The sequence below is a fragment of the Netta rufina genome (assembly GCF_964035555.1).
Source record: "Netta rufina genome assembly, chromosome: 18".
NCBI classification, from domain to species: Eukaryota; Metazoa; Chordata; class Aves; order Anseriformes; family Anatidae; genus Netta; species Netta rufina.
The window spans coordinates 2,040,835-2,101,782 of NC_140142.1; the positions used below are offsets into that span (position 1 = coordinate 2,040,835).

At 49.6% G+C, this 60,948-nt stretch overlaps 4 protein-coding genes and 1 pseudogene across 5 annotated transcripts; 4 read left to right on the plus strand and 1 right to left on the minus strand.

Moving 5' to 3' along the window:
• The first annotated feature begins 2,092 nt into the window (after window positions 1-2,092).
• Window positions 2,093-14,904, plus strand: LOC311216129 (olfactory receptor 14A16-like; annotated as a pseudogene). Its single transcript has 3 exons — window positions 2,093-2,230; window positions 13,278-14,033; window positions 14,680-14,904. The product of its transcript is annotated as an olfactory receptor 14A16-like (transcript).
• A 7,991-nt stretch (window positions 14,905-22,895) lies between these two features.
• LOC311216130 (olfactory receptor 14C36-like) lies at window positions 22,896-23,831 on the plus strand (the record flags this gene model as incomplete). Its single annotated transcript, XM_084297676.1, has 1 exon — window positions 22,896-23,831. The coding sequence occupies one exon, from the start codon at window positions 22,896-22,898 to the stop codon at window positions 23,829-23,831; it is 936 nt and encodes a 311-aa protein (XP_084153802.1).
• A 10,816-nt stretch (window positions 23,832-34,647) lies between these two features.
• Window positions 34,648-35,580, plus strand: LOC311216131 (olfactory receptor 14C36-like; the record flags this gene model as incomplete). Its single annotated transcript, XM_084297677.1, has 1 exon — window positions 34,648-35,580. The coding sequence occupies one exon, from the start codon at window positions 34,648-34,650 to the stop codon at window positions 35,578-35,580; it is 933 nt and encodes a 310-aa protein (XP_084153803.1).
• A 10,198-nt stretch (window positions 35,581-45,778) lies between these two features.
• LOC311216132 (olfactory receptor 14J1-like) lies at window positions 45,779-46,714 on the plus strand (the record flags this gene model as incomplete). The annotated part of the gene is made up of 1 exon (XM_084297678.1): window positions 45,779-46,714. One exon carries the CDS (start codon window positions 45,779-45,781, stop codon window positions 46,712-46,714), a length of 936 nt encoding a protein of 311 aa, XP_084153804.1.
• Window positions 46,715-50,660: 3,946 nt separating this feature from the next.
• On the minus strand, window positions 50,661-60,501 carry LOC311216133 (olfactory receptor 14C36-like; the record flags this gene model as incomplete). The annotated part of the gene is made up of 3 exons (XM_084297679.1): window positions 50,661-50,789; window positions 59,150-60,062; window positions 60,494-60,501. The coding sequence occupies 3 exons, from the start codon at window positions 60,499-60,501 to the stop codon at window positions 50,661-50,663; spliced, it is 1,050 nt and encodes a 349-aa protein (XP_084153805.1).
• Window positions 60,502-60,948: the final 447 nt, after the last annotated feature.

The following is a 60,948-nucleotide window of genomic DNA, read 5'->3' on the forward strand; positions in this document are numbered from 1 at the left end:
CACCAGGAACCAGGGCAGCTTCCTACAGAGCTGCCTTATGAGGAGCAGGACCTCCAAGAAAATCTGAGTTATCATACTCAAGCTCAGATCCATTGTGGCACCACACAGAAGAGGGTCTGCAGCCCTCAGGAGGTACAGGTCTGGGAGTCCCTAGGACAGCCTGGTGTGGAAAGGATCAAGGGCTCTACGAGGGATCAAAGTCACAACCCAGGTCTTTGTGTCCATGGCTATGGCTGTTGTCTCTGCCACTGAGGCCTATGAGGAGACAGCTGATCGTTAAAGCACCAGGGCCTCATTGCCTCCTCACCCCCAACCATGAAGCAGGCAGGGGTCGTACCATTCTCCTGCACTTGGCAATGCACATCCCCAACTTCTACTGCCCCACAAAGAGCCCTGAGCAACCAGTCAAGGCAAAGGATCTCCCTTCATGTGTGCCATGCAATAAGACCTGGCCCTTGTGATTGGTGACACACATCCAGTTTGCCTACACCTCAGTGTCACCTTCACATTGCCTTTGTCTCCTTGTCCTCACTGCCTCCAGGGTTTGGCTCTAATGAGCTCCAAGGGAGGCTGTGTCAGTGCTGGCCCTCAGGGGGACACTGCAGGAAACTTGCCTCTGACTTGGCCTTCTGGAGAGATGTCTTCAATTGTCTCTGAGTGCCTGAGGTTCGTGGGCTCATCAGCAAAGCCCCCAGAGGGGTGATTGCAGTGCCTTGATCTAGGCCTCTGGTGCTGAGCTGGGCTGGGCTCCTGCAACAGATTAAACTCATTTGAAAAGGGATCCTGGTGCAGAGAGACAGCTGTGGCCAGGAGCAGCTCCTCTGCACAGCGCAGCAGGACTGGGGGGCTCTGACCGCAACTGGCACACAGAGAGGAGAGAAGGAGAGAGGGCTTGGAGGCACTTGGCAGTGGGAGGATGCTGAGAGCTGCCTGCAGGAGAAACCGGCACAGCCCTTGACAAGGTAAATGCCTGGCTGCAGGGCCATGCAGCTGCAGGTCCTGGAAGGGTCTCGTGCTGGGTCTTGTTTCTGGGAGGGCAGTGGGCAATGCAGTAGGCTTTGAGAGTCCTGCTGGGTTGCAGTGCGAGGTGAGGAAGTCTGGCAGAAGCCCCTTGCAGTGCCCTAAGGCAGGTGCCCCTGGTCAGCCCAGAACACCGTGCCCTGGCTGGCCATGCCGGGCTCTCTGTCAGCTGCCCCGTAGCTCCTGCAGCCATGGAGGTGCCCCTTGGCAGGGCCCTGTTGGTGGCAGGGTGCTGCAGGGCAGCGCTGAGCACAGCCGCGTGGGATGGGGTCTGTGAGCACGGGCAGGGGGAAAGAAGAGGTGGGCGCAGAGCAGCAGCTCCCGGCAGGGACAGCTGCAGGCAGCAGAGAGAGGGGCAGGCAGCCAGAAGGAGTTGTTGCCAGAAACGCCGTGGCAGGGGGGATTCGGGCACCTTGCGGCCGTGCCCTGCAGTGCAGACGCCTTCCCCTGGAGCAGCCCCTCCCTGGCCTCCTCTCCCCCTGCAGCCCATGGGCTGTGGGGCAGGCAGAGGTAGAAAAGAACGTAGAGCTCAGACAGGGATGCTCCGAAGCTCTGTCTGTGTGAGAACTTCACCTCAGGTGAGGTTTCTGTCCAGCTGCACTTGGACTGGGGCTTCTCTGCTCTCAGTTGTCTCCAGTTGCTTCTCAGGGAAACTCATGAGCTGGATGGTCCTGCGGCTCAAAGACAGCAAACACAGGGTAGATTAGAACACGACTTGTGGGCAGTGGCCTGTGTAACTCTGCATTCAGATGAGTTGTTTGAAATAACACTGAAAAGATCATTAATCTGACCAGAGAACTGAACTTGAGCTTCCCCCATGTTCCTGATTCCTTCCTGCTGTATAGCAGAGAGGACTCCTCTGCAGCCTACAGCAGCCCCTGCTCCCAGTGCCACTCTCAGCCAGCACCAGCTGCAGCTCAAGCAGGAGAGATGCCAAATGATTTTCGTGCAAAGAGAGATGCTCAGGTTACGGGGTGCTTTAAGAGACACAATAGGTTTTCCTCAGAGAACTCTGTTTTAACATTCTTCTGCATTTTACTCTTTACCTGGTAAGCATGTGTATGGACAGCAAATGCCCAACGTCAGCTCTGTGAGTGAGTTCCTCCTGCTGGCATTCGCAGACACGCGCGAGGTGCAGCTCCTGCACTTCGCGCTCTTCCTGGGCATCTACCTGGCTGCCCTCCTGGGCAACGGCCTCATCCTCAGCGCCGTAGCCTGCGACCACCGCCTCCACACCCCCATGTACTTCTTCCTCCTCAACCTCGCCCTCCTTGACCTGGGCTGCATCTCCACCACTCTGCCCAAAGCCATGGCCAATGCCCTCTGGGACAACAGGGCCATCTCCTATCAAGGCTGTGCTGCACAGGTCTTTTTCTTTCTCTTCTGCATATCAGCAGAGTATTATAACCTTACTATCATGGCCTACGACCGCTACGTTGCCATCTGCAAGCCCCTGCACTACGGGAGCCTCGTGGGCAGCAGAGCTTGTGCCCAGATGGCAGCAGCTGCCTGGGGCAGTGGCTTTCTCAATGCTGTCCTGCACACGGCCACTACATTTTCCCTGCCCCTCTGTCAAGGCAATGAGCTTAATCAGTTCTTCTGTGAACTTCCTCAAATCCTCCAGCTGTCCTGTTCAAAGTTGTTCCTCAGGGAGTTTGGGCTTATTTTACTTAGTGTCTGTCTAGCATTCGGTTGTTTTGTTTTCATTGTGCTATCCTATGTGCAGATTTTTAGGGTGGTGCTGAGGATGCCCTCTTCTCAGGGCCAGCACAAAGCCTTTTCCACGTGTCTCCCTCACCTGGCTGTGGTCTCTCTGTTTATCAGCACTGCCATGTTTGCCTACCTGAAGCCCCCCTCCATCTCCTCCCAGTCCCTGGACCTCGTGGTTGCAGTTCTATACTCTGTGGTTCCTGCAGCCCTGAACCCCCTCATCTATAGCATGAGGAACCAGGAGCTCAAGAATGCCTTGCAGAAAGTCTTTGGATACATAGTTCTTCATCTTAATAATGGACTAAAGTCCTAACCGGACTCAAAGTTTTTCTGACGATATGTTAGAACAGTCTTTTCTTATTATTTTCTTTTATACCATTTTCTGAAACTTGTTTTTATCATATATTAATGATATTCTAAGTTTCCTATCTGTTAATTATTTCTTTTTATTTTTGTCCAAAAGCTTTGCCATGTAACTATAGAACTTGTCTTTCTGTGTAGATAAAGAAAATAAAGAATCCAGGATAAATTAACTACTTTCAGCTGCTGTCTCTTCACAACTCTGGAGCTGGGGGAGCAGTGCCAGCACGCAGGAGGGGCTCAGGGCCAAGAGCCCAGCTGCCACATGCAGGAGCAGCCCCGGTGGCCTCGGGGCTGCCCCTCACTGCCCGCTGGGCTCTGCTTCTCTGCTGCCCTCGGGTCGGGGCTGCTGCTTCCCTGGCCATGGCCAGCAGCAGGATCAGAGTCCCAAAGTGACCAGTGAAAGACCGAGGTTTGGTCTGAGAGCTCCCTTCCTCGTTCCACATTGCCCAGCAAACAGTAACTGGCCTTTGACTGTCCTGGGACTGTCCCACTGGTGCTGGGTCTGATGGCAAATGGCATCCTGGAGAGGAATCTGGAGCTGCTCTGTGGCTGGGCCAGGCCTCTTGTGCTGGCCTGGGGAGCGGGGCTGGCCCTGTGGGGCACAGGCACTGTGTGCTGGGGATCTCCCAGGCATGAGACAAGAGGTCGTAAAGCTTCATGGACCTCCATCTCCTGTGCAGTGACTGGTGGAAACCAAAGCAATCCAAGCCTTACGGAGTCCTGATGCTGTGCCAGTATTGCTCAGCAATGGACAAAACACTGGTGTGATGCCAATGCTGTACATGTATGACCAATGCTCAAAATGACCATTTCAGATGGATGACCATTTCTCAAGAGCCCCCGACTTGTCTTTGATGGGGTTTGTTGTGCTGGGCTGGGCTGCTGTTACAGGGACAGAGACTACTACTGGCAGTAGAGGTGCCCTGGCAAGTCCACCTGGCTCAATCTGTAGCCCCAAGGGTCTCCTGCAGGTCCTCTCTGACAGCGGCCAGTCCAGGGAAGTTCCTCAGACGCAGCCGAGTATCTAGAGGTGGAACTGGTTGCTTATGATCAGACAGCAAAGCTTTGCCCAAAATCCTGTGCATTCCTTCAGTATTTAAGAAATAGAGCACCTAATTGTCATCACTTGAAGGGATTTGGGTGAATCCTTTCCACAAAGTGTCCCACATTAAGTTGAATTTCTGTTGTCACAAAATGAGAATTTCCAGGATGTATATTCACTGCAGAAAAAGAAATACCGTTCTTCCCCTGCACTTGCACTACTCTGTTGATTCTGATGTGCATTTAAGGCCATAATCTTCCACTGGTCCTGATTAAACTGACAGTGTTGGAATTTCCCTTTCCAGCTCTCTGTCTGGACCTATGCACTTCCCATTGGTCTCCAGATTTGCCCACTGCAAACCTTTGATCATTCTGATCCCTCTAACCTACCCAGTTAGTCTCTGACCATCAGGGAGTTCAAATTTGACCATGTTTAACAAGTTTATCTAATCATGTCCTTAGGCAGCTCCTCAACTCTTTTTCTATTTAGCATTTCCAATCTAGCTGTATAAAATATTTTATCTTGAAATAAAATAAAATAAAATAAAATAAAATAAACAAAAAAAAAATCTAATTTCTTGTCCATCTAATTTCTACTTCTTCCTTTTGGAATGTGAAGTTGCCTAGAGGCAGCCTGGACTGGGCACACAGCTGAGGAATTTGTTCTATTTTTCAGCAAATTGTAACATGGTTTACAGTTGTTTGTTTCAAAAAAATAAAATAAAATAAAATAAAATAAAATAAAATAAAATAAAATAAAATAAAATAAAATAAAATAAAACAACAACAACAACAACAATAATAATAATAATAATAATAATAATAATAACAATAATAATAAAAATTTATGTGCCTCCATGCAGCCTAAGGTGGGAACTGGTGCAATGGACATTTATGTCCAACTGTTGATTTCAGTGGAGAATCTGTGTGTTGGGTCTGTCTGAGCTGGAGTCACCTTTTCCCTGCAGCAGCCCACACAGTGCTGTGCTCTGCACTCGTAGCTGGAACAGCACTGATATCACTCCAGTGTTGTGTCTATTGCTGCATAGTGCGGGCACAGCATCAGGACTCCTTCCAAGCCCCCAGGAGCCAGCAGGCTGGGGGTGGGCAAGTGATGGGGAGGGGACATTGCTGGGGCAGCTGACCTAAACCAACCAAAGGGATATTCCATAACACCTGATGTCACATTCAGCAATAAAAGCGGGGCTCTCGTGGGGGAGGGGGCTGTTCCTCCTGAACAACCACTACGCGTTTTGAGGCCCTGCTACCCAGGACGTGGCCAAACACCGCTCGCTGATGGGAAGTAGAGAATAATTTTTTCTCTCTCTGTGCTTCCGTGCAGACTGATTGTTTCTTTTGTCTCTGTTTTTTCCCCCCATTCCTTTTCCCTTTAATTAAACCTTTCTCATCTCTAACCTCTAGTTCTCTGTGTTGTATTTTCTCCCCCTTCCTCTTTGAGGAGAGGGGGAGTGAGAGAGCGGTTGTGGTGGAGCTCGGCTGCCCACCTGAGTAAAACCACCACACATGGCCAGCAGAAATTAATGATTTCATAGAGGTAAGAGCATTCATGCAATGCCAATGCTGCAGTAACACTGACTTAAAACAGTAATGTATGTCAGTTACCTTACTGGAAACAGTGATTTTAATCCCTAAACCTAAATGCTAATACAACACTCTGAAAGGAATCAATTTTCTCTCTTGATAACCATAATCCCTTCACTTACCACTAACATTAAAATGCTCTATTTAACCCTAAACTCCTTGGCAGATGTAAAACACCCGTAAACCACAGAGCTTGTCCATACCTCAACCACAGACGTGACAGAAAAAGCAGAACACCAAACAATCCCACTAAAACTTTACATAATCTCTAACCCAGAAAGTAAAAAGAGATACCAAGGGGGCTAGAGAAAGCTCAGCTCTGCCTCAGGATCTTCTGCCCCAGCATGAGGAATGTGACCATGGCAGTGACTGTGAGGTCACTTCTGTCTCTGCACTTGATAGGGCAGCAGCAGGAACGTGTCACAGGAAGGGACGGGGAGGTCACTTCTGTCTCGAGGTGGCAGGTGACAGTCCTGTGTCTTGACATAGACCTGGGATGTGGACTTTTGGGCTGACATCTGGCAGTGGCCCTGCTAGGCCAGCAGAAGGCACCTGCTTGGCATGCTGACTGGGGGATCCCCTCTGCCTCCAGAGCCAGGAGGACCCAGGCAGAAAGAAGGCCCCAACATGGGTTGTCCTGTCCCTTCTGCTTGAGACCATGAGTGGGCAGCAGGAGGCACAAGGCTTGGCTGTGTGTAGCCAAGAAGCTGCAAGGCCAGCAGCAGGCCCATGGCTTGGAAGATGCTGGTGAGTATCTATGATGTGACCTTAGCTTCGTTTTTCAAGGAACAGCTGGTGAGGGTTGATGAGACAGTGAAATGATGGAAATGCTGGGATGAGAGCAAGGTGGTGAACAGAGATGGGTGTCTGCAGACTTCCAGGAAATAGGATAAAGTGTGTGACAGCATATTAAAACGTGCAGAGGAGAAGGCAGAGAGTGCTGGCAAGAAAGGAAGAACCCAACAGCCCTATCACTTTGGCTAGAGCTTATGAGTAAACTAGATATAGTCATTGCAGTGCAGCCTCTTTGCTTCCTTGCAACCCTGTGCAGAGGCAGGGTGGTGTCATACCAGTGTTCTTCTCATGGCATCACACTGCCCACCACATTCCTCAGACCTCCAAGAAAAGTCCTGAGCCAGACAGGGGGGTGCAGGATCTCACCTCGCAGTGGCTGGGGTCAGGCTTTGGACCTTTTGCTTCACCAAAACCAAACAAGACTTTACTCAGCACAGTGCTTTGCCTGTCTGTAATCATGGCCTCCAATAATCTGCCCTAAGCAGTCCCTGGGGAGGCTTTGTTAGTAACAGCCCTCAGTGGGGCCCATTAATACTCCAAGTCACTTCAGCTTTTCCTTTTGAGTTTGCTTTTTCGCTCAGTTGCATCATTCTCCTCTCAGTACCCAACTTTCATTGACTCAGCACCAAAATACTCCATGCAACTCATTAAAACACAGAAACTCCTAAGGAGCCATATCTCTCCCACCGTTTTCTTCAAGTATTCAAGACTTGTTCAGCTAATTGGAGAGCTTTCATGTTGTAGTTAAGGGGGAAGATTTCAAGGAGCATCTAATAAAAATCTTTCTTCATTTTAAAGGCTGAATTTTGTTGTTTCAGTTTAGAGCATCATTCTCATGTTTGTATCGGTCTAGGGTTTCTCCTTTGAAGCCCTGCTTAGGTGGGAAGAACAGGGGTTTTCCTATTTCAAAACAAACAACAGGAAATCATGCTGCAATTTTCAAAAAAAACAAAGGTCATGTTCCTTATTTTGTTGCCTCCAGTGATGTTTACCTTCTTAAAAGGATGACTGTACATGATGTATTTTCCACTGATTAATAGGAAATTTCAAATAATTGTGTTAATATTAATCCATATCATACATATTCAATGATAAATTATGAGGTTCTTGCTCAGGAAACCATTAGACAGACTGCTGAGAGATGGGCGAGCTCGAACTCACTGAATCTCACAGCAGCAACTGGGTTGGTGAGAGAGGTCTGAATGGTCAAAGAGTAAGGGGAGAGCAAACCAGGAGAACCATGGGAAGTGCATGGGTCCAGACAGGCAGGTGGAAATGGGACGTTCAGCAGGGTCTGTGTAATCAAGATGTGTGTTGTCCCTGGAAGATGAGGGAGCACACCATGATAGACAAAGCGATGAGAATGCAAGTAAAGGAGATTATCTGTATTTCTTCTTCTGAGATGAGTATAGATCATGGAAATTATAATTTCTTCCTGATTGGAATTACATTTCACTTGAGACATTTTACAGAAGGAATTGAATCATTTGAGCTGATGAGCGGTTGCTTTATTAGTTAAGAACTAAAGAAATAACTGAGTACTCAGGCAGAACGTTGCTCTCTGACCAGGGAAAACCTCCTGTGGTCCTGTTGTGTTTGAGGCACTTCCCTGGACTGGCAGATGTCAGAAAAGACCTGCAGGAGGCCTGAGCCCTTTGGGAAAATCAGGTGGAGCCAGGTGGAGTTCCCAGGGCACCTCCACTGCCAGCAGTGGTCTTTGTCCCTGTAACTGCAGCCCAGTCCAGCACAGGAAACCCCTTCAAAAACAAACCTCTTCTTCAGTGGGTTCCTTGGATTGACCTAGATTTGAAATGGCCACTGGAAACCTGAGATACTCTCCCTTATTCCTACTAGACACTGGAACATCCGTTTACCTTCCTGGGTCATCTTTAGCAAACTCAGGCTGAAAAACTCAAGTATAGCATGCTTCAGATGGCTGAGGCAGAACCCATCAGCTTGCTCCACTTTGGAAATGGTCTTGGTCCAGCTAAGATTTTGAAAGCAAAACATGTGAAATGATCCATCAGGTCAATGTGCAGAGTAAGGGAAAGTCACACATAATGTGCTGGAGTAGTAGAAGGCAAAAAGCATTGCATTGTGCCTCAGAATCATAGAATCATAGAATCATAGAATATCCTGAGTTGGAAGGGACCCTTAAGGATCATCAAGTCCAACTCTTGACACCGCACAGGTCTACCCAAAAGTTCAGACCATGTGACTAAGTGCACAGTCCAATCTCTTCTTAAATTCAGACAGGCTTGGTGCAGTGACCACTTCCCTGGGGAGCCTGTTCCAGTGTGCAACCACCCTCTCTGTGAAGAACCCCCTCCTGATGTCCTGATGTCAAGCCTAAATAATCAAGGAGTCCATGTTCTGTTCATCAGTGTGATAAAGCAGAGTGAAGGACATTGAGTTATATCCTAACATGAAGAAGGATGTGCATCACTGGTGAAGGAACCGTCATTTGTGCCATCACCAACGTGAATTACAGAAGCACCACCACATCTAATGGTAACCTGTCCGCTCCAGCTTGCTACACAGGGCAGGGGAGAGGGAGCCGACAGCCAAGGGACATATTTGCGTGTAGAAGGTGGGGCCCAGCAGAGACAAGGAGTCAAGGCTGTGCGGTGGGGGAGACAAGGCACCATACTCCACACGGGGAAGACACCACATGGGGGAGACAGTGCTCCAACCTCTGTCAGCAAAGGGGGACAGCACTCTCAGCTGCACCTTCTGCATGACCGCAGTGCTTCCTGCTGGGGGCCATGTCCTACAGTCAGCCCTGGGCTGTATGCCACCCCTGTGCTCTGAAAGGCTCGAGAAGTGGAAGGTCTGACTCCAGAAGGCAGCTGTACCTGAACCAGGGGAATTTCTCTCATGTGCAGTAATTCTTTCTCCTCCCAGCTACAGTTCTGTGGCCCCAGTGTCATAGACACCTTCTGTGGTTTTGCTCCATTGCTGGAGCTCTCCTGCAGTGCCACAGTGATACTCGTGGTCTTTCCTTTCATAATCTACATTTGGGATCTTCCTTCCTTCTTTCCTTCCTTCCTTCCTTTGGATCATCTTCCTCTTCTCTTTCCTGCAGTTTTCATGTGCGTGCATCCTCTGTTGACAAGCCCAAGGCCTTATCCACCTGCTCTTCTGTCCTCAAGAGTGTTACTGTTTTCTATGACACCGTTGTCACTGTCTGTGTAAATCCCATAAAGGCTGTAGTCAGAGGTTTTAACCAAGCCCTTTCTCATACCTTCATCATCCCCCTGTCAGTCCTAGGGTTGCTTATAGGTAGTATGGGAAGGGTGAGAGATGTGCTGGTGGAGCTGCAGACGTCATCATAAGACTTATCTCAAAGACCTTGGAAAGGACAGATTGATCAAAGAGGTTCCTCGGGACGTGGAAAAGGCAGATGTCGAAAGCATCTTGTACTTCAAGGCTGAGCAGAAGGATGATTAAGCCTAATCATGAATTAGAATGCCAGCGTTAACCCTAGCCCTCACCCAAGAACTAAACAAAACTCTAACCCACAAGGCTTGCCCTTATCCTACACCTTGAGCAGGCATCTTGAGCAGAACACCAATCCCTCCCTCAAAGCCCTTCCATTGCATTAGCCCTAAAAGTTGACCTCTAATCCCTAAATGTTAAATTGACCACCTAACCCTCCACCACACACACAACACATCTCATCTTCAAACCCACTCCTATCCCTAACTTCAGCTGTTTGTCCCCTTGGGGCAGGGCAGGGATTGTGATGTCCTTGAGCAAAGAATCACTCTCCATCTTTTTTATAAGCCCCCTTTAAGTACTGAAAGGCTGTGATGAGGTCACCCTGGAGCCTTCTTTCCTCCAGGCTGAACAGCCACAGTGCTCTCAGCCTTTCTTCATAGGAGAGGTTCTCCAGCCACTTGATCATCTTCTTTGCCCCCCAGCCTCCATCTATGGGTTCAGGGAAATGAAAAACTTGGGAAGCCTCACTGGCAGGGAAGACTGAGGCAAAGATGTTGTTGAGGCCCTCAGGCTTCTCCATGTCTGTCATTACCGGTTTACCCTTCTCATCCCTCAGAGCGGGTACACTCTCCTTGGCCTTTCTTTTCTGAGCTATGCATCTATAGAATCTCTTCCTGTTATTCTTTGCATCCCTTGCTAAACTCAGGTCTATCCGCGCATTGCTTTCCTTATCCCATCTCTACACATCCAAAACTGAAGCATTCATAAGGGCCTGGAAAAAGAACTCGAGATCCATGGAAGCTATTCTGGAAACAAAACTAGTAGGTAGGATGCGCAATTTTGTAGAGAGGCAGAGCTGATGGGCATACTGGGCAGGATGCTCCTTTAGGCCCTTTTCCCTCCTGGCTACAATGCCACTTCTCTCTGAAGAACAGAGTAGCCCACAGAGGTGAGACATATACTGCCTATGTCATGGATGTCATCGGAAAGCTGATCCCAATAAGATATGGGGAGGTCAGGAGCAACCTGGACACGAGAGATGTGAGATTTTCAGGTGGCAAGAGGAGCATGGCCAGCAGAAATTAATGATTTCGTAGAGGTAAGAGGCATCATGAAATGCAGATTGTGCAGCAATACTGACTTGTAGAGTCATCTATGGCCCTTACACTATTTTAACCAGTAGTCTTAATCCTTAAATCTAAATGCTCCTCCAACACTCTGACAGGAATCCATTTCTCTAAAGCTTGAACACAAGGTATTTCTTGAAGCAAAACTCATCCCATACCCCCTTTCTATTACTTTTACTCTCTTACTCACCCTAAACCCTACCCTTAATAATAGTATTAAAATACTCTATTTAACCCTAGGCTTCTAGGCAGACCTAAAAATGACCTAAACTACAGAGCCTGCCCATACCCTAAACACAGAAGAACACCAAACCTTCCCAATAAACATTTGTTTACTCTCTAACCCAGAAAGATGCGCCTTATTCCCTTGGGAACTAGAAAGCAGTCAGCTATGCCTGAGGATCTCATGGCCCAGCAGAAGGAATGTGACTGTGGCAGGGACTGTGAGGTCACTTCTGTCTCTGCACTTGATAGGGCAGCAGCAGGAACGTGTCATGGAAAGGGACGGGGAGGTCACTTCTGTCTCGAGGTGGCAGGTCAGCCTTTACATAGACCTGGGAGCTGCACTTTTGGGCTGACATCTGGCAGTGGCCCTGCTAGGCCAGCAGAAGGCACCTGCTTGGCATGCTGACTGGGGGATCCCCTCTGCCTCCAGAGCCAGGACGACCCAGACTGAAAGGAGACCCCAAGATGTGTTGTCCTGTCCCTTCTGCTTGAGTCCATGAGTGGGCAGCAGGAGGCACAAGGCTTGGCTGTGTCTCCACAAGAAGCTGCAAGGCCAGCAGCAGGCCCCTGGCTTGGAAGCTGCTGCTGAGGTGACTTGCGTCTGCTTGGCTGAGAGGCCGCAAGGAGCCTGCTGGGTTGGGATGCCTACTTCAGGAGTGGTTTCCTCCCTGATGGAGCCTGCTTTGGTAGTAGGAAAGAGCAGAAGGAAAAAAAAAAAAAAAAAAGAAAAAGACACAAACCACCCTAAAAGGTGGGTTCTGGCCATGAGGAGGAAGAAATGACCAGGGGAACAACTGGTCTTGCTGCTACAGACTGAGGCAAAGAAGGCATTAAGTACTTCAGCCTTTACCTCATCTCTTGGCACCAGGTTTCCCCCCACATCCAATAATTTATTATGATTCTTAATCTTCTTTTATTTAAAGTATTTATATAAGCAGTGTTTATTGTCTTTGACAGGAATGGATTGATTAAGCTCCAGCTGGACTTTGGCCTTTCTAACTTTGTTCTGCACAACCCCATAATATTTAGGACACAACTCCCGAGAAACTGACAGCATGCATGAGAATGAAGAACAGAAAAAGTAGAATCTGGCAGCCTTCCACTCATTACCTTTCTGTGACTGTGTTGCAGTTCCATTCAACTGGTTACTCCTGTATTATCCAAATGTTGATTTAGTGGAGGACTTGTTAGTGTTAGGTCAGAGGTTGGACTCGATCATCTTGAGGTCTCTTCCAAACTAGACAATTCTGTGTGATTCTGTGTGTGATTCTGTGTCCCCTGTACCTCCCAATGCTGCTGTCTTGTCAGAGACAGCACAATCACATGAAGGCTGAACTGTCTTGTCTGCCTGCAGACATGAACAGCTGACAGAACGGAGCATCAGTGTGGTGGGAGCTTGAGAAACTACAGGATTTTGTCTAAAGAAACCTCTAGACATTTACAAGGAGAGGAGCCCAGTCCTGAACGAGAGGGAGAGTAACGCCACACATCAGAGCAGACTGGGACACTGCTGAGTACACAGGACAAGGAGGGCCTGGGCACCATGAGGGATTCCATACAAGCAGTGGTGCCTGCTCAGCAGGAACCAGGCCAACTTCACACAGAGCTGCCTTACGAGGAGCATGGCCACCAAAAAGATCTGAGTTATCAGACTCAGCTCAGATCCGGTATGACACCACAAGGACAAGTGTCTACAACTAACCAGTAAAGAGGTACAGGTCTGGGATTCTCTAGGCCATCCTGGTTAGGAGAGGAGCAAGGGCTATGACAAGGTTCCAAGTCCCAGCAGGACCCAGGTCTTTGTGCCCATGGCTATGGCTGTTGTCTCTGCCACTGACACAGATTAGGAGACAGCTGATCGTTAAAGCACCAGGGCCTCATTGCCTCCTCATCCCCTCCCATGAACCATGCAGGGGTCGTACCATTCTCCTGCACTTGGCCATGCACATCCCCATCTCCTGCGACCACCGCCTCCACACCCCCATGTACTTCTTCCTCCTCAACCTCGCCCTCCTTGACCTGGGTTGCATCTCCACCACTCTGCCCAAAGCCATGGCCAATGCCCTCTGGGACACCAGGGCCATCTCCTATCAAGGATGTGCTGCACAGGTCTTCTTTTTTGTCTTCTTGGCTGGAGCAGAGTTTTCCCTTCTCACCATCATGGCCTATGACCGCTACATTGCCATCTGCAAGCCCCTGCACTACGGGAGCCTCGTGGGCAGCAGAGCTTGTGCCCAGATGGCAGCAGCTGCCTGGGGCAGTGGTTTTCTCAATGCTGTCCTGCACACGGCCACTACATTTTCCCTGCCCCTCTGCCAAGGCAATGCTGTGGACCAGTTCTTCTGTGAAATCCCCCACATCCTCAAGCTCTCCTGCTCAGATGCCTATCTCAGGGAAATTGGCATCCTTGTGTTTAGTGTTTCTTTAGCATTTGTTTGTTTTGTTTTCATTGTGCTGTCCTATTTTCAGACCTTCAGGGCAGTGCTGAGGATGCCCTCTGAACAGGGCCGGCACAAAGCCTTTTCCACATGCCTCCCTCACCTGGCCATGGTCTTCCTCTTTCTCAGCACTTCCATGTTTGCCTACCTGAAGCCCGCTTCCATCTCTTCCCCATCTCTGGACTTGGTGGTGTCACTTTTGTAGTCAGTGGTACCTCCAGCAGTGAACCCCCTCACTTACAGCATGAGGAACCAGGAACTCAAGGTTGCAGTGAGGAAATTGTTTCTATATGTGCTTCTTAAGCATCAGTGTTGTTAACATTATTGTGATTTGTATCATACCATTTTTATACTTAGTATAATTATCATATAATAATAATAATAATAATCCTCTAAACACTACCATTCTATTTGAGAAACTGAGATGAGAGATTTTCATATCATTTTTTGTTTTTGTTATTTTCATAATTTTTGATATTGCTTTAATTTATTTAGTAATTTTTTTACTTTGACTACATCTTCCATTTAACCTACTGAACTAGGCTTCCTTTGTAGGTATAGACAATAAAGAAGACAGAATAAATTCAATGGTCTCAGTATCCCTCTCTTCCCATCCCCTCTGGAGCTGGGGGAGCAGCCCCAGCATGCAGGAGGGGCTCAGGGCCAAGAGCCCAGCTGCCACATGCAGGAGCAGCCCTGGTGGCCCTCGGGGCTGCCCCTCACTGCCCGCTGGGCTCTGCCTGTGTGCTGCCTTCGGGTCGGGTCTGCTGCTTCCCTGGAGCCATGGCCATGGCCAGCAGCAGGACATGGCCTTTTCACTGCTGCTCCCTTTGGCTTCCACATTGTTCTCTTGTGCTCTTGTATCTGTTAGTCTTGAGCTCTCATATGCCTCGATGACAGTCCTGTTTTCTCTGCAGGGCATCCTGATCCCTGCAGACAGCAGGAGGTACTGCACAGCCCTGGGTCACAGCCACCTTCCTGCTAGCACCACAGTAACAAAAGGGGCTGCTGAAGGCAAACCCAGGAGCCTGGACACCAAGGGGCTGTTCTCTGCTCTTCTCTATTCTGGGGGTTCTTCATGGAGTGAAAGACACAGGCTGAAAGTCCCAGGGTGGCCCCTGAGGAAACAAGGGCAGCACTAAGAGCTTCCATTATGACAGAACTTGCCTAAGGAGATGACAACTGATCTTAGGCTTATCTGCATGGGACTGCACCCCCTGCAGCGGGGCAGATGGCAGATTGCAGCCTGTAAAGGAATCTGGAGCTTCCAGGAGATGTCAGGTAATCTGCAGGGACAAGGTCCTCAGATGAAGTGATTAGAACCTCATAAAATGAGTGACCATCCAAAAAAAGGTCTGTTAAAGGAAAAGGGGAATCTGAGGAGTCCATGGGCTAAAGGAGGGCTCTGCAATGCCACAAGAGGTGGTGAAGAGCCAGCAGACAAAGGCCCATAAGACTGAAGAGTAATTGAGGATAACCATTTTGAAGTGTTATGGGCGAGGTCTGGTGCAGGTCTCACCTGCCTTTTGTGCCCTTAGAGACACCCCATGGCCCTGCCCAGCACTGCCCTGTGCTGCTGAGCCATCAGGGCATGTGGAAAGGGGCTCAGCAGCAGAGATCCCCAGGGACGTAGGTCTGCTGCCCAGCCTGAGCAGCACAGGCAAAGGGGAGACCCCCGGGTGTCCCAGGGGACCACAGCCCCTGGCTCTCACAGCAGCACCGCCAGCTTGGGGCCCTGAGGGAGCACAGGGAAAAAAGCAGCAATGGCCAGCCAGGCTAGCACAGACACACTGCCCTGGACAAGGCTGTCTGGGAGCAGGAATGGCCCTGGGGAAGAGCAGGGCAGCATTGCTGGGCCTGCACTGATGGGTAAAGGGCAAAAGGAAAACTCTTTGTGCAGGCCCCTGCTCGGGGCAGGCTGCTCTGTGGCTGGGCCAGGCCTCTTGTGCTGGCCTGGGGAGCGGGGCTGGCCCTGCGGGGAACAGGCACTGTGTGCTGGGGATCTGCCAGGCAGGAGAGCAGGGCTCCTGCAGCTTCACGGACTTCTATCTCCTTGCACCATAAAGAGCCTCCTCCTTGCTCACCTCCACCAGAAACTACACATGCATGAGCTGCCTGCTTCTTCCTCCTCTGAAGGGAGAGGAGGAAATTCATCTAGAGAGAGAGGGGAATGAACATATAAACTCACAGAGAGATAGACACATAACGAAGGGAAAGGAAATGGAAAATAAAAGAAAAAGAAATTCCTACCCCAAACATGAGGAATATGTAGTAACTTCGCTATTCCCATAAGCAGACCACTGTGCTGCCAGTCTCTGAGAAACCGATACCTTGTCTTGGAAAGATGACCCCAATATATACTGCTGAGCACCATGTTATGTCCCATGTGGCCTGACCAGAGCTCAAGTGCTCAGTCTGGTGTGAGTACACAGAGGAGAGCTCTGCAGCCCCAGGGCACGCAGCAGCCCCGACAAAAGGGCACTTCTGTCTCTGCAGTTGATAGGGCAGCAGCAGGAACGTGTCACACAAAGGGACTGTGAGGTCACTTGTGTCTGGAGGTGGCAGGTCAGCCTTGACTTCTTCCTGGGAGCTGCACTTTTGGGCTGACAGCTGGCAGTGGCCCTGCTAGGCCAGCAGAAGGCACCTGCTTGGCATGCTGACTGGGGGATCCCCTCTGCCTCCAGAGCCAGGAGGACCCAGGCAGAAAGAAGGCCCCAACATGGGTTGTCCTGTCCCTTCTGCTTGAGTCCATGAGTGGGCAGCAGGAGGCACAAGGCTTGGCTGTATCTAGCCAAGAAGCTGCAAGGCCAGCACCAGACCCATGGCTTGGAAGGTGCTGGTGAGTATCTATGATGTGACTTTAGCTTCATTTTTCAAGGAACAGCTGGTGAGGGTTGATGAGACATTGGTGAAATGATGGAAATGCTGGGATGAGAGCAAGGTGGTGAATAGAGATGGGTGTCTGCAGACTTCCAGGAAACAGGACAAAGTGTGGGACAGCATAGGAAAGCGTGCAGAGGAAAAGACAGAGGTTGCTGGTAAAAAGGGAAGGCTCCAACAGTCCTGAGCTTTGGCTACAGCTTTTGAGAAAACAAGATATAGTCATTGCAGTGCAGCCGCTTTGCTTCCTGCAACCCTGTGCAGAGGCAGGGTGGTGTCATACCAGTTTTCCTCTTGTGGCGTCACACTGCCCACCACATTCATCAGACCTCCAGGAAAAGTCCTGAGCCAGACAGGGGGGTGCAGGATCTCTCCTCGCAGTGGCTGGGGTCAGGCCTTGGGCCTTGTCTTCACCAAAATCAACCAAGACTTCTCTCAGCACAGTGCTTTGCCTGTCTAATCATGGCCTCCAATTATCTGCCCTAAGCAGTCCCTGGGGAGGCTTTGTTAGTAACAGCTCTCAGTGGGGCCCATTAATACTCCAAGTCACTTCAGCTTTTCCTTTTGAGTTTGCTTTTTTGCCCAGTTGCATCATTCTCCTCTCAGTACCCAAGTTTCATTGACTCAGCACCAGAATACACCATGGAACTCATTAAAACACAGAAACTCCTAAGGAGCCATATCTCTCCCAACATTTTCTTCAAGTCTTCAAGACTTGATCAGCTAATTGGAGAGCTTTCATGTTGTAGTTAAGGGGGAAGATTTCAAGGAGCATCTAATAAAAATCTTTCTTCATTTTAAAGGCTGAATTTTGTTCTGTTTCAGTTTAGAGCATCATTCTCCTGGTTATATTGGTCTAGGGTTTCTCCTTTAAAGCCCTGTTTAGGTGGGAAGAGCAGGGTTTTTCCTATTTCAAAACAAACAACAGGAAATCATGCTCCAATTTTCCAAAAAAAAAAAAAAAAAGTTCAAGTTCCTAATTTTGTTGCCTCGCGTGATGTTTACCTTCCCAAAAGGAGGACTGTACATGATGTATTTTACAGTGATTAATAGGAAATTTTAAGTAATTGTGTTAATATTAATCCATATCATACTAATTCAATGATAAACGAGGAGGGTCTTACTAAGGAAACCATTAGACAGACTGCTGAGAGATGGGCGACCTTGAACTCACTGAAACTCCAAGCAGCAACTGGGTCACTGAGAGTTGTCTGAATGATTAAACGGTAAGAGGAGGGCAAACCAGGAGAATGATGGGAAGTGCATAGGTCCAGACAGGGAGCTGGAAAGGGGACATTCAGCAGGGTCTATGTAATCAAGATGAGTTTTGTGCCTGGAAGATGAGGGAGGGAGCACACCATGATAGAAAAGCGATGACAATGCAAGTACAGGTGAACACCAGTATTTCTTCTCCTGGGATGAATATGCATCCGGAAAAATCACATTTCTTCATGATAGAAATTACACTTCACATGAGACATTTTACGGAAGGGATTGAATCTTTTGAGCTGATGAGTTGTTGCTTTATCATTCAAGTACTGAAAAAAATACTGGGTATTCTGGCAGAGCTTTGCTGTCTGATCATAAGCAACCAGGGAAAACCTCCAGTGGCCCCGTTGTGTTTGAGGCACTTCCCCGGACCAGCAGATGTCAGAAAAGACCTGCAGGACGTAGTTAAGGGAAAAGATTTCACAAAGCACAGAATAAAAATATTTTCTTGATTCAAAGGCTGAATGTTGTTGCATTTCCATTTGGAGCATCATTCTCCTACTGCTATTCATCCAGGGTGACTTCTCTGGAGAACTCCATCAGGAGGAAAAGCAGAGTCTGGAGGTCTGACACCTCCACTTCCAGAAGTGGTCTTTGTCCGTGTAACTGCAGCCCAGCCCAGCACATGAAACCCTTTCTAAGACAAGTCAGGGGTTCCTTGGGAAACAATTAAAGTAATAAATAAAATAAAATAAAATAAAATAAAACCAAAAATAAAATAAAATAAAATAAAATAAAATAAAATAAAATAAAATAAAATAAAATAAAATAAAATAAATAATATTTGAAATGACCATTGGGATCTGAGAAATTGTAAACGAATCTTAGTAGACAACTAGACATCCATAGTCTCTATTGGGTCTTCCATGGAATACTCAGGAAGAAAAGTAAAGGAAATATATGTTCATTGGCTGTAGCTGTACCCATGAGATTGGCCGCTTTTGGGAAATTGCTCCTTCCAGACATGGAAACCTAAATTGAGTAAAGTGAAAAGAGCTGCCCAGTCAATAGAGTAGGGCAAAGTCCTACTTCCTGTGCTATAGATGCAGAAGGCAAAAAGAATTGCATTGTGCCTGACACTACTCTGGGACGTGTCACCCAGGTCAGGCAACTTTGTCTTAGTGCTGACAAGGCCATCCCTAAAGCACGCTCCCAAGCTCTACATCTACACCTTGGCTCTCCAGTCGATGACCCAGCTCATGGATGGCAATCAGGGACTCTCGGTTAGCGCGACGCTGCCTCAGGTGCACCAGCATGGTAGCCATTGGCACCTGCTGTTCTTCAACCCTCAGCAAACCCCCAACAGAAGGGTTCTGTGGAAGGCCAAGCAATGTAGACAACTGTTTCATGTCCTTTGTCTCCAAGGCAGCTCTGCCAAAGCCCCACTGGTGGTACCCACTTAGAACTTTACAGTTCCCTCTCCTGAAGCAGTCTAAGCTGAGGATGCACATAGCCTCTGGGCTAGTCCCATTGGGGTGTGTGATATATGGAGTAATATTTGTGTCAAGAAGATGGTTGATATGAAGAAGGGGTCATGTGGGGTTGTAGCCATGGGGGTTGGCAAGCCCTATGGTTGATGATACCATCAGACTCTTAAGGATGAGGCCATCAGGAATGTAAAAGAGTTTAGAGGGAACATAGAAGGGTGAGGACCTGTAACCCCGGTCATGGAACTTTACCTCAGTACTGACAAGTCCATCACTAAACCACACTACCAAGCTCTACATCGACATCATGTCAGATGTTCACGTGTGCAGGCAGACAGTTCAGCCTTTGTGTGATTGTGCGCTCTCTGACAAGACAGCAGCATCAGGAGCTGCAGGAAAGTTTGGATAATACAGGAGTAACTAGCTGCATTGAATTGCAGCACAGAGTCACAGAATGATAGGCGATGGAAGGCTGCCAGGTTCCACCTTTTCTGTGCTTCCTTCTCATGCATGCTCTCAGTTTCTCTGGAGCTGTGTCCTGAATGTTATGGGGTTGTGCAGGTCTAAATTAGAAGGGCCAAAGGAAGGTGATTAAAGGATTGGAGCATCTCAATCCCATCCAATTGGTTCCTAGCCTGAATCAAGAGGAGTGTGGACAGCAGGTTGAGAGAGGTGATCCTCCCCCTTTACGCAGATCTGGTGAGGCCACACCTGGAATAGTGTGGGCAGTTTGGGGCTCCCCAGTACAAGAGGGGCATAGAATGTCTAGAGAGGGTCCAGCATAGAGCCAGGAAGGTGATTGAGGGATTTGAGCATCTGTCCTCTGAGGAAAGACTAAGCACGTTGGGCCTGTTTAGCCCAGAGAAGAGGAGATTGAGAAGGGATCTTATCAACCTCTACAAATACCTGAGGGGACAATGTAAAGAGAATGGTGCCAAAATCTTCTTAGTGGTGGCCAGTGATAGGACCTGGCAGCCTTCCATCCCCTACCCTTCTGTGACTCTGTGCTGCAATTCCATTCAGCTGGTTACTCCTGTATTATCCAAACTTTCTTACAGCTCCCGATGCTGCGATCTTGTCAGAGACAGGACAATCACATGAAGGTGGAACTGTTTGCCTGCAGACAATAGCTGTTAACAGAATGGAGCATTAATGTGGGTGAACAAGGAGAAAATACAGGATTTTGCCTACATACACCTCTTGGCATTTACAAGGAGAAGAGCCCAGTCCTGCACCGGAGAAAGAGTAACCCCACACATCAGGGCAGGCTGGGACCCTGCTGAGTGAGTAGTGGCCAGGAGGAGAGGAGTATGGCCATCAAGAAGATCTGAGTTATCAGACTCAGCTGAGATCTATAAGAGACCACCAACAGAAGGGACTGCAGCCAGCAGGGAAAGAGGTGCAGCTATGAGAGTCCTTAGGAAAGGCTGCTGTGGAAAGGACTAAGGGCTGTGACAAGACAGAGTCCCAGCAGGACCCAGGTCTTTGTGCCCATGGCTATGGCTGTTGTCTCTGCCACTGAGGCCTATGGAGAGACAGCTGATCGTTAAAGCACCAGGGCCTCATTGCCTCCTCGCCCCCACCCATGAACCAGGCAGGCGTCATACCATTCTCCTGCACTTGGCCATGCACATCCCCATCTCCTACTGCTTCACAAAGAGCCCTGAGCAATTTGGGAAGAGAACAGATCTCCTTCCTAGGCAACATGGGTCAAAACCTGACCCTTGTGCTGGTGAAACACATCCAGTTTTCCTACACCTCAGTGTCATCTTCACATTGCCTTTGTCTCCGTGTCCTCACTGCCTCCAGGGTTCTGCTCTAACGAGCTCCAATGGAGGCTGTGTCAGTGTTGGCCCTCAGGGGGACACTGCAGGAAACTTGCCTCTGACTTGGACTTCTGGAGAGATGTCTTCAATTGTCTCGGAGTGCCTGAGGTTTGTGGGCTCATCAGCAAAGCCCCCAGAGGGGTGATTGCAGTGCCTTGGGCTGGTGCTGTGCTGCTGAGCTGGGCTTGGCTCGTGGGACAGAGTGAGTTCGTGGCAAGAGGGCCGTGGTGCAGAGAGACAGCTGTGCCCAGGAGCAGCTCCTCTGCACAGCGCAGCAGGGCTGGGGGCTCTGACCGCAGCTGGCACACAGACAGGAGAGAAGGAGAGAGGGCTTGGAGGCACTGAGGAGCACAACAACAGAGGGCAGCGTGTGGCAGGACACATCTGCAGGCTCCTGAAACCGTGAGGCTCTGGCAGCAGGGACATGCAGGTGGGGTTACAAGAGGGGTCTTGTAAGGCTGGCACATCTGATTACTGATAGCATCTGTCAAGATGGGTCTCTTTGTTTCTCCAGAAACGAGTAGAAAACGCTTTAGAGAATGGCATTTATGATTGGAGCTTTCAACAAGAAGACCACGGTAGGGGCTACCTGAAAGGCAAGATATTTTCTGTAGCCTGTGCTTGCGTTAGAGTGGACGCCAGTTTCATGGTAATGGGTAGTCAGGTTTGTACTGCAGGCTGAGACTGCTAGAGCATTGCAGTGAGGGATCAATATTTAATCAATGAACTTCATGAAGTCCCTTCCCACACCTCAGCCCACAGACTGCACCAACATCATCCTTGTGATCCTCACATGTTTTATTCTAGCTGATATAAAGGAGCTGCAAACCCTATGATGCCCAGTGCCCTGTCTTTGAGAGTATCTCCTTGCTTGAGATGTGCACAGATCACCTGCAATGAGCAGGAGCTACCTCTTCTGCAGGCAGAGCTGCAGCACAGGAGGGTCTGCTGAGTGTTCGTCTGTCCCTCCCTGGCCTTGCCTCCCATGGCAGCAGCACGCTGGCATTCCTCCTGGCTTCTCCAGCTGGCCGTGCTGCTGCTGGTCTTGTTCCCAGGCTGGCTGGGGATGGGGGTTTAGATGCCCATGGAGTTAGTCCTCAGTGTGCTTGGAGGAAAGGTAGTACGGGGACTGGTTTAGGGGTCTGGAGTTGGGCACTTTGAGCCTCGATGTCTCTGCTCCCAGCAGTGTCCTGGTTTGTTTCAGGCAAACATGGGAGTGCAATTGTCCAGTAGGTCAAAGAGACACCAGCACAGGGCAGTTGACACTAGGACTAACACACAGACTTGATGTGCTCTCTCAAGGACACTGCACTGAAGCCATCACCACGTTGATGACACACAAGGATTTATTTGAATACAGTGGGGCTGCTAGAACAAAAGAGACAAAAGAAAACTCATCATATGATCTTTACCACTTGCTTAGGGCAGGACTGACTCCCACATTGCCCACAGCAAGTCGCGTGCTCTCAGTGACACCCTCTAGCAGCACCAGCCAGAACTCATGAAAAGGACCTGTCAAAAGTCAAAATGGAAGTGGAGAATCATTTGGGAGGGATTAAATGAAAAATTGAATGAGTTTTCCTCTGAAATGAGAAATGAAGGCAAAAAAGAAAAAAAGATATTAATGTATATATATTTTTTTTTCTGTAAGATAACTCTGTTAAGATAACTCTGATAAACACTCATTGTTTTTCTGTTCCTTGTGCAGGACCCCAAGCCCAGAAATAGGAAATGCCCAACATCAGCTCTGTGAGCGAGTTCCTCCTGCTGGCATTCGCAGACACACGCGAGCTGCAGCTCCTGCACTTCGTGCTCTTCCTGGGCATCTACCTGGCTGCCCTCCTGGGCAACGGCCTCATCCTCAGCGCCGTAGCCTGCCACCACCGCCTCCACACCCCCATGTACTTCTTCCTCCTCAACCTCGCCCTCGTCGACCTGGGCTGCATCTCCACCACTCTGCCCAAAGCCATGGCCAATGCCCTCTGGGACACCAGGGCCATCTCCTATCAAGGATGTGCAGCCCAAGTTCTCTTTTCTGTCTTCTTCTTTGGTTCAGAGTTTTCCCTTCTCACTGTCATGTCGTATGACCGCTACGTTGCCATCTCCAAACCCCTGCACTACGGGAGCGTCCTGGGCAGCAGAGCTTGTGCCCAGATGGCAGCAGCTGCCTGGGGCAGTGGCTTTCTCAATGCTGCCCTTCACACGGCCAATACATTTTCCCTGCCCCTCTGCCAAGGCAATGCTGTGGACCAGTTCTTCTGTGAAATCCCCCACATCCTCAAGCTCTCCTGTTCAGATGCCTACCTCAGGGAAGTTGGGCCACTTGTGTTTAGTGTTTATTTAGCCTTTGGTTGCTTTGTTTTCATCATGTTATCCTACGTGCAAATCTTCAGGGCAGTGCTGAGGATGCCCTCTTCTCAGGGCCGGCACAAAGCCTTTTCCACTTGCCTCCCTCACCTGGCCGTGGTCTCGCTCTTTATCAGCACTGGCATGTTTGCCTACCTGAAACCCCCCTCCATCTCTTCCCCATCCATGGATCTTATTGTGTCAGTTCTCTACTCAGTTGTTCCTTCATCAGTGAACCCCCTCATCTACAGCATGAGGAACCAGGAGTTCAAGGATGCAGTAAGGAAACTTTTTGGATACATGCTTCTTTGCAATCAATAATGTTTGTGAGTTCCCTGATTATTTCAGGAACTGTGAGGAAAATTTTTTGTTACTACATTTCTCTATAAATATTTTCTACAAATTATTTGTTTTGATTTAAATTATGTTATCCTTAACCTGCTACCTGTTTTTCTTATTTCTATTTTTTCATTTACAATGACCCAGTCATCTAATTATTGAAAGAAGCAGTTTATGTAGAGAAACAAACAAACAAAAACAACAACAACAACAACAACAACAAAACACATCAGGTCTACATTGTTATCTGCAGCAATCTCTTCCCATCCCCTCTGAAGCTGAGGAACCAGCCCCAGTACACAGGAGGGGCTTAGGACCAAGAGCCCAGCTGCTACATGGAGTTTGGGTCGGGGCTGCTGCTTCCCTGGAGCCATGGCCATGGCCAACAGCAGGACGTGGCCTTGACACTGCTGCTCTCTTTTGGCTTCCGGACTGTTCTCCTTTGCTCTTTATTCGGATAAGCTGTCAGATCTCATGTACCTTGGTGACAGTCCTGTTGTCTTTGCAGTGGCATCCCTGTGGCTGCAGGCAGCAGCAGGCACTGTGCAGCTCTGGGTCACAACTGGCCTCCCTGCTAGTACCACAGTAGCAAGAGGGTCTTGCTCAGAGCAAACCCAGAACCCTGGATGCCTCTCCAAAGCTGTTGCCAGAAATACAGCCAAGAGGTTGCTCCCTGCTCATCTGTTTTCTGAGGTTCTTTTTGTGGGGTTCCTCACCTGGGGGCGCAACAACCCCAAGCAGAGCTACAGGCTGGGAGATGAGTGGTTGGAGAGCTGCCTGGCAGAGAAGGACATGGGAACACTGGTTGATAGTCGGCTGAATATGGGCCAGTAGTGTGCTCAGGTGGCCAAGAAGGCCAACGGCATCCTGGCTTGCATAAGAAGCAGTGTGACCAGCAGGTCCAGGGAAGTGATTGTCCCCCTGTAATCAGCTCAGGTACTGAGAGGAGAGTGATGTAACCGCTTGAGCAAGTAAATTCAGGAGGAAAAGCTGAAGTGACTTGGAGTATTAATGGGCCCCACTGAGGGCTGTTACTAACAAAGCCTCCCCAGGGCCTTGTTAGGGCAGATAATTGGAGGCCATGGTTACAGACAGGCAAAGCACTGTGCTGAGAAAAGTCTTTGTTGGTTTCAGTGAAGAAGAGCCAAGGCCTGACCACGGCCACTAGGAGAGGAGACCCTACACCCCCCTGTCTGGCTGAGGGCTAGTCTTGGGGTCTGTGGGATGTGGTGGGTACTGTGATGCTACTAGAAGAACTTCATTTTGACACCTCCGCAGCCCTGCACAGTGTTGCAAGGAAGCAATGCCAACTGTCAGCATGCCAAGCAGGTGCCTTCTGCTGGCCTAGCAGGGCCACTGCCAGATGTCAGCCCAAAAGTGCAGCTCCCAGGGAGAAGTCAAGGCTGACCTGCCACTTCCAGACACAAGTGTCCTCCCAGTCCCTTTGCGTGACACATTCCTGCTGCTGCCCTATCAAGTGCAGAGACAGAAGTGACCTCACAGTCCCTGCCACAGTCACATTCCTCCTGCTGGGACAGGAGATGCTGAGGCAGAGCTGAGCTCCTCAGAGCATTCCCACCCATCTCCTCCTTGTGGCCCACAAGCTGATCAGATCAGGGTAAGCAAGAGAGTAAAGGTAAGGAAAAGGGGCTATGGGCTGAGTTTTGGCTTGAAGGGATAGTTTGAGGTCAGGCATAAGAACAGTGGATTCCTGTCAGGGTGTGGACTAGCATTTAGGTTTGGGGATTAATGTCAGTGATTAAAATAGTGCAAGGGCTTTACATGACTGTTTTAAGCCAGCATTACAGCAGAATCGACATTGCCTGAATGTTCTAAACTCACAGAAATCATTCATTTCTGCTGGCCAATATTCTCTTTCCTCCCTCAAATCTCATATCTCTCCTGGCCAGGCTTTTCCTGACTTCCCCATATCAGTCATCTTCGTATGGGCAGCTTTCTGGTGGCTTTCATGATCTCAGAGTATCTGTCTCATATCCATTGGCTACTCCTTTCTATAGACTGACGTGGCACCTAAGTCAGGATGGAAAAGAACACAAAGGCTGTAGGTGAACCCTGCACAATGTGCCCAGCAGTTCTTGTACCACCCCAAAATTTTGTTTCCTGCCTCCAACTTTTGGATATGGAATGGTTTCTGTGCACCCAGGCTATCTTTTTCCAAACCCTCATGCATGGTTCAGTTTGCCGCAAGCGTCTTGGAGGCAGTGGCCCCCTCTGTGTCGAAAAATGAAAGCAGTCCTAAAGGATGACTTCAGGCAAAAGCTGACACCTCTGACATGACAACCCCTATCCAAGACCTCTTCCTCTATGGGGCCTACCAAGTACTTAGAAAGAGCCGATCTCAGAAACTACATGCACAGCAAGTGCCTTCTGCTGCCCTACCATGGACACTGGCAGATGTGAGCCTAAAGGCACAGATCCCAGCCAGGAGTCAAGGGTGACCTGTCAGCTACTTGAGAATGCAGTCACCTCACAGGCCATTTAATAGCCAGTCGCTTCCCGCTGGACTTAGTGCTTCTGATGCACCACTGAGCTTATAATACCACACCTACAAAACACCCCCTTTTTGGGCCAGGACCTGCCCAGGTAGAAGTGATCTGGTTGTGATCCTCCAAGCCCATGGCACACCTGCTGGGCTCCCAGCCTCTCTGACACACAGGAGCCAGTTCCATGCCAGTCCTAGGTGGTGCTAGGGCAGGAGGGACCTTGCAGGCAATGTTCCAGTCCCATGCCTTTTGGCGGTCTCTCAGCTCCTTGTGCACAGTGACGATCACACTCAAGTCCAGAAGCCTGAAGCTGGCCTAGAAGACACTCGCCCTCCCCAACCCCAACCCCAGCCCAAACCCCACCTGGCTGTGCTTCTCTGCAGAGCGAGGGGGCTGTGGTGCCTGGGGCATGGGGACACTCTGCAGAGCCATGCTGGGCAGGCTGGGAGGCAGACCTAGCTCATGGGGTCACTGCCATTGCCCCAGGGCTGCAAGGAAACACTCGCCAGGCTCCTTTGCTGGGGCTTATGTGTGCCATGGGGATGCTGATCTCTCCTCTACCTTCTCACAGCAGATTGAGCACTTGAGCTCTGCTCAGTCCACCTCGGAGGAGATCCCCCCTTAGGAGGGAAGTGCTGCAGTGGAGGCCAGCTGTGCCACTGCCGTGCCCACTGCCTGTCCCTGCCTGCAGTCACAGCTCAGCCCCACAGCAGCACTGGCACCAAGCTCCATTATCATCCGGGCCTGTCCCCACCATCAGGGCTCAGCAGGACAGGGCGGCAGTGGCAAGAGAGCAGCTCTGCATGCCCCAAGCGCTGGTGCTCCCTGGCCGTGCTGCTGGGATGAGACTCTTTTCCTCTGCACCCCTGCACACAGACCAGGCAGTGCAAGCTCCTTCCTGAAGTACACAGACAGACGGGCTCTTTGTGTACAGTTGCTGAGCTAGACTTGAAAAATACATACTTAAATGGAATTGGGATGACCAAAATCATTTTAGTGGGTAACATTAACTGAACTAAAACTAAGGAAATTGATTAATAAAATGCGCACTCACAAACAAAAAGAAACAGGATATAGGCTGTTCCTATAATAAGTGACATTAAGACTCATCTGCAGGAGCAGACTGAGCACTTATTCTCCTGAAACACATTAAATCATCAATCTCCACAGGGCTTCCTTGAGCTCCTGGTTCCTCATACTGTAGATGAGAGGATTCAATACTGGAGGCACCACCGAGTATAAAAATGCCACCACCATGTCCAGGTATGGGGAAGAGATGGAAGGAGGCTTCAGGTAGGCAAATATGGAAGTGCTGATAGTCAGAAAAACAACGGCCAGGTGAGGGAGGCACGTGGAAAATGCTTTGTGCCGGCCCTGCTCAGAGGGCATCCTCAGCACTGCCCTGAAGATCTGAACATAGGACAGCACAATGAAAAGAAAACAATGAAAGGCTGAAGAAAAACTAAACACAAAAACACAAATGGCCTAAGTTCCCTGAGATAGGCATCTGAGCAGGAGAGCTTGAGGATCTGTGAGATTTCACAGAAGAACTGGTCCAAAGCATTGCCTTGGCAGAGGGGCAGGGTAAATGTAGTGGCCGTGTGCAGGGCAGCATTGAGAAAGCCACTGCCCCAGGCAGCTTCTGCCATCTGGGCACAAGCTCTGCTGCCCAGGAGGCTCCCTTTGTGCAGGGCCTTGCAGATGGCAATGTAGCGGTCGTAGGCCATGACGGTGAGAAGGGAACGTTCTGCTTCAAGGAAGAAAGCAAAGAGAAAGAGTTGGGCAGCACACCCTCGGTAGGAGATAGCCCTGGTGTCCCAGAGGGCATTGGCCATGGCTTTGGGCAGAGTGGTGGAGATGCAGCCCATGTCGAGGAGGGCGAGGTTGAGGAGGAAGAAGTACATGGGGGTGTGGAGGCGGTGGTGGCAGGCTACGGCACTGAGGATGAGGCCGTTGCCCAGGAGGGCAGCCAGGTAGATGCCCAGGAAGAGCGCGAAGTGCAGGAGCTGCAGCTCGCGCGTGTCTGTGAATGCCAGCAGGAGGAACTCGCCCACTGAGCTGATGTTGGGCATTTGCTGGTTGTGGCCATGGGGTTCTCCCAAGGAGGGAAAAGGCAGTAAGAAAATACAACACAATTATCTGTTGATATCTGATTCAATATTGGCCTTTTAAGCAGACATTAGGCATGTCCATTTCATGAGCCCTGACTGATGCTGCCTAAGGTAGTCCGTGGGAACAGGGGACTCTGCTGCGGGCAGTGTAGTTAACAGTCCTTATCTATAAAAAAAAAAAAAAAAAAAAGTAAAGAGGAACATGGGGTATTCTCAGATCAATTTAACTCTTCATATGAAGAAATTTTTACTCCCAAATCACCGAATGGCAGAGAAGGGCTGTGGCAATTTCTTTTTCCTATACTGTCATTCCCGCTGTACTACAAGCAAAACCTCGTGGATCCTCAGAGTAACAGATACTATTCCTCTAGTGCAGAGTGTACTTCAGAGAGCACAGCCAGTCTGTCCATCCGTTCTGGTCTCAGCTGCCCTGTGCTGGTGGGAGAGAAGAGCAGCGATTGTCCCAGGGAAGTGCCTGAGCCCTCCCTCACACAGCATTTCTGGCAGGAGCTGCCTCTCACTGCCTGCCCCTGTCCTTGCTGGGAACTGGTTCTCTGTCCCCATATCTCTTCCCTGTCCATGCTAACAGACCCCATACCACAAGCTGTGTGCTCACATTCACTCAGATTCCCCTCCACTGCAAGAATCTTAGGGCACTGAATCCAAAAAAGCCTTCCTTTTCAGACTAACTATGCCTCAGCCTTCCTCCTGAAATGCCCATTCATAAACGCCATTCTCTAAAGTTTCTCCTAGTCCAAATTACAAGAAGAGTGAGACCCATCCTGACAGATGCTATCAGCCATTGGATGTGCCAGCTGTAGAAGACCCCTCTGGCAACCCCACCTGCAGTGCCCTGCTGCCAGAGCCTCACGGTGTCAGGAGCCTGCAGATGTGTCCTGCCACATGCTGCCTTCCGTTGTTGCGTTCCTCAGTGCCTCCAAGCCCTCTCTCCTTCTCTCCTGTCTGTGTGCCAGCTGCGGTCAGAGCCCCCAGCCCTGCTGCACTGTGCAGAGGAGCTGCTCCTGGCCACAGCTGTCTCTCTGCACCAGGGCCCTCTTGCCACCAGGGCCTCTCTGTCCCACGAGCCCGGCCCAGCTCAGCAGCACAGCACCAGACCAAGGCACTGCAATCACCCCTCTGGGGGCTTTGCTGATGAGCCCACGAACCTCAGGCACTCAGAGACAATTGAAGACAGCTCTCCAGAAGTCCAAGTCAGAGGCAAGTTTCCTGCAGTGTCCCCCTGAGGGCCAGCACTGACACAGCCTCCCTTGGAGCTCATTAGAGCAGAACCCTGGAGGCAGTGAGGACAAGGAGACAAAGGCAATGTGAAGGTGACACTGAGGTGTAGGAAAAATGGATGTGTGTCACCAAGCACAGGGGCCAGGCCTTGACCCCTGGTTCCTAGGAAGGGAGATCCCTTCCCTTCACACCTTGCTCAGGCCTCTTTGTGGGGCAGTAAGAGATGGGGATGTGCATTGCCACGTGCAGGAGAACAGTACGACCCCTGCCTGGTTCATGGGTGGGGGCGAGGAGTCCTCTTTAATATCTTTATCAATGATCTGGATGAGGGGATCGAGTGCACCCTCACTAAATTTGCAGATGACACCAAGTTAGGTGCGTGTGTCGATCTGCTCGAGGTTAGGAAAGCTCTGCAGTAAGATCTGGATAGGCTGCACCGATGGACAGGTCAACTGCATGAAGTTCAACAAGGCCAAGTGCCGGGTCCTGCACCTGGGGCGCAATAACCCCAAGCAGAGCTACAGGCTGGGAGAGGAGTGGTTGGAAAGCTGCCAGGCAGAGAAGGACCTGGGAGTATTGGTGGATAGTCGGCTGAATATGAGCCAGCAGTGTGCTCAGGTGGCCAAGAAGGCCAACGGCATCCTGGCTTGTATCAGAAGCTGTGTGGCCAGCAGGGCTAAGGAAGTGATTGTCCCCCTGTACTTGGCTCTGGTGAGGCCACACCTCTAGTACTGTGTTCGGTTTTGGGCCCCTCACTACAAGAAGGACATCGAGGTGCTCCAGCAAGTCCAGAGAAAACACAAAGCTGGTGAGGGGTCTGGAGTCCCACGAGGAGCGGCTGAGGGATCTGGGCTTGTTCAGCCTGGAGAAGAGGAGGCTCAGGGGTGACCTTTTAGCTCTCTACAGCTACCTCAAAGGAGGCTGTAGCGAGGTGGGGGTGGTCTGTTCTCCCACATGCCCAGTGACAGGATGAGGGGGAATGGGCTAAAGTTGCACGAGGGGTGTTTTAGTTTGGATATTAGGAAAAACTTCTTTACCGAGAGGGTTGTGAGGCATTGGAATGGGCTGCCCAGGGAAGTGGTGGAGTCACCATCCCTGGAGGTCTGCAAAAGATGTTTAGATGTTGAACTTAGTGGTATGGTTTAGTGGAGGACTGGTTAGTGTTAGGTCAGAGGTTGGACTCAATGATCTTGAGGTCTCTTCCAACCTAGACAATTCTGTGATTCTGTGATTCTGTGGGAAGAAGAGCTTGGCCAGCAGAAAATTATGATTTCATAGAAGTAAGAGGGTTTATGTAATGTAGATGCTGCGGTACAACTGACTTAAAACAGTCACATATGGCCCTTTCCTTACTTGAAACACTCATTTTAATCGCTAAACATAAATGCTACTACAGTACTCTGAAAGGAATCTTTTTTTTTTTTTTTTCTCTTGCAAACCATAATGCCTTCCCTTAACACTAACATGAAAATGCTCTATTTAACCCTAGACTCCTTGGCAGACCTAAAAAACCCTAAACCGTAGATCTTGTCTATGCCTTAACCACAGACCTGACACCACTAGGAGGACAACACACACTCCCACTAAAACTTTGCTTATTCTCCAAACCAGAAAGAGAAAAACAGGTACCTATGGAGCAAGAGAGAGGTCAGCTCTCCCTCAGGATCTGATGGCCCAGCAGGAGGAATGTGACTGTGGCAGGGACTGTGAGGTCACTGCTGTCTCTGCACTTGAGAGGGCAGCAGCAGGAATGTGTCACGGAAAGGGACTGTGAGGTCACTTGTGTCAGGAGGTGCCAGGTCACCCTTTACTTTTGAGAAGTCAAGGCACTTGCTTGGCTTGCTGACTGTGGGATCCCCTCTGCCTACACACCCAGGAGGACATGGACTTCTGCTTGAGTCCATGACTGCACAGCAGCAGGCACAAGGCTTGGCTGTGTCTAGCCAAGAAGCTGCAAGGCCAGCAGCAGGCCCCTGGCTTGGAAGCTGCTGCTGACGTGACTTGTGTCTGGTTGGCTGAGAGGCCACAAGGAGCCTGCTGGGTTGGGATGCCTACTTCAGGAGGGGTTTCCACCCTCATGGAGCTTTCTTTGGCAGTAGGAAAGAGCAGGAGAGAAAAAACAGCCACAAAGTGAATCTTGAAGTGTAGCTCTGACCATGAGCTGGAAGAAATATCCAGGGGAACAACTGAACAACTGGTCTTGCTGGTAGAGACTGAGGAAAAGAAGGCATTATGTTCCTCAGGGTTTGTCATTAGGTTTTCCCACACACCCATTAAAGATGATCATTCTTCTAAATCCTCTTTTATAAAAGTATTTATATACACTTTTTTTTTTTTTTTTTTTTTTGTCTTTGACAGTAGTAGATGGATTGAGCTCCAGCTGGGCTTTGGCCCTTCTAATTTTCACCTGCACAGCCCCATAACATTCAGGACACAGCCCCAGACTAACTGTCAGCATGCATGAGAAGGAAGCACAGAATTGGTGGAGCCTGGCAGCCTTCCATCCCCTACTCTCCTGTGATTCTATGCTGCACTTTTATTCAGCTTCTTACTCCTCTATTATCCAAACGTTCCATGCAGCTCCTGATGCTGCTGTCTTGTCAGTGACAGCACAGACACGGGAAGGTTGAACTGTCTGCCTGCAGACATGAACACCTGACAGAATGGAGCATCTGTCCAGTGGAATCTTGAGAAACTGCAGTAGTTTGCCTAAAGGAACATCTTGAACAATAAGTGCCTAGTCCTGTGCCAGAGGAAGAGGAACTACACATCAGGGCAGACTCTACTGAGTGAGCAGTGCCCAGGAGGAGGAGGGCCTGGGCACCACGAGGGATGCCTTATGAGCTGTGGTGCCTGCTCACCAGGAACCAGGGCAGCTTCCTACAGAGCTGCCTTATGAGGAGCAGGACCTCCAAGAAAGTCTGAGTTATCATACTCAAGCTCAGATCCAGTGTGGCACCACACAGAAGAGGGTCTGCAGCCCTCAAGAGGTACAGGTCTGGGAGTCCCTAGGACAGCCTGGTGTGGAAAGGATCAAGGGCTCTACGAGGGCTCAAAGTCATAAACCCAGTTCTTTGTGTCCATGGCTATGGCTGTTGTCTCTGCCACTGAGGCCTATGAGGAGACAGCTGATCGTTAAAGCACCAGGGCCTCATTGCCTCCTCGCCCCCCACCCATGAAGCAGGCAGGGGTCGTACCATTCTCCTGCACTTGGCCATGCACATCCCCATTTCCTACTGCCCCACAAAGAGCCCTGAGCAACCTGTCAAGGGAAAGGATCTCCCTTCCTGTGTGCCATGTGACAAGACCTTGCCCTTGTGCTTGCTGACACACATCCAGTTTTCCTACACCTCAGTGTCACCTTCACATTGCCTTTGTCTCCTTGTCCTCACTGCCTCCAGGGTTCTGCTCTAACGAGCTCCAATGGAGGCTGTGTCAGTGCTGGCCCTCAGGGGGACACTGCAGGAAACTTGCCTCTGACTTGGCCTTCTGGAGAGATGTCTTCAATTGTCTCTGAGTGCCTGAGGCTCACGGGCTCATCAGCAAAGCCCCCAGAGGGGTGATTGCAGTGCCTTGGGCTGGTGCTGTGCTGCTGAGCTGGGCCGGGCTCATGGGACAGAGAGAGCTCGTGGCAAGAGGGCCGTGGTGCAGAGAGACAGCTGTGGCCAGAAGCAGCTCCTCTGCACAGCGCAGCAGGAAAGAGACACAGAGGCAGAGACACAGAGAGAAGAACAGGAGAGAGTGGCTGAAGGCAGTTGGCAGTGGAAGGATGCAGAGTGCTGCCTGCAGGAGAAACCTGCACAGCCCTTGACAAGGTAAGTCCCTGGCTGCAGGGCCATGCAGCTGCAGCTCCTGGAAGGGTCTCCTCCTGCTGGGTCTTGTTTCTGGGAGGGCAGTGGGCAATGCAGTAGGCTTTGAGAGTCCTGCTGGGTTGCCCTGCGAGGAGAGGAAGTCTGGCAGAAGCCCCTTGGAGTGCCCTAAGGCAGGTGCCCCCAGTCAGCCCAGAACACCCTGCCCTGGCTGGCCATGCCGGGCTCTCTGTCAGCTGCCCCGTAGCTCCTGCAGCCATGGAGGTGCCCCTTGGCAGGGCCCTGTTGGTGGCAGGGTGCTGCAGGGCAGTGCTGAGCACAGCCGCGTGGGTTGGGGTCTGTGAGCACGGGCAGGGGGAAAGAAGAGGTGGGCGCAGAGCAGCAGCTCCCGGCAGGGACAGCTGCAGGCAGCACAGAAGAGCAGGCAGCCAGAAGGAGCTGTTGGCAGAAACGCCATGGCAGGGGGGATTCGGGCACCTTGCGGCCACGCCCTGCAGTGCAGACACCTTCCCCTGGAGCAGCCCCTCCCTGGCCTCCTCTCCCCCTGCAGCCCATGGGCTGTGGGGCAGGCAGGGGTAGAAGAGAAGGTAGAGCTCAAAGAGATGCTCCGAAGCTCTGTCTGTGTGAGAACTTCACCTCAGGTGAGGTTTCTGTCCAGCTGCACTTGGACTGGGGCTTCTCTGCTCTCAGTTGTCTCCAGTTTCTTATCAGGGAAACTCATGAGCTGGATGGTTCTGCGGCTCAAAGACAGCAAACTGAGGGCAGATTAGAACACGACATGTGGGCAGTGGCCTGTGTAACTCTGCATTCAGATGAGTTGTTTGAAATAACACTGAAAAGATCATTAATCTGACCAGAGAACTGAACTTGAGCTTCCCCCATGTTCCTGATTCCTTCCTGCTGTATAGCAGAGAGGACTCCTCTGCAGCCTACAGCAGCCCCTGCTCCCAGTGCCACTCTCAGCCAGCACCAGCCACAGCTCAAGCAGGAGAGATGCCAAAAGATTTTCGTGCAAAGAGAGATGCTCAGGCTGGTGTGTGCTCAAAGACATGCAATAAGTCTCCCTCAGAGAAGTGTGAACTAACATTTTTCTGCCTTCTCCTCTTCAACAGACCACTGTGTTCAATGTCAGCAAATGCCCAACATCAGCTCTGTGAGCGAGTTCCTCCTGCTGGCATTCGCAGACACACGCGAGCTGCAGCTCCTGCACTTCGCGCTCTTCCTGGGCATCTACCTGGCTGCCCTCCTGGGCAACGGCCTCATCCTCAGCGCCGTAGCCTGCGACCACCGCCTCCACACCCCCATGTACTTCTTCCTCCTCAACCTCGCCCTCCTCGACCTGGGCTGCATCTCCACCACTCTGCCCAAAGCCATGGCCAATGCCCTCTGGGACACCAGGGCCATCTCCTATCAAGGATGTGCTGCACAGGTCTTCTTTTTAGTCTTCTTCATTGGAGCAGAGTTTTATGTTCTCACAGTCATGGCCTACGACCGCTACATTGCCATCTGCAAGCCCCTTCACTACGGGAGCCTCGTGGGCAGCAGAGCTTGTGCCCAGATGGCAGCAGCTGCCTGGGGCAGTGGCTTTCTCAATGCTGTCCTGCACACGGCCAACACATTTTCCCTGCCCCTCTGCCAAGGCAATGCTTTGGACCAGTTCTTCTGTGAAATCCCCCACATCCTCAAGCTCTCCTGTTCAGGTTCAGACTACCTAAAGGAAGTTAGACTTCTGGTGGTTAGTGCTTGTTTAAGTGTTGGTTGTTTTGTTTTCATTGTGTTGTCCTATGTGCAGATCTTCAGGACAGTGCTGAGGATGCCCTTTGAGCAGGGCCGGCACAAAGCCTTTTCCACGTGCCTCCCTCACCTGGCCGTGGTCTCCCTCTTTCTCAGCACTGCCATGTTTGCCTACTTGAAGCCCCACTCCAACTCCTCCCCATCCTTGGACCTGATGGTGTCATTCCTGTACTCAGTGGTACCTCCAGCAGTGAACCCCCTCATCTATAGCATGAGGAACCAGGAGCTGAAAGCCACACTGAAGAAACTGATTCTAGTGGTAATATTTACTTAGCAATAAATTTGCTATCTCACTTTTCTAATTTACCTCAAGTTAATATCAGGCAATTTGTGACCTCTAGGTTTAGCATTTCTCCTTGTTTCAGCTCGGATAGTGTTAATTTTCTTCCTAGTTGCTGGTAGGGTGCTATGTTTTGGATTAGGATGAGAAGAGTGCTGATGACATGCTGATGTTTTACTTGTTGCAGAACAGTGCTTACACCAAGCCAAGGACGTTTCAGCTTCTCACTCTGTCATGCCAGCGGGCAGGCTGGGGGTGCAGCGGGAGCTGGGAGGGGAGAGACCCAGAACAGCTGACCCAAACTAGCCAAAGGGGTATTCCATACCATCTGACGTCATGCTAAACAATAGATAGGGGTGGCTAGCAGGGGTGGGAGGGCTGGACTGCTCAGGGTTAGGCTGGGCATCGGTCAGCGGGTGGTGAGCAATTGCATTGTGCATCACTTGTTTGTACACATTATTATTAGTAGTACTATCATCATTATTATTATATATTATTATATATTATATATTATTATTGTTGTTGTTGTTGTTGTTGTTGTTATTATTATTTTCCTGTCTTATTAAACTGTCTTTATCTCAACTCACGGGCTTCACTTTCCCGTTTCTCTCAACCATCCCAGAGAGCGAGTGGGGAGGGTGAGCGAACGGCTGTGTGGTGTTTAGCTGCCAGCCGGGTTAAACCACGACAGTCTTTTTGGTGCCTAACTTGGGGCCCGAAAGGTTGAGATAATGGCAGATCTGACCAGACTGTGTTAAACTAAAATTGGTATAAGTATTAGACCTGCTTAATAGTCACTTGTCATAATGCTGATTGCTTTAATCTCAACTGTGCTGCGCCTGTTTTCCAATTTGAGTATTATAACACACTATTTTCCCTATGTTCTCTCTGTCATGCTGCTTATCCTCTCTGGGCCCTGGTTTCAGATCATTATGGTCCTGTGTGTTGTAACAGTGGATTATGAGACGATGAAATATCTGGCCATGACTCTAACTTGGTATTTGTACTCAGTAACATTGTCGACTCTATACTTTGGAAACTGTATCTTGGAAACTATTAGCAATTATACCTGTTGCCTTTTTTCATTAGGGAGTCAATCTGTGGAGGGGAAACGGGAAGATATTTTTTCTTACCCATTTACTCTTCCTTTCTCCTTCACCACCTCCTTATCCTCCTTGATCACTCTCCCTTTCTTCTTCAGCACCCTCTTACCCTCCGAGCTTGTTACAATAGCTCTCCAAGATATTGAATATCCTTGGGATACTCAGACCAGCATACTCTTGCTGTTCTGCCTCATGAATGTGCTTCAGGTTCTGCCTAAAGTTAAACAACTACTTAGGAAGCTCATCTGGAGATCTGCCCGGAGGCAGTATAGTTGTGGGTGGCAGGGAGTATGGGAGGATATGGGCAGGCATCTAGAGCAGTTGGCACCCCCAGTGTTTTGGAAATTCTCCCCTGAACAACTGTGAAATCCTCAAAAACTTGCAGAATGCTTGAAAAAAAGTCAGGTGTCATGACTCTGGCAGTTCCAAAGTAACACAAATCATTGTAACGTGCTGGGGCCTCGCTCATGCCTATCGAGCTGCCATGGATACTGCTATCAACTTAGTGACAGACCCTGCGGCCACTCCAAGTCCCGTGACAGATCCAACGGCCACTGTGACCCCTACGGTGGACACTGCAGCGGCTCCAATCCCAGCTCCTGCAGCCGCTCCAGCCCCAGCTCCTGCAGCCGCTCCAGTCCCAGCTCCTGCAGCCGCTCCAGTCCCAGATCCTGCAGCTGCTCCAGCTCCTGCAGACGCTCCAGCTCCTGTGGCTGGGTCAGAGAAATGAACTCTAGCAGTGCAAGTTGACCCTGCAGAGGGTATTCCAACCCCTGTGGCAGACCCTGTAAAGGGGTCAGAGAAGTGAGCTGTAGCAATGCAAGCTGCCCCTGTAGAGAAGGTGAAAAAATGGTATAGAGATTCAGGTCGTTTAGAACGCAGAGAGTCTTCTGCCAAATCTAGGTATAGAGATGATGACGATGCTGGGCCATCAAGGATTCAGGAGGAGGAAGATGAGGATGCCAAAAAATCAACAGTAACTACCCGAAGCCTAAACAAGCGTGAGCTACGAGATGTGCGAAAAGATTTTGGTCATTGTATAGGTGAGCAGCTTGTCACCTGGCTGCTCTGATGCTGGGACTCTGGAGCCAATTGTGTGGAATTAGACGGCAGGGAAGCCAGGCGGCTGGGATCCCTTGCTAGAGACGCAGGCATTGACAAAGCAATTGCAGATGGAGCACAACCTCACAGCCTCTGGAGGCGTCTCCTCTCAGCCTTGAGGGAAAGGTATCCCTTCAAGGAAGAACTTTTATGTCTACCAGGCAAGTGGACCACTATGGAGAAGGAAATCCAGTACCTGAGGGAATTAGCCGTACGGGAAGTGATTTATGAGGATCCAGACCTCAGACAAACATCCACAGATCCAGATGAAGTCAGGTGTACACGACCCATGTGGCGGAAGTTTGTACAGAGTGCACCATCATCATATGCCAGCTCCTTGGCAATAATGGCCTGGAAAGAGGATGAGGAACCCACAGTGGATGAAGCAGCTAAACAACTCCGGCAGTACGAAGAAAGTCTCTCCTCTTCCTTACAGGCCTGCGTCTCAGCTGTGGAGAAACTTTCTGAAGAGTTCCACCAACTTAAAGAGAATCTATCTTCCTCCCCACCAGAACCAACCAGTGTCCACCGACCAAAAGAGAACACTGTGGAGAAACTTTCTGAAAAGGTTCACCAACTTGAAGAGAGATTATTCTCCTCCGCACCTGTACAGAGCAGTGTCTCAGCTATCAGGGGTAGTCGTTCATCCACACAAGGAAGACGATATGGTGGGTACTCACCCCGTGCTACCCTGTGGTTTTATTTACGAGACCATGGAGAGGACATGAGAAAATGGGATGGAAAATCTACCGCGACCCTAGAGGCACGGGTACGTGAGTTGCAAAAGAAAACAATCAGGAAGAAGGGATTCTCTGAAAAGTTTGCTGCTCCAACTTCCAGCAGACAGTCCTTCAAACACAGAAACGAAGAAGATTCCGACCAGGATTAGGGAGGCCCTGCCTCCAGCCAGGGGGAGGAAAGGGATAATCGAGTTTATTGGACTGTGTGGATTCGACGGCCTGGCACATCAGACGCACAGAAGTATAAGGCTTTAGTAGACACTGGTGCACAATGAACTATAATGCCATCGAGCTATAAAGGACCAGAGCCCATCTATATTTGTGGAGTGACAGGGGGATCTCAGCAGTTGACTGTATTGGAGGCTGAAGTGAGTCAGACTGGGAATGAGTGGGAAAAGCACCGTATTGTGACTGGCCCGGATGCTCCATGTATCCTTGGCATAGACTATCTCAGAAGAGGATATTGCAAGGACCCAAAAGGGTTCCGGTGGGCTTTTGGTATAGCTGCTTTAGAGACAGAGGGCATTAAACAATTCTCTACCTTGCCTGGTCTCTCAGAGGACCCCTCTGTTGTGGGGTTGCTGAGGGTCGAAGAACAGCAAGTGCCAATCGCTACCACAACTGTGCACCGGCGGCAATATCGCACTAACCGAGACTCCCTGATTCCCATCCATAAGCTAATTCGTCAATTGGAGAGCCAAGGAGTGATCAGCAAGACTCATTCACCTTTCAATAGTCCCATATGGCCAGTGCGAAAGTCTAATGGCGAGTGGAGACTAACAGTGGACTATCGTGGCCTGAACGAAGTGACGCCACCACTGAGTGCTGCAGTGCCGGACATGCTGGAACTTCAGTACGAACTTGAATCGAAGGCAGCCAAGTGGTACGCCACAATTGATATCACTAATGCATTTTTCTCCATCCCTCTAGCAGCAGAGTGCAGGCCACAGTTTGCTTTCACTTGGAGGGGAGTCCAATATACTTGGAATCGACTGCCCCAGGGGTGGAAACACAGCCCTACCATTTGCCATGGACTGATCCAGTCTGCGCTGGAGCAGGGGGAAGCTCCTGAACACCTGCAGTACATCGATGACATTATTGTGTGGGGTGACACAGCAGAGGAAGTTTTCGAGAAAGGGAAGAAAATAGTCCAAATCCTTCTGAAAGCCGGTTTTGCCATAAAACAAAATAAAGTCAAAGGACCTGCATGCGAGATCCAGTTTTTAGGAATAAAATGGCAAGATGGACGTCGCCAAATCCCAATGGATGTGATCAACAAAATAACAGCTATGTCTCCACCAACTAACAAAAAAGAAACACAGACTTTCCTAGGTGTTGTGGGCTTTTGGAGAATGCACATCCCAAATTACAGTCTGATTGTAAACCCGCTCTACCAAGTAACCCGTAAGAAGAATGAGTTTGAATGGGGCCCTGAACAACGACAAGCCTTTGAACAAATCAAGCAGGAAATAGTCCATGCAGTAGCCCTTGGGCCAGTTCGAACAGGACCAGATGTAAAGAATGTGCTCTACACTGCAGCCAGGGAGAACGGCCCCACCTGGAGCCTCTGGCAGAAAGAACCTGGGGAAACTCGAGGTCGGCCCCTGGGGTTTTGGAGTCGGGGATACAGAGGATCTGAGGCCCGCTATACTCCAACTGAAAAGGAGATATTGGCAGCATATGAAGGAGTTCGATCTGCTTCGGAGGTGGTCGGTACTGAAGCGCAGCTCCTCCTAGCACCCAGATTGCCGGTACTAGGCTGGATGTTCAAGGGAAGGCTCTCTTCTATGCATCATGCAACCGATGCTACGTGGAGCAAGTGGGTTGCACTGATCACTCAGCGGGCTCGAATAGGAAACCCCAGTCGCCCAGGAATCTTGGAAGTGATTATGGACTGGCCAGAAGGCAAATACTTTGGGATATCATCAGAGGAGGAGGTGGGTCGTGCTGAAGAAGCCCCACTGTACAACCAGTTACCAGAGAATGAAAAGAAATATGCCCTGTTCACTGATGGGTCCTGTCGTATTGTGGGGAAGCATCGGAGATGGAAGGCTGCTGTATGGAGCCCTACACGACGAGTTGCAGAAGCTGCTGAGGGAGAAGGTGAATCGAGTCAGTTTGCAGAAGTGAAAGCCATTCAGCTGGCTTTAGACATTGCTGAACGAGAAAAATGGCCAGTTCTCTATCTCTACACCGATTCCTGGATGGTAGCAAATGCCCTGTGGGGATGGTTACAGCAATGGAAGCAAAACAACTGGCAGCGTAGGGGCAAACCCATCTGGGCTGCTGCTTTGTGGCAAGACATTGCTGCTCGGGTAGAGAACCTGGCTGTGAAAGTACGTCACGTAGATGCTCATGTGCCCAAGAATCGGGCTACTGAAGAACATCAAAACAACCAGCAGGTGGATCAGGCTGCTAAGATTGAAGTAGCTCAGGTGGACCTGGATTGGCAGCATAAAGGTGAATTATTTATAGCCCGATGGGCCCATGACACCTCAGGCCATCAAGGTAGAGATGCAACATACAGATGGGCTCGTGATCGAGGGGTGGACCTGACCATGGATGCTATAGCACAGGTTATTCATGACTGTGAAACATGTGCTGCAATCAAGCAAGCCAAACGGTCAAAGCCTCTTTGGTATGGAGGACGATGGCTGAAATAGAAATATGGAGAGGCCTGGCAGATTGATTACATCACACTCCCTCAAACTCGCAATGGCAAGCGCCACGTACTTACAATGGTGGAAGCAACCACCGGATGGCTGGAAACATATCCTGTGCCTCATGCCACCGCCCAGAACACCATCCTGGGCCTTGAAAAGCAAGTCCTATGGCGACATGGCACCCCAGAAAGAATAGTCAGATAATGGGACTCATTTCCGAAACAACCTTATAGACACTTGGGCCAAAGAGCATGGTATTGAATGGGTGTATCACATCCCCTATCATGCACCAGCCTCCGGGAAAGTTGAACGATACAACGGACTGTTAAAGACTACATTGAAAGCAATGGGCGCTGGGACATTCAAAAATTGGGATACGCATTTGGCAAAGGCCACCTGGTTAGTCAATACTAGGGGATCTGCCAACCGAGCTGGACCTGACCAATCAAACCTGTTACGTACTGTAGATGGGGATAAAGTTCCTGTAGTGCATGTAAGAAATATGCTGGGTAAAACAGTCTGGGCTACTCCTGCCTCAGGAAAAGGCAAACCCATTCGTGGAATTGTTTTCACTCAGGGACCTGGATACACTTGGTGGGTGATGCAAAAGAACGGAGAGGTCCGGTGTGTACCTCAAGGGGATTTAATACTGGGTGAGAATAGCCCATGAACTGAATTGCACCATGTTAATTACTATATAATACTGTATGTTACCACTACTATGACTACTATATACCCTAGATGAAAATGGTGACTAATTAGAATGTCTGGAAAAGAGTGTAACCTGAGTATGACATAAATGGTATGGAATAAGGGGTGGATAGATGTCCTGGTTTCAGTTAGAACAGAGTTAATTTTCTTCCTAGTAGCTGGTAGAATGCTGTGTTTTGGCTTAGAATGAGAAGAGTGCTGATAACACCCCGATGTTTTAATTGTTGCAGAGCAGTGCTTATAAAGCCAAGGACGCCTCAGCTTCTTGCTCTGTCCTGCCAACAGGCAGGCTGGGGGTGCAGCAAGAGCTGGGAGGGGACAGACCCAGGACAGGTGACCCAAACTAGCCAAAGGGGTATTCCATATCATCTGACGTCATGCTAGACAATACACAGGGGTGGCTAGCCAGGGGAGGGGGCCGGACTGCTTGGGGTTAGGCTAGGCATCGGTTCGCGGGTGGTGAGCAATTGCATTGTGCATCACTTGTTTGTACATATTATTATTAGTAGTACTATTATAATCATTGTATTATTATTATAATTGTTATTATTATTATTGTTATTATTATTCTCCTGTCTTATTAAACTGTCTTCATCTCAACTCACGGGCTTCACTTTCCATTTCTCTCTCCCGTCCCAGAGAGGGAGTGGGGAGGTTGAGCGAATGGCTGTGTGGTGTTTAGCTGCCGGCCTGGTTAAACTATGACCCAGTGGCAGGGACTGTGAGGCTACTTCTGCCTGTGCATTTGATAGGGCAGCTGCAGGAAGGTGTCACAGAAAGGGACTGTGAGGTCACTTGTGTCTGGAGGTGGCAGGTCAGCCTTGACTTCTCCCTGGGATCTGCACTTTTGGGCTGACAGCTGCCAGTGGCCCTGCTAGGCCAGCAGAAGGCACCTGCTTGGCATGCTGACTGGGGGATCCCCTCTGCCTCCAGAGCCAGAAGGACCCAGGCAGAAAGAAGGCCCCCAGATGGGTTGTCCTGTCCCTTCTGCTTGAGTCCATGAGTGGGCAGTAGCAGGCACGAGGCTTGGCTGTGTGTAGCCAAGAAGCTGCAAGGCCAGCAGCAGGCCCCTGGCTTGGAAGATGCTGCTGAGATGATTTGTGTCTGGTTGGCTGAGAGGCCGCAAGGAGCATGTTGGGTTGGGATGCCTACTTCAGGAGGGGTTTCCACCCTGATGGAGCTTTCTGTGGTAGTAGGAAACAGCAGGAGAGGAAAAACTGCCACAAAGTGCACCATGGAAGGTTGGCACTGGCTACAAGGAAGTAGAAATATCCAGGGGAACAACTGGTCTTGCTGCTAGAGTCTAAGGCAAAGAAGGCATTAAGTGTCTCAGCCTTTACCTTATCTCTAGATCATTAACAGATTTCCCCCATGTCCAATGAAGGATGATGATTCTCCTCAATCCTCCTTTATTTAAAGTATTTCTATAAGCAGTGTTTATTGTCTTTGACAGTAATAGACAGATGGAGCTCCAGCTGGGCTTTGGCCCTTTGAACTTTGACCTGCACAGCCCCATAACATTCAGGACCCAGCTCCAGACAAACTGACAGCATGCATGAGAAGGAAGAACAGAAAAAGTAGAATCTGGCAGCCTTCCACCCACTGTTTTTCTGTGACTCTGTGTTGCAGTTCCATTCAAGTGATTACTCCTGTATTATCCAAACTTTCCTGAAGTCCTGATGCTACTATCCTGTCAGAGATAGCACAATCACATGAAGGTTGAACTGTCTGCCTGCAGCCATGAATGGCTGACAGAATGGAGCATCAGTGTCGAGGAACCCTGAGAAAATGCAGGATTTTGCCTATAGAAATCTCTTGTCATTTACAAGGAGACGAGCCTCGTCCTTCGCCATAACAATAGGAACCCCACACATCAGGGCAGACTGGGACCCTGCTTAGTGAGCAGCGCCCAGGAGGAGGAGGGCCTGGGCACCACGAGGGATGCCATAGGAGCAGTGGTGCCTGCTCACGAGGAACCAGGCCAGCTTTCTACAGAGTTGCCTTACGAGGAGCATGGCCACCAAGAAAGTCTGAGTTATCCGAATCAGCTCAGATCCAGTGTGGCACCACAGGGAAGAGTGTTTGCAGCCCTCAGGAAAAGAGGTACAGGTCTAGGGGACCCTAGGACAGGCTGGTATGGAGAGGATCAAGGGCTATGGCAAGGCTCAAAGTCCCAGAAGGACCCAGGTCTTTGTGTCCATGGCTGTGGCTGTTGTCTCTGCCACTGAGGCCTATGAGGAGACAGCTGATCGTTAAAGCACCAGGGCCTCATTGCCTCCTCACCCCCACCCATGAAGCAGGCAGGGGTTGTACCATTCTCCTGCACTTGGCCATGCACATCCCCATCTCCTACTGCTCCATGAAGAGCCCTGTGAAAGGTGTGAAGGGAAAGGATCTCACTTCCCAAGCACTTGGGGTCAAGGCCCAGCCCTTGTGCTTGGTGACACACATCCAGGTTTCCTACACATCAGTGTCACCTTCACATTGCCTTTGTCTCCTTGTCCTCACTGCCTCCAGGGTTCTGCTCTAATGAGCTCCAAGGGAGGCTGTGTCAGTGCTGGCCCTCAGGGGGACACTGCAGGAAACTTGCCTCTGACTTGCACTTCTGGAGAGATGTCTTCAATTGTCTCTAAGTGCCTGAGGTTCGTGTGTGGGCTCATCAGCAAAGCCCCCAGAGGGGTGATTGCAGTGCCTTGGGCTGGTGCTGTGCTGCTGAGCTGGGCCGGGCTCGTGGGATAGAGAAAACTCATTTCAAAAGTGATCCTGTTGCAGAGAGACAGCTGTGCCTAGGAGCAGCTCCTCTGCACAGTGCAGTAGGGCTGGGGGCTCTGTCCGCAGCTGGCACACAGAGAGGAGAGGAGAGAGGGCTTGGAGGCAGTTGGCAGTGGGAGGATGCTGAGAGCTGCCTGCAGGAGAAACCTGCACAGCCCTTGACAAGGTAAGGGTCTGGCTGCAGGGCCATGCAGCTGCAGCTCCTGGAAGGGTCTCGTGCTGGGTCTTGTTTCTGGGAGGGCAGTGGGCAATGCAGTAGGCTTTGAGAGTCCTGCTGGGCTGCAGTGCAAGGTGAGAAAGTCTGGCAGAAGCCCCTTGGAGTGTCATAACCCAGCTGCTCTTTTTAGCCAAGAGTTGGGTGTCCAAGTCTCCTCCAGACACTGCAGGGGATGCAGATTGGGTATTGGGACACCCCAGATTGCGAATATCCAGCTCTGTCCGTGGGGCATCATCCTGGGCTACACTCTTCTCTCCCGCAGGATGCAGCTCTCTCCTGGCATCCTTGTGTTATCCAGATACTTCAAAGAAAAGACACCTCCGTACTAACATGTCTGTGCTGCTGGATGGCTGTCTGTGGGCAGCTGGAGTGAGGCCTCTGCAGCCTTTGCGAAGAGGGAAAAGCTGAGATCCTGCTCATGCACTTGGGGAGAAGGTGAGGATTCTGTCCATCTGCACTGGGGTTGGAGCTTCTTTGCTTTAAGCTGTCTCCACTTCTTTGGAAACGCAAGAGTGTGATTGTTCTACTAAGCATAATAAAATCTGACTCGCTCTACAGTGTGGTTGGAGGTGTTTTTTGCAACAACCCTGCAAAGTTCATGGATCCCATAAGTGGACTGAACTTGAGTTTCCCCCTTGTTCCTGCTTTCTGACTGCTTCACAGAAGGAAGGACACCTCTAAAGGCCCCAGCAATCCATGCTTGCAGTGCCAGTCTCACCCAGCATCAGCTGGGACTCAAGCGATGGAGCTGCAGAAAGCTCCTTTTGCAAAGAGAGGCTTCAGATGAGAGTGCTCTAAGGCTTGTAGTAGGTTTTCCTCAGAGAATTGTCTTCTAAACTTTTTCTGCCTTCTCCTTCTCTACAGACAATTCTTCAATGTCAGAAAATGCCCAACATCAGCTCTATGAACGAGTTCCTCCTGCTGGCATTTGCAGACACGCGCGAGCTGCAGCTCCTGCACTTCACACTCTTCCTGGGCATCTACCTGGCTGCCCTCCTGGGCAACGGCCTCATCCTCACTGCCGTAGCCTGCGACCACCGCCTCCACACCCCCATGTACTTCTTCCTGCTCAACCTCGCCCTCCTCGACCTGGGCTGCATCTCCACCACTCTGCCCAAAGCCATGGCCAATGCCCTCTGGGACACCAGGGCCATCTCTTACCAAGGCTGTGCTGCCCAACTCTTTCTCTTTGCTTTCTTGGTTGTAGCAGAATATTACCTTCTCACCGTCATGGCCTACGACCGCTACGTTGCCATCTGCAAGCCCCTGCACTACGGGAGCCTCCTGGGCAGCAGAGCTTGTGCCCAGATGGCAGCAGCTGCCTGGGGCAGTGGCTTTCTCAATGCTGTCCTGCACACGGCCAACACATTTTCCCTGCCCCTCTGCCAAGGCAATGCTGTGGACCAGTTCTTCTGTGAAATCCCACAGATCCTCAAGCTCTCCTGTTCAGATGCCTCTCTCAGGGAAGTTTGGGCACTTGTGTTTAGTGTTTCTTTAGCCTTTCTTTGCTTTGTTTTCATCATGTTATCCTACGTGCAGATCTTCAGGGTAGTGCTGAGGATTCCCTCTGAGCAGGGCCGACACAAAGCCTTTTCCATGTGCCTCCCTCACCTGGCCGTGGTCTCCCTCTTTATCAGTACTGGCATGTTTGCCTACCTGAAACCCCCCTCCATCTCTTCCCCATCCATGGATCTTATTGTGTCAGTTCTCTACTCAGTTGTTCCTTCATCAGTGAACCCCCTCATCTACAGCATGAGGAACCAGGAGTTCAAGGATGCAGTAAGGAAACTCTTTGGATACATGCTTCTTTGCAATCAATAATGTTTGTGAGTTCCCTGATTATTTCAGGAACTGTGAGGAAAATTTTTGTTACTATATTTCTCTATAAATATTTTCTACAATTTTTTTCTTTTTATTTAAATTATGTTATCCTTAACCTGCTACCTGATTTTCTTATTTCTATTTTTTCATTTACAGTGACCCAGTCATCTAATTATTGAAAGAAGCAGGTTATGTAGAGAAACATAATAAATAAAAAAACAAAAACAAAACAAAAACAAAACAAAAACAGAACTACATTGTTATCTGCTGCAATCTCTTCCCATCCCCTCTGGAGCTGGGGGATCAGCCCCAGCACACAGGAGGGTCTCTGGGCCAAGAGCCCAGCTGCTACATGGATTTTGGGTAGGGGCTGCTGCTTCTCTGGAGCCATGGCCATGGCCAGCAGCAGGACGTGGCCTTTTCACTGCTTCTCTCTTTTGGCTTTCAGTGTGTTCTCTTGTGCTCTTTTATTCGGATAAACCATCATATCTCATATGCCTTGGTGACAGTCCTGTTCTCTCTGCAGTGGCATCCCTGTGACTGCAGGCAGCAGCAGGCACTGTGCAACCCTGGGTCACAGCTGCCTCTCTGAAAACACAACAGTAACAGGAGGGTCTTGCTCTGGGCAAACCCAGAAGCCTGGACGCCTCTCCAAAGCTGCTGCCAGGAACATAGCCAAGAGGTTGCTCCCTGCTCTTCGGTTTTCTGGGGTTCTAGTGCCGGGTTCTTCACCTGGGGCTCAACAACCTCAAGCAGAGCTACAGGCTGGGAGATGAGTGGTTGGAGAGCTGCCTGGCAGAGAAGGACTTGGGAGTGATGGTTGATAGTTGACTGAATATGGGCCAGCAGTGTGCTCAGGTGGCCAAGAAGGCCAACAGCATCCTGGCTTGTATAAGAAGCAGTGTGACCAGCAGGGCTAAGAAAGTGATTGTCCCCCTGTACTCAGCTCAGGTACTGAGAGGAGAGTGATGTAACCACTTGAGAAGCTAAAGTCAGAAAGAAAACTTGAAGTGACTTGGAGTATTAATGGGCCCCACTGAGGGCTGTTACTAACAAAGCCTCCCCAGGGCCTTGTTAGGGCAGAAAATTGGAGGCCATGGTTACAGACAGGCAAAGCACTGTGCTGAGAAAAATCTTGGTTGGTTTTAATGAAGCTGAAGGGCCAAGGCCTGACCACAGCCACTGGGAGAGGAGACCCTGCACACCCATGTCTGGCTCAGGGCTAGTCATGGGGTCTGTGGGATGTGGTGGGTACTGTGATGCTACTAGAAGAACTTCATTTTGACACCTCCGCAGCCCTGCACAGTGTTGCAAGGAAGCAATGCCAACAGTCAGCATGCCAAGCAGGTGCCTTCTGCTGGCCTAGCAGGGCCACTGCCAGATGTCAGCCCAAAAGTGCAGCTCCCAGGGAGGAGTCAAGGCTGACCTGCCACCTCCAGACACAAGTGACCTCACAGTCCCTTTCTGTGACACGTTCCTGCTGCTGCCCTATCAAGTACAGAGACAGAAGTGACCTCCCAGTCACTGCCACAGTTATGATCCTCCTCCTGGGGCAGGAGATGCTGAGGCAGAGCTGAGCTCCTCAGAGCATTCCCACCCTTCTCCTTCTTTTGGCCCACAAGCTGATCAGATCAGGGTAAGCAAGAGAGTAAAGGTAAGGGAAAGGGGCTATGGACTGAGTTTTGGCTTCAAGGGATACTTTGAAGTCAGGCATAAGAATAGTGGATTCCTGTCAGGGTGTAGAGTAGTATTTAGGTTTGGGGATTAATATCACTCGTTAAAATAAGGGAAAGGCTTTACATGACTGTTTGAAGTCAGTGTTACAGCAGAATCAACATTGCCTGAATGTTCGAACCTCACAGAAATCATTAATTTCTGCTAGCCAAACTCCTCTTTCCTCCCCCAAATCTCACATCTCTCCTGACCAGGCTTCTCCTGACTTCCCCATATCAGTCATTTTCTCAGGGGCTGCTTTCTGATGGCTTTCATGATCTCAGAGTACCTGTCTCATTTCTGTTGGCTACTCCTTTCTTGAGATTGACGTGGCACCTAAGTCAGGATGGAAAAGAACACACAGGCTGTAGGTGAACCCTGCACAATGTGCCCAGCAGCTCTTGTACCACCTCAAAATTTTGTTTCCTGCCTCCAACTTCTGGATACGGAATGGCTTCTGTGCTCCCAGGCTATCTTTTTCCAAACCCTCATGCATGGTTCAGTTTGCCCCAAGCGTCTTGGAGGCAGTGGCCCCCTCTGTGTAGAAAACTGAAAGCAGTCCTAAAGGATGACTTCAGGCAAAAGCTGACACCTCTGACATGACAACCCCTATCCAAGACCTATTCCACTATGGGGCCTACCAGGTACTTAGAAAGAGCCGATCTCAGAAACTACATGCACAGCAAGTGCCTTCTGCTGTCCTGTCATGGACACTGGCAGATGTGAGCCTAAAGGCACAGATCCCAGCCAGGAGTCAAGGGTGACCTGTCAGCTACTTGAGAATGCAGTCACCTCACAGGCCATTTAATAGCCATTTGCTTCCTGCTGGACTTAGTGTTTCTGAGGCACCACTGAGCGTATAATACCACACCTAGAAAACACCCCCTTTTTGGGCCAGGACCTGCCCAGGTAGAAGTGATCTCATTGTGGTCCTCCAAGCCCATAGCACACCTGCTGGGCTCCCAGCCTCTCTGACACTCAGGATCCAGTTCTGTGCCAGTCCTGGGAGGTAATAGGGCAGGAGGGATCTTGCAAGCAATGTTCCAGCCCCATGCCTGTTGGCGGTCTCTCAGCTCTTAGTGCACAGTGAAGATCATGCTCACATCCAGAAGTTGTGTGCCTGAAGCCAGCCTACAAGACACTCAGGGGAAGCATCCTTGCAGCCCCAGCCCCAGCCGGTGGTGCTGCTCTGCAGAGCGAGGGGGCTGTGGTGCCCAGAGCATGGGGGCACTCTGCAGGGCTGTGCTGGGCAGGCTGGGAGGCAGACCCAGCTCAGGGGGTCACTGCCATTGCCCCAGGGCTGCAAGGAATCACTGGCCAGGCTCCTTTGCTGGGGCTGCTGTGTGCCCTGGGGCTGCTGAGCCCTCCTCTGCTTGCTCACACCAGATTGAGCATTTGAGGTCTGCTCAGTCCACCTTGGAGGAGATCCCCCCTTAGGAGGGAAGTGCTGCAGTGGAGGCCAGCTGTGCCACTGCCGTGCCCACTGCCTGTCCCTGCCTGCAGTCCCAGCACAGCCCCACAGCAGCACTGGCACCAAGCTCCAGGAGCAGCTGAGCCTGACCCCACCATCAGGGCTCAGCAGGAGAGGGCAGCAGTGGCAAGAGAGCAGCTCTGCATGCCCCAAACGCTGGTGTTCCCTGGCCGTGCTGCTGGGATGGGACTCTTTTCCTCTACACTCCTGCACATGGGCACTGCTCCTGCAGAACCAGCACTGGTCTCAGAGGAAGGCTTCTCTCTGTAGATGTCAGAGACTGATTTTTTAAAGTGTGATTTGTGCTTTGGACTCTGGTTGTCAAGCATGTTGTGCTTTATCCTGGCAGACAACTCAGCACCATGTAGCTCATCCTCATCCCTGAAATGCTCATGTGTTGAGATAAAGATGGTTTGATAGCAAAGGAAAGGAAGAGATGTTGCTGCTGCTGCTGCTGCTGATGATGATGATAATGTAGTTTAGTAAATCAAGCGATGCACAGTGCAATTGCTCACCACACACTGACCGATACCCAGCCCGTCCTCAAGCAGGGGTCCCCCTGAACCTGGCCAGCCTGCCTCAGGATCTCCTGTGTAGGTCCTTTGACCTTCCTTTGTTTTATGTCAAAATCAGCAGTGGTGGGACTTCATTCAGGCCACAGACATCCACCATTATCTTCCACTCCCCATTAGAATTTTGCACTGTCCATATGGGACTATTAAAGGGTGAGAGAGCCTTGCTGATCACTCCTTGGCTCTCCAGTCAATGAACCAGGTCATGCAGGGGAATCAGGGAGCCTCTGTCAGTGCAATACTGCCTCAGGTGCACTGTTGTGGTAGCGATTGGCACCTGCTCTTCATTGGCCATCAGCACCTCCACAGCAGAAGGGTCCTGTGAGAGAGTGGGCAAGGTAGACAACTGTTTAAAGGTAAGCCTTTGGATCTTTGAAGTACCCTTTCCTGAAGGACTCTATACTAAGGATACACAGAGCTTCTGGGCCAGTCTCAAGGGGTTGCTTTTGCCACTCTTTCCCATTAGACTCACATCAGCCTCCAATACAGTTACCTACTGGGATTCTCCCATCATTCCAGAAATACAATTGGGTTCTGGCCCTTTTAGCTTGATGGCATTACAGTACACTGTGCATTGGTGTCCTTTAAAACCTAACACCTCCTGTGGGTCTGTGTTAAGCAAGTAATCCTCAAAGTCCAATACACCCAGTTGCCTCCTTCCTCCCCCCAGACGGAGGTAGAACCCCTCTAGTCCCGCTCATAGTATTCATTACTCTGTTTGGAGGACTGCCCACTAGAAACAGGAGCAGCAATTTTCTCAGAAGAACCACTTTTTGTGAATGCTTTTCCTTGTGCTTCATGTATCCATGCCTCTAGGATGGAGGTAGATTTTCCATCCCATTTTCTCATGGCTTCTCTGTTGTCACACAGTTAAAACCACAGAGCTGCATGTGGTATGTACCCACTATATCACCTTTCTTGAGTAGAGGGACACTTACGCCTGACAGCTGAGGTATTGGTTCGTGGAGGTGGGGAGGAAAATGTATTCTCTTGTAGCTGTTGGACCTACTCGGACAGTTTCTCCATAGACAAGACACAGGTTCGTAGGGAACAATAGAGAGTTTCTTTGTAATTCCATAGCTGGCTAGCCAATTCATCCACCATGGGTTCCTCTTAGTCTTTCCTGGTCATTACTTTCAATGATTTGGCATATAATGACGGTGCACTCCGTACAAAGCTCTGCCCCATGGGTCACGTGCACTTGACTTCACCTGGATCTTCAGAAAGCTGTTAGTTGCCTAAGTTTCTAGGCAACTAATCACCTCCAAATAATTCCCTCAGGTACTGGATACCCCCTATGGGAGCTCAGTTTGGAAGCCTGTGGAATCTGCTAGACACAGAAACAAAGTAGCTAGTAAAAAAAATGCAAGATAAGGTACAAGACAAGTTGCATAAAGTCGAAGAAGAAGTAACAATTGAGGAGTTGAGAAAACAACCAGCACGAGCGATCAGCATGGCAACAAATCAACGAGCAGAGTAAGAGCGTGGTAGTCGCGTGAACGATAAATGCTTCAGTTGCACACCAGCCTTGAGTTGTGTGATCAATTCCCTGCAAATGACCTCAATGTGATGGGAGATTTGGGACGAGCAACGTAGGCATTGGGACCAAAGGGAACCCCGCTGAATGAATTGAGCTGACAGCAGGACTGCAGCTTCCACCCCGGGACCACACCTAACCCCAGGTGAGCAGCGGGCAGAAGTATGGGGGTGAACCTATCGGCCAAGGACGAGACAATAGTGAAATTGTTGAGCAAACTCTTAGAGAAAAGAGGGATAATGTTGATCCATATAAACTGAAACTACTGTTAAAAGTTTTTGCAAAAAAAATGGCGCCCCGCCAGCTGTATCAGCAATGTTTGATTTAGCTACTTGGGAACATGCAGGGACTATTTGGGACACTGCATCTCGGGGAAATACCACAGTAGTGGAGGTAATGACAACTTGGCGTTTAGTAACTGAAATGTTAAGAGCTTAGTGGGCAGAAAAAAAAGGTACAAACTGCTGTGGCACAGGCAAGCGAAGCACAAGAAGGTGCTTGTGCACTGACAGAAAAGATCAACCTGATTGATTTTGAAAAGGAGGCTGAAACAAGCCCTAGCCCATTTCCTCCACCTTTGTCACCATCGGTGCCCCTGACAAGGGATGTTTCTATGGCCCCCATCTCTTCCCAAAGTGAGGCCCCTCGATCAAGTAAAGATTTTGACCCTTGCAAGCGTTGGGACGGTATACTCCGAGAGGCATTGAGAGATGGGGACCCGATAGGCATGGATTTTCCAGTAACAGTACGGAATAATGGGCCAAATGAGTATAATGTTTTTCAGCGGGACTTGATAAAGGAACTGAGAAAAACAGTCACGACCTACGGATTGCATGCGCCTTTTACACAATCATTATTAGAAAATGTGATGACAGGTCAGTTGCTGGTTCCGTATGATTGTCGCCAAATAGCTGCTATGATCCTCACCCCGACTCAAAAATTGTTATGGGAACAGAAATGGAGAGAACTGTGTGAGATAGTGGCACTGCAGAATTTAGAAAGAACATTGGGCGACCCTCTTATGGGTGCGGGGCTTCCTCAGCTTATGGGAACTGAGCCGTTAATGGACCCACGATTACAAGCTTGGCTCAACGATGCCATCTTGCGACAGTCAGCCCAACTAGCATTACAAGCCCTGCTGAAACTGCCAGAAACAGGAAGGAGCCAGCCTTCTTTTACTAGCATACGACAAGGAGTCAATGAACCTTATATGCAGTTTATAGACAGATTGACGGATTCACTGGACAAGCAAATAGATAATCATGAAACTGTTATAAATGGCTCAGGATTCAAATTAGGATTAAAAAAATAGGATTTATTGAAAGAATATAAAGGAATAGAGGTAAGCAAACAGCACTGGGTGCACCGGGAGTCAGAGGCAGACAGGATTCAAACAGAATTGTTCTTTATGGACACGAATTGTTAAAACATTCCTCACAAAACTAAAGAGGCTCTCATATTGAAACTGGCGATTGAAAATGCTAACACAGATTGTAAGAAGATTCTGCAATCCATGCCTAATGGGACAACCTTGGTACAAATGACAGAGGCTTGCAGTCGCGTGGGGTCTGTTGAACACCATACTACCGCACTAGCCAGTGCGTTCGCTGCAGCATTAGCGATGGACAATGATAAGCGATGTTTTCGGTGTCAAGAGATAGGACATTTTGCCACTAAGTGTCCACAGAAAGGAGGGGGCTCTGTGCCGGTGAGTAGTTTGGCTCCTCCTGGTGTCCGTCCTCGCTGAAAAAAAGGGATGTCCCCAAAAAGGGATGGCACTGGGCCAGCCAGTGCCACTCAAAGCATAATGCAGAGGGACAAACCTTACAACCGCGGAAGGGAAACGGGAAGCTGAGTGCGGGGCAGGGGCGCGCGATGACACAAGTACCCCATGGGGGCCAGCCAACTCCGAATGCTATGCGAGCCGCCTCTCGAGTCGTGATGACATCCATAGCGACTCCCTCGCAAAACCCCCTGAATGCGTCACCATGGGTTCCCTCTCTGCCAAAACCTGAGGAAGTGCCGGAGTGGATCTCTCCACAAAAGTAGCTTGCACTGTGTGGGACAACAAGGTCCAAAAAATACCATTGAATGTCAAGGGACCGATAGGGGAAGGATGCAGTGCTATATTATTGGGACGATCCAGCACCACTCTGACGGGACTTTTTGTGCTACTGGGGGTGATCAACTCCGAATATGAAGGCATAATACATGCAATGGTTTGAATACCCTCCCCTCCAGTACATATCCCTGCTGGGACACGGCTAGCTCAACTGATACTATTTAAAGCTATAGTGCCCCGTACAGAAACTAATACATGGGGTGATGCAGGGTTTGGATCAACAGGACAACCAGAAATCCTCTGGGCAGCCACTCTCAGCACCTCAAGGCCTATGATGACTTTAACATTTTATTATCCAAAACCGGCACAGACTACCCAGGCAGTTATTTCTATGTCGGTGGACACTGGGGCTGATGTCACGGTATAGCCATGAAGGACTGGCCGAAGGACTGGCCTTTAGAATCAACCACGAAGGGACTTGTAGGAGTAGGAGGATCATCGCAAACCTATCCGTCCAAATACATGCTAACAATCAAAACACAAGAAGGCTCTACCTTTTCCATACGTCTGTATACCACTCTTATCCCAGTTAGCTTTCTTGGCAGAGACGTGATGGCACAAGGAAACTTCACCGTGAGATGCCCTGAAAATTTTCGGTAGTGGCCATTGAAAAGTGACCGATAATGAAACTCACCTGGAAAACTGAAAAACCAGTGTGGGTGGATCAGTGGCCTCTCCCCGCAGAACAGGCCTCAGTGCTATAAGAACTTGTTCAGGAGCAATTGAAAGCAGGGCACATAGTCCCAACCACCAGTCCATGGGACTCGCCCGTGTTCGTAATTAAAAAGAAGAGTGGGAAATGGAGATTACTACATGACTTAAGAAAAATAAATGCGGTCATGAAAGAAATGGGATCTCTCCAACCAGGTTTGCCTCCTCCCACCATGATTCCGCATATCTGGAATATTATTATTGTTGACTTCAAGGACTGTTTTTTTACCATTCCACTCCACCCTAAGGATGCACCGTGATTTGCATTTTCGGTACCAAAAATAAACAAAAGTGAACCCATGGACAGATATCACTGGACTGTTCTTCCACTAGGGATGAAGAATTTTCCAACCGTGTGCCAAAAGTATGTTGCTAAAGCTCTGGCCCCTATTAGAAAACAGTATCCCGAGACCTATATTTACCATTACATGGATGATATATTGGTAGCGGTGCCTACAGAATCATTAACCCATGAAATAATTCAGAGGCTGAGACAAGAACTGCAAACATGGGGGTTGCAGATAGCCCCCGAGAAAATCCAAGTAGAAGCACCATGGAAATACTTGGGCTGGAAAATCTTACAACAAACCATTCAATCCCAAGCCATTGCCATCACACAAGAAGTTAAGACATTGAATGATCTACAGAAGCTTATTGGTAATATTAATTGGATACAAAACTATTGTGGAATTAATAATCAAATACTATCACCATTGTTCGATCTCCTGAAAGGTGACAATGATATCAACGTGCCTCGGCAACTGACAAAGGAAGCAAAGACGGCACTGAGTCACATAGAAGGAGAACTCATGAAGCAGCAATGTCACCGATGAGCAGAAGGATTGCCTATTCAACTTTATTTGTGTAACCAGGACCCACAACCCCTAGCTCTTCTAGCGCAATGGGATCCAAATGCCCCTGATCCATTACTCTTGTTGGAATGGATATTTCTGCCACACCAACCCACAAAGACACTAGCAACAAGAGTGGAGATGTTTGCAGCCTTAATAAAAAGAGGCAGGGAAAGAATTGTAGAAATAGCCGGAATTGAGCCTGAAACCATCGTAATACCCATTGTGAAGGAATATCTTGATTGGGAGAAAAATGGACAATGGCAGCACACGATCAATATGGTACAGGGCTCCCCCCAAATTGTAGAACTGCATGCTATTATTATGGCTTTTAAAAATTGGTCCAATGAACCACTAAACATTGTGGCAGATTCACAATATGCTGTAGGAGAAGTACAATGAATAGAAAGGGCACAAATACCCCCCATTCAGAACGAGATGCTGTTTTTAAAATTCAAAGAGCTCCTATTCCTTATTGAGCAACGTCTGTACCCATATTGTGTGATACATGTTCACAGTCTTACTGTGCTACCAGGCGTTTTCACTGAGGGCAACGCTCGAGCCGATCTTTTAACCAATTTGGCCATACAACCCCCAGTCCCTAATAAACTACTTCAAGCTTGCACCTCCATTCAATTCTTTCACCAGCCTGCTAGACCATTGGCCAAGCAATTCTCTATTCTGCTAGGAGATGCAAAACTTATTGTACAAACTTGCCCTGACAGCCAACAGCTACAGGGACCTTCACAGGAAGTGAACCCTAAAGGTCTTAGCTCACTACAACTTTGGCAAGCTGATGTGACACATGTTCCTGAATTTGGCAGATTGAAATATGTCCATATATCTATAGATACTTTCTCACATGCTGTATGGGCAACTCCCCTGCGTGGGGAAACAAGCAGACATGTTCAGGCACACTTTTGCCTTGCCTTTGCAGCTTTAGGCATTCCCCTAGAGATCAAAACTAACAGACCCGCATATGTCAGTAGCTCCACGAAAAAGTTTTTTCACACATGGGGTATAACCCGTAAAACGGCAATCCCCCACTCTCTGACAGGACAAGTTATAGTAGAACGCACACACAGAACAGTTAAGTCTTTGTTAGGAAAAAAAAAAAAGAAAAAAAAAAGAGGGAAAAAATGGAAACACCACAAAAGGGATTAGAAAAAGTGCTATATGTGATGAATCACCTAACCATGCCTTTCTCACACGAAGAGGTATCCCCGACAGTAAAGCATTTTGGGGCACAAAAAACAGGCCTCACCTCATTATATGAAGAAAGACCATTAGTCGAAAAACGTAATCTCAATACTGGGGCGTGGGAGGGACCATACTCTTTAATAACTTGGGGCTGAGGGTATGCTTGTGTTTCCACAGAAGGAGGACCAAAATGGATTCCAGCGCGAGCAGTATGACCCTTGTTGGAACCATCATCCTCTTCAGACTCTGCGGCCTTGGAAGATCCTGGGTCTCCATCCAGCCTCGACAAAACATCTGGGTCACCCTCGCCAACATGACAGGGCAAGAGCATATCTGCCTGTCCATGGCGACTGCATATAACCCGTTTACGACGTGCTTAGTCAGCATACCACTAAGAGAGGAGCATCTGAGCGACATCAACAACACCAGTAGTGGAAGCCTTCTCATCCACAGTTGGAACAGCTCCAGTCCAGGGAACATCAGCAAGGAAACGATGAATAATTGGGATGGCTGGGCACCATACCTTCCTCAAACAACACTGGAACCACAAGAACTCAACATTTTAGGTTGTGTTAATGTACCAGCCTGTATAAGGTTTAACTATATGGGTAGTAACCTCACAGCAATCAATGTCACACCTGGACTAGGAATATACCGCAATGAATCAATGTGGTGCAACTACACTTCTCCTAATGTGTCTAGATCCTCAAATGTCCTGCTAGCACTGCCACCCGGCGTGTTTCTCGTCTGTGGTGACAGGGCATGGCAGGGTATTCCATCACATATCAAAGGGGGACCACGTATCTTTGGTCAGTTAACCTTATTTAACACCTAATACATTAATGATACTAAATATTACAAAGCACCATAGGCGCGCTAAACAATTTGTTCAGCATTATCAGGAGAATTGCAAAGACAATCTAGATTTCTGGCAAGCTGATAAAGTCATCACTGCTTCGTTTTTCGCGCCTGGTGTTGCTGTTGCTCAAGCGCTAACAACGCTTAACAAATTAGGATGCTGGCTTGCTAAGCAAACCAATGCAACCTCTGTGGCATTGAGTGCATTATTAACTGACACTGACTCTGTTAGACATGCAACACTGCAGAACAGGGCCACAATAGATTTCCTATTGTTAGCACAAAGTCATGGGTGTGACGAATTTGAAGGCATGTGTTGTATGAACTTAAGTGAAAATTCTCAGTCGATTCACCAACAATTATCCAAACTCAAGGAGCTCAAAGACAAGTTAAAAACTGGCACGTGGGGGCTGGAATCATGGTTGTAAAGCCTGGGAATAGGGGGATGGTTGAGAAAACTTATAAGAGGAGCGCTTGTAGTGCTGATTATGGTAATTGTGATTCTGTTAGTTGTACCATGCCTATTTCAATGCTTACAAAAAATGCTTTTATGCTCAGTGCAATTGGCTTGGCTCACAGAAACAAAAAAGGGGGAATTATGGGAGCTCAGTTTGGAAGCCTGTGGAATCTGCTAGACACAGAAATAAAGTAGCTAGTAGAAAAATGCAAGATAAGGTACAAGACAAGTTGCATAAAGTCGAAGAAGAAGTAACAATTGAGGAGTTGAGAAAACAACCAGCACAAGCGATCAGCATGGCAACAAATCAACGAGCAGAGTAAGAGCGTGGTAGTCGCGTGAACACCAGTATAGCCACCAATGAGTGAGCTTGCCTGGTAGCATACCTGGCACATGCAAAGATGCTAAGGGTATAAATGCAAGAATGTATACTCAATAAACGCTTCAGTTGCACACCAGCCTTGAGTCATGTGATCAATTCCCTTCAGCAGAGCCCAGCAGGCAGTGAGGTGCAGCCCGAGGGCCACCGGGACTGCTCCTCCATTTGGCAGCGGGGCTCTTGTTCCTGAGCACCTCCTGCGTGCTGGGGCTGCCCCCCCCAGCTCCAGAGGAGATGGGAAGAGACAGCAGATGAGACCAATGAAGTTCTCATGACTTTTTGTTGTCTGCACCTACACAGGAAAACTTGTTCTAAAGGTACAGGAAACTAGTTGGTCAAAATGCATGAAATATTTGCAGGCAGGAGCCTAAGGAAAACATTATACATGTATATATATAAAGCACAAGTTTCAGAAAACAATGAAGTAAAAAAAAATACAAAAAAAAAAAAAAAAAGAAGCTTGTCCTAATATTTTCTGAGATATTATGAGAGTATAGTAATGATGGGATGATGGAACTATTATTGTTTATAAAGTAGCAGGTATCCAAAGAGTTTCCTCGCTACATTCCTTAGTTCCTGATTCCTCATGCTGTAGATGAGGGGGTTCAATGTTGGAGGAATCACCGGATACAGAAATGACATCACCAGGTCCAAAGATGGGAAGGAAATGGAGGAGGGCTTCAGGTAGGCAAACATGACAGTGCTGGAAAACATGGAGACAATGGCCAGGTGAGGCAGGCAAGTGGCAAAGGCTTTGTGCTGGCCCTGCTCAGAGGGCATCCTCAGCACTGCCCTGAAGATCTGCACGTAGGATAACATGATGAAAACAAAGCAACCAAAGCCCAAAGAAAAGCTAAACACAAGTGCCCCAACTTCCCTCAGGTAGGCATCTGAACAGGAGAGCTTGAGGATGTGGGGGATTTCACAGAAGAACTGGTCCACAGCATTGCCGTGGCAAAGGGGCAGGGAAAATGTAGTGGCCGTGTGCAGGACAGCATTGAGAAAGCCACTGCCCCAGGCAGCTGCTGCCATCTGGGCACAAGCTCTGCTGCCCAGGAGGCTCCCGTAATGCAGGGGCTTGCAGATGGCAACGTAGCGGTCATAGGCCATGATGGTGAGAAGGAAATATTCTGATGACATCAACAAGACAAAGAGAAATACCTGTGCAGAACATCCTTGATAGGAGATGGCCCTGGTGTCCCAGAGGGCATTGGCCATGGCTTTGGGCAGAGTGGTGGAGATGCAGCCCACGTCGAGGAGGGCGAGGTTGAGGAGGAAGAAGTACATGGGGGTGTGGAGGCGGTGGTGGCAGGCTACGGCACTGAGGATGAGGCCGTTGCCCAGGAGGGCAGCCAGGTAGATGCCCAGGAAGAGCGCGAAGTGCAGGAGCTGCAGCTTGTGCATGTCTGCGAATGCCAGCAGGAGGAACTCGCTGACAGAGCTGATGTTGGGCATTTGCTGCCCTTCATCAAGGGCACTGCAAAGAAGGAAAAATACAGACTGTTAGGGGAAATTTTCCTGAACAATACTCATTTATTTTCTCATTAAAACCTTCACATCATCTGTCTTTCAAGGTGACCTTTGTGTGTCTCCCTGGTTGTAGCCCTGCTTTGTGCTTGCTGAGTGTCCTGTACACAGCAGCCACCTCTGCTCCACTGCAGTGGGAAATGTCGTTGCTGTGGGGGCAAACCTCAGCCAGAGTTCATATCCAGGGGTGCTTCTCTGTCCATCCCCTGCTTCCCTGCTGCTGGCTGCTTGCAGCACTCAGCTGGGGGATGGATGTACACAGAGGCTGTGTTGAAAAACCATACCCCCTTTTCTGCAGGTCCCAAAGAAAATCTCAGAAAAGCCCTGGTGCAGTCTGTAAGCAGAGAGAAGAGAAGCGATATTTTGAGGTTCATCACTAACCTGTTCATGTCTCCGTTCAGTGCAATAGGAAGCTCAGTCACCCATGCAAATCCAACCATCCTGTTAACAAAGAGCCTGACCCATGATCACACTATGAAAGTGCAGGTAGATAGTGCAGAAAGTTCCTTCTCTTTGCAGGCAGCCTCTGCCCTGTCCTTCCTCTGCCCAAGCCCCTGGGCTCCCCGGGCAGGCTGAGTGCTGAGTGTGGCAAACAGAAGAGGCCCTGCCCTGGCACACAGCCCCTGGGGCACAGCAGGGACCCTGCTCTGCACCACAGCCCTGGGCAGCACTGCCTGCACCCCAGCTTCTCCTTCCTCCAGGAATTGGAGCTGCATTGCCCTCCAGCCAGACACTTACCGGGTTCAGGGCTGGGAAGTGTTCTCCCCCAAGTGAGCTCTGTGCATCCTGCCACTTCTGCCTGTCTTTAAGCACTCTGTCTCTGCAAGCAGTGCCCC